General features: G+C 34.2%; 1 protein-coding gene across 2 annotated transcripts; it reads right to left on the bottom strand.

Annotated features, from left to right (window-relative positions):
- Positions 1 to 24,680: 24,680 nt before the first annotated feature.
- LOC149544694 (uncharacterized) lies at positions 24,681 to 43,790 on the bottom strand. 2 transcript variants are annotated; one of them, XM_089795274.1, is made up of 9 exons: positions 43,481 to 43,790; positions 43,079 to 43,399; positions 42,434 to 42,849; positions 36,771 to 36,947; positions 36,503 to 36,652; positions 26,345 to 26,446; positions 26,170 to 26,240; positions 25,888 to 25,955; positions 24,681 to 25,643 (listed from the first exon to the last, which is right to left on the bottom strand). In XM_089795274.1, the coding sequence occupies exons 3-9, from the start codon at positions 42,734 to 42,736 to the stop codon at positions 25,402 to 25,404; spliced, it is 1,113 nt and encodes a 370-aa protein (XP_089651400.1). In that variant the 5' UTR covers positions 42,737 to 42,849; positions 43,079 to 43,399; positions 43,481 to 43,790; the 3' UTR covers positions 24,681 to 25,401. The 2 variants fall into 2 exon arrangements, with proteins under 2 accessions (XP_089651400.1, XP_089651401.1); XM_089795275.1 differs by having other exon boundaries at positions 42,434 to 42,829; positions 43,481 to 43,730.
- Between the last annotated feature and the right edge of the window lie 28,299 nt (positions 43,791 to 72,089).

Here is a 72,089-nt window from a genome sequence, read left to right as displayed (position 1 = left end):
GACTTACCCTATGGCAAGGGGTTTTTTAATTGTGAAATTGGAAAATGTTGCAGATAGGAAATTCATTATGTTTTGTTGTTTCCCTTGGAAGGAGAGGTTCCCCCTAGTGGCCAAACCTTGGTATCAAGGTTTTGATCTGACTATTGAATCCTTTAATAAGATACATGTTAGCCACTTTGCCCCTCTTGCCAAAATTCAAGGTTTTGGGTGGCAATCATGTCCAACAGTCATTATTTGAAATTTAAAATATTGGATGCATGAAAGATATATTTAAAACTTTGGTCACATTATAAACACCTCGGCGGAACCGCATCTTCTCAACCATCTAATTTAAAGAGATCAATGAATGTCATGTTGTTGCTATGAAAAGTTGTTCAATGAATTTTCATAGCGACATATAGACAATGTGACATGTGTCCAGGTGGGGCCTCTTGCTTTGAGTCATGCGCAATAATCAACAAAAGCATCTCCACCACAAATTGAAAATAGATCTATGGCCCTCGCTTTGTTGCTATGGAAAATTGTATGATGAATTTTCATAGTGACATAACGACAATGTGCCACGTGTCCCGATAGGCCACTTCATCTTTTGGCTAGTGGGTATATCAAAACGAGATGATAGTTGTCCAAATTTTATTTGTTCTTTACAAAAGCAAGCCTGTTTCTTAATGTGCCTTCATCCACCATTAATCTCAAAGTAAATCTACAACTATCACTTTGTCACTATGGAAATTTGTACGATGAATATTCATAGCAACATAATGATAGCCCAACACATGAAAGTGGCGGGACTAGCCCATGAAGGGAGTTGTCGAAGGTTTTTTTCCCTAAATGAGGCTCCAGTTGTTCGTTCCTATTTTCTACAAACATAACACAGAGACAAAGGGTATTTTTTCATGGTCATTTGATCTTCCTAGATCAATGCATGTTGCTTTGTCGCTATGAAAAGTTATGCAATGAATTTTCATAACAAGATAATGATGATGCAACATTTTTCTAGGCAGGCCCATCATAGTTCATAGGGTTTTTACTTCTCCACCATCAGATTGAAGATAGGTCGAGGGTTGTTTTTATATCATTATGGCAAGTTGTATGATGAATTTTCATAGTGACATGTTGACATGTGTCCTACTAGGCCCGAGTGGCAAAGCCATGAATAGAGGGCAATTAGCAATCAACACAAAGTTAGAAGGTTAAACAGGGTGGCAAAATATTTTGTTATCATTGGACCATGTATTAAAGGCAAAGGTGGAATTTGTTTGACTTGTCGATATATCTGACTTGGCACATTGAAAACATGAAGCAAGCAGCTCTTTTAATGGTGAAATAATCTTTTGATCACCTACAACCACTTTTTTATGATCTCCATGCCTATATAATACGAATGGCATTCTTCTTAGCACCTGGTTTACCATCTACATAGTCAGAATGATAATGGTCATTGTTTCTATCTTCTCAAGGCTCTATTTGATGAGTGATGTGATTTTCTTGCATCTTGATGTGTGCCAAGATCAAATCCTTCCCAAATTTGTAGTGATTGTTCTCTACAACCTTAATGCAGTTGTTGTGCTTTGCCTTAGGGTACAAGCTATCTAAGTTATGCTTGTACTATTAAAGCAAATTTTGTAACCCTCCAAAGGATCGACCATTTTCTAATTCATTAGTATTGTATTTCATGCTTTGCTACTGTAATTTTCCTTTTATCTATGAATAAATGTAGTCCTTTTTCTTACATCATTCTCCCATTAATATAACTGTTGAACTTCCTTGCCTTTATTGATGTTTTGTCTTATATTCTTCAATAGGCATAACAATATCTACTTGGCCTTAAATGCTATTGAGAGAAGTTCCTTCCTTGTAACATTTCATTTGGTTTCTAATATGTATGTAATTGTTGGATTAAGAAAAAGATTGAATTAGTGTATCTTGAGGTAATGTTGGTGAATAGTGCATTGTTAGGCAGAAATAAGGTTGAACAAACTATTTTGGTGTATCACCCCCTTTAGATTAGATTAGGTAGTTTTCTTCCATACATTCCTTCTCCCTTTTTCTCTCAAAGAGTAGTTAGGTGCACCCTAATAGTATGGAAGCCGGTCTTCTCTAGAGACTCAATCTCATAGTTCCAAGTTCTACAACTTGGAGATCATTTCCATGTTTCACAACATTGCCTTTAGGTAAAAACTTTAGGCAAGGGTGCAAGCTTTTGTGACAAAATTTTTTGGAATGCTCGGTGGGACACTCATACTGAAGCATTCTATGTTCACTGGTGCCAAAGAAAAACTTCAAAATCATGCTGAGGGAATAGTGTTGCTCTTAGTTTTCCAGGCCTTCAAGAGGCTCACATTCAAGCACTTGGCAACTCTACTCTACTTCTCACATATAGCTTTAGACCAAAGTTGTTATTCATGCCCAAAGCTCACACAAGGGCATCTTCTAGAGGTAATTTTCAATACACTGATCTTTCAAATCCTTGAAGAAAGATAACTAGATTATCTTTATCACCAGTTAGGAGTGCAGAAGTAACTAATACAACTACAAGATCTGTTTTCACTCCTCTTGTTGATAGATCACAGCCTAGGTTGTCTTCTTTCCATTTGAATAAATCACTTTTCCATATGGCACAGCCTAGAGCCCATTGTTTTTCTAGTTTCAATGGTGGAAATTCCCTTCTTCTAGCTCAAAGACATGATATCCCATTTGCAGCTCTTAAAAGTATACCTAAGTTTACTAGTGAAACTTCCATTTCTCCCTTAGAACATATACAAGAAGTTTCAAATGTCTACAATGTACATGGTATTACAGAGGATTGTGTTGTTAGGTTTACCACACAATTCTATTACTGATTGGGATGGGCTAAGAGCAGGACTTTGTAAACATTTTGAAGATAAGAGTGATCATTTGCCACTATTGGAGTAGCTAAAAACCATTAAAATATCCCCCATGAGTACATGACAGATTTCAATTACAGATTTTAGAAGACATGGGATAGAATACCTACTACAATAAAGCCCACCCCTAGTAATTCTTTGTTGTATTACCTCAGAGCCTTTAATAGTGATATTGCTACCACCTTACAATCTATGGGAGGAGACACTTTACCAAATGCCTATGAAATTGCTATGAGGGCGAAAAATGTCTTGATACAAGGAGGGAAGTTAGCTCCAAGGCCTTCAATGCCTTTCTTTCCTGACATGCCTAATCATCAGCCTACAATAGCCCCTATCCCTACCACATCTACAAGTCATCCCCTTGCTATTGTCCCTTTAGCCTCCATATCTTCAAATGGAAATAGATGAAATTAAAGATATGATGCAGTCCATGATGCAAAATATAGACAAAAAGTTGCAGGGTTAGGAGAAGAAGCTAGAGGACAGTTTCTCAATGATATACAAGATGACTAACAATGTGGTGACCCTAGAAAGGCAACAAGCTCAAAGTAATAGGCCTCCCCAACTTTAGTACCAAGGTCCCATGCATAATAGGACTCCAAATCAAAATCAAGGTTATGCCCCATATAATCATAATAGACCTATTGGCAATACCCCTACTGTAAATACAAACCTAAATAGGGCATTAGTCCATCAAAACAATCTTGCTCAAGACCAAGACTTATGCCCTTCTTGTAACTATTCCTTTGGATATTGTATGTGTCAAAAGGAATAATCATTCCTAACACTAACTACATAAGAGAAAGTAACAAGACAGCAATATAATGTTAGTCAATCTACTAATGATTCTCATCTACAATAGTAGGGTGATTGTTCTTTCATGAACCATCATCCAGAGGAACATTGTCATACTAATCATGATGCCATAGCTCATAATACTAGAAGCAAGAGAAAGGTGTTTAAGGATGTTATCCCCCCACCAATTCAAGATTAAATTTTAGATGTTGCTCCTCATGTGCTAGTGATGAATGTGCAATCCAATGTTTCTCCTCAACAAAGGGAAGATATGAGCAACAAGAAGTCTACTAAACCTCTAGCTTCTCAAATCTAGCCACCTATCCATGCAGCTCCCAAGGCTTCATTCAAAGAATCTAATACTCCTTTCAATGTAGTAGATCAAATGAAAAATACTAATGTTAATATCTCCATATGGGATGTTGTTGCTACTATACCATCACAGAAGAAGCTATTGCAGCAAGAGTTAGAGAGTATAGAGGTGAAAGATCAACCACCTAGAGAGGAAAATGCAACAACCTTAGTGCAACCAATCAAAGAGGGAGAATCAAGTTATCATAGGAGATAAACTAGTCCATAATTGTATGATAGATTATGGAGCTAGTAGTCTGGTGATGCCTAAATGTATAGCTAACCTCCTTGGTATTAAGTATGAACCAATGGTAAGGGATGTCTTTCAGTTAGATGGTAGATCTGTCAAGACTATAGGGATCCTTAAATATGTGGAGATGGCCTTGCATGCATGCACTAGTTGTACTATAATTGAAAATATGCCAGTAGCTGAGGTTGAACCACATTTTTCTATCTATCTTTCTAAGGTATTCATTGCACAAATAGGAGGTCATATTGGAGTAGATTGGTCCTATATGTTCTTTAGAACAAGGTATGGGATAAAAGCTTCCATAAAAGCATAACCTCTAGCCCTTAATCATATAGAGACTTATACTCCAATCCCTAGAGACATGAATTATACTATTAGGGAGGAGGATGAGAAATGCATAACACATGATCATGCTAATTCCTTAGCAGAGGTTCCTGATTATCTCTTGGATGAATAGGTCACTTCTTATTAGTTTGATCCAGTACAAGAAGCCCTAGAGACAGGCCTTGGTACATATTGCATATTAGAAAAGGATGTTTCTATTACTAATCTTGTAAAGACAAAAGAAGATATAGGTGAATTGTGGATTTTTCTCTTTGATGGCTCAAGGAGTAAAAATGGCTTAGGGGCTAGTGTGATGCTTGTCTCCCCTAGCTTGGAAAAGTTTTACTTCTCCTACAGACTCCAATTCAGCTGCAATAATAATGTTGCAAAGTATGAAGCATTGATTCAAGGCCTCCAACTTTCTCACAAGAGGGGAATCAAAGCTCTAAGGTTCTTTGGGGACAATGAACTGGTTGTTAATCAAGTAAGGAGCCAAACATCACTAAGAAAAACCTCCTCCAGTCATACAAACATAGGGTATGGGATCTTCTTGAAAGTTTTCTAGCATTTAACATTCGAAGAGTTCCTAGGAGCAAGAACAAACATGTTGACAAACTTGCATCCATTGGTGCTTATTATGATGTATCAGGGCATGTTGAAGATGACAAAGAGTGAAAAATTAGGATGTTTATTAGGCCTATCATCCCTAACAACTAGAAAAATTGGTAAGTCTTTGATCTATTGTACAAATTGTCAATTTTTTGCAAAGCAAAGAAAAATTCTCTTAGATGAATCAATCTAGACTACAAGGCTCGTATGGTGATCAAATCATGAACCTCAGTTCAATCAAGTTATCTAAAAGCCTAGTCACTTTGGAGAGCGTCTTCAACCCTGATGATCAAGCAAGGAGTAGAGGGTTAAACATGGCTGCAAATAAAGATGATTACATACCAGTTGCCATTGCTAATGGAAGGATCCTTAATTTGGGAAAGATATGCTCTAAAATTGAATGAGAATTTTTTTTTCAATTATTTCAAGAGTTCAATGATATATTTGCATGGACATATGATTATTTAAAGGGTTTTGACCCAATTTTTTTTCAACATACCATAGATTTGAGTAGTGAGGCAAAGCCTATTAGGCAGAAGCAAAGGCTAGTTAACCCTAGGGTTGAACCATTAATGAAAAGGGGGCTATCAAAGCTTATAGAAGCTAGAATAATTTTTCCTATTAAACATTCTTCATGAGTGGTCAATCTTGTTCCTATTAGGAAGAAAATTGGGGAGATTAGACTATGTGTAGATTTGAGAGATCTAAATAAGGCCTCTCGTAAAGATCACCACCCTCTTCCTCCCATGGGGCAGATATTATCCAAAGTCAGTAGTTCAGAAAGATTTTTTTTCTTAGATGGGTTTTCAAGGTATAATCAGCTGTTAGTCCAAGAGTTTGATAGATATGAGACTACTTTCACTACTAAATGGGGCACTTATGCCTATAGCAAGATGCCTTTTGGACTAACTAATGTAGGTGCTACTTTTCAAAAGGTAATGGAAATGGCTTTCAAGAGCATGATTGAGAAGTTCATTCTAGTTTACCTTGATGACATAATAGTCTACTCCAACAATGTGGCAGATTGCTTTGGTCATCTAAGGAAAGTGTTCATCAAATGTAGGGAGTATGGTGTGTCACTGAATCCAAGCAAGTGTGTGTTTTCCACTAATCAAGGAAACCTCTTAGGACACATTGTGTCAAGATATGGGTTAAACATTGATCCAAAAAGAACAAAGGAAATCCTTTCCCTCCCACTTCCTACTCATAAGAAAGGGTTGCAAAGCTTCCTTGGTAGAATCAACTTTGTAAGGAGATTTACCCCTGATCTTTCTTCTATGGTGAAGCCTCTCACAGCTATGTTGAAAAAGAACATGATGTTCACCTAGAAAAAGGAAGGGAGAGCCAATTTTGAAGAAATTAAAGCAACAATAGCATCAACCCCCACCCTTATCAATCCCAACTTTAATAAGGACTTCATTCTCTACACCCTAGAGGATGATTCAAGCATCTCAGTTGTCTTGACACAACTACAAATGAAGAACAACCTATAGCATTTTTCAGTGAAGGGCTAAAGGATTATGAAGATAAGTACAACTATGCTAAAAAGAAAGCTCTAGCAGTCATAAGAGCTCTAAAGAAATTCAGGCATCTTTTGTCTCACAACAAAGTCCAACTCTTAGTCCCTCATGCAAGTGTGAAGGACTTCCTCCTAAACAAGGACATCAATGAAAAAAGAGTTGGATGGATCACCAAGATTATGGAGTATGATGTTGATATCAAGATCACCAAACCTGTAAGAGGTAAATGACTATGTGAAAAAATGATTTCATCCCAGTAGACAACTAAGGAGATTTCTCTAGTTATAGAGAATGAAAAAATAGCAAGGGTGAAAACTTGAACAGTTGGATGCATGACATGATAGCCTTCTTGTTAGGGGAAGGGTATCCATAGCAATTAAGCAGAGTTAAAAGAAGGCAATTCAGGTTACAATCTATCCCTTTCATCCTAGTGGATGGAATTCTTTTCAGAAGAGATTTCAATGGAGACCTATTGAGATGTATTAATCTAGATCAAATTGATAGGATGATTAAGGAGTTTCATGACAGTCCTAATAGTGGCCATTTCTCAACTAGAACAATAGCCATAAATATCACAAGGGCTAGTTATTGTTGGCCAACTCTGTTCTATGACTATGATAAGCATGTAAGGAAATGTGAGAACTGTGCCTTCTTCTCAAGTAAACAAAGGCTAGTAGCTCTTCCTCTCCATCCTATTCAGCTTGATCAACCATTTTCCCATGGGGGCCAAAATTCATTGGTCCAATAAATCCACCTTCCAGCTCTGGTCACAAGTGGATCTTGGCTGCAACAGATTATTTTACAAGGTGGATAGAAGCAGTGGCTTTGAAGGATGTCGTAGAGCCTTTAATGGTTGAATTCCTTGATGGAATTGTTACTAGGTTTGGTGTTCCTTCAACTATCATATTTGATAATGCTAAGTCCTTTTTTGAGACTCATATTTGTTCTTGGGCAGTTGATCATGGAATATATTTGAGTACACCCTCAAATTATTATCCCCAAAGAAATGGCTTGGTTGAGTCCTCTAATAAGAACCTAATCAAAATCATGAAGAGAACCATTGAGGATAACCAGAGGTGTTCGCATTCAAAATTAGAGTGTCCTCTGGGCTGACAGAATCACACCTACGAGAGCAGTAGGGAATTTTCCCTTCATGTTGGTATATGGAAGGGAAGCCAGGATTTCTATTTCACTAGAATTCCCCTCTTGAATTAGCCAAACAATTGTAGCTAATTGAGGATGATGCAATAACAATCAGGATGGCAGAATTGATGGAGTTAGAGGAAAAGAGATAACAAGTTGTATAGATACTTGAGGCACATCAGCAACAAGTAAAAAAGAGCTTTGACAAGAAGGAAAAAGCTAGGGTTTTCAAAGAAGGAGATATTTTCCTCAAGTGGATTGCAAATAGAATTAAACTAGGAAGGTACTCCAAATTTGATGCTATTTGAAGTGGATCTTATATTATCATTAGTTGCAAGCAGGCCAATGCTTTTCAATTTTGCAAGCCTAATAGTGATGTCCTGTCAATTCCAGTGAATGGAATTCACCTCAAACCCTGCTTCTAGAGAGGGTTAGGGTTTATTGTATATATTAGAGTGGTCTCTTGTATTCTAATAAGTGCACAAGCACATGTTGTCTCTTCTAAAGATAGAAATTTTATGTTTGCAGTTGCAGAGGTTGCAGTTTTTAACTAGTTTCACGATGCATAGGACCTCATTTTTTGCAAGTCTATAGCCCCATGGATCATTAAGGCCACTGGTCCATGCTTAGCAGGCCAGGATCCCCTCTAAGTCATCAAAATTGTTAGCCATTTTGTCCCTCCCGCCAAAATTCACGATTTTGGATGGCAATCATGTCCAATGGTCATATATTTGAAATTTCAAATATTGGATATGTGAAAGATATATTTAAAACTTTGTTCATATCCATTATATCCTAAATCTTCAAGCTGTTTCACATAATAAACACCTCGGTATACCAACATCTTCTCAACCATCTGATTTAAACATATCAATGAACGTTGTGTTGTTGCTATGAAAAGTTGTGCGATGAATTTTCATAGCAACATAACAACAATGTGACATGCATTCGGGTGTGGCCTTTTGCTTTGAGTCATGCGTAGTAATCAGCAAAAACATCTCCACCGCAGATTGAAAATAAATCTACAGCCATCATTTTATCACTGTGGATAATTGTACCATGAATTTTCATAGCGACATAACAGTAACATCTCATGCATCCCAGTGGACCACTTCATCTTTTGGCTAGTGGGTATATCAAAACAAGATGACAGTTGTCTAAATTTTATTTGTGCTTTACAAAAGTGGGCCAGTTTCTTAATGTGCCTTCATCCATCGTTAATCTCAATGTAAATCTATAGCTATTGCTTTGTTGCTATGGAAAGTTGCATAATGAATATTCATAGCAACATAATGACAGCTCGCCATGTGGAGGTGGTGGGACCAACAGTTTAAGTTAGTTGTCGAAGGTTTTTTGCCATAAACGAGGCTCCAGCTATCAGGTTCCTATTCGTTGTAGACATAACACAAAGAGAAAGGGTATTTTGTCATGGTCGTCTAATCTTCCTACATCAATGCATGTCACTTTGCCACTATGAATAGTTGTATGATGAATTTTCATAGAAAGATAGCAACGATACAACATGTGTCCTAGCGGGCCATCATAGTTCATAGGGTTTGTACTTTCTCCACCATCATATTGAAGACAAATCGAGGTTCGTAATTATGTCACTATAGAAAGTTGTACGATGAATTTTCATAGTGACATAATGACATGTTAACAAGTGTCCTAGCAGGCCCAGGTGGTGAAGTCGTGAATAGAGGGCAGTCAGTGATCAACATAAAGTTAGAAGGTTAAATAGGGTGGCATAATGTTTTGTTATCATTGGGCCACATATTAAAGGCAAAGGTGGAATTTTTTTGACTTACCGATATATCAGATTTGGCATGTTGAAAACATGAAGCAAGCAACTTTGTTAATGGCAAATCAATCTTTTGATCACCTAGAACCACTTTTTTTGATCTCCATGCCTATTTAATATAGAGGTTATTCTATTCACCACCTGATTTATCCATCTACCTAGTCAGAATGATAATGGTCATTATTTTTGTCTTCTCAAATCTCTCTTTGATGAGTGATATGATTTTCCTGCATCTAGATGTGTGCCAAGATTAGATCCTCCCTAGATTTGAAATGATTGTTCTCTACAACCTTAATGCAGTTGTTGTGCTTTGCCTTAGGGTGGAAGCTATCTATGTTATGCTTGCACTATAAAACCAAATTTTGTAACCCTCTAGAGGGTCGGCCTTTTTTTTATTCATTAGTATTGTATTTCATGCTCTACTACTATAATTCTCCTTTTGTCCATGAATGAATGTAATCCTCTATCTTACCTCATTCTCCCATTAGTATAAGTGCATAACTTCCTTGCCTTTGTTGATGTTTTGTCTTTTATTCTTCAATTCGCATAACAGTATCTACTTGGCCATAAATGTTATCGAGAGAGGTTCCTTCCTTGTAACATTTTAGTTGGTTCCCGATCTGTATGTAACTGTTGGATTAAGACAAAGATTGAATAAGTGCATCTTGAGGTTATGTTGGTGAATAGTACATTCTTAGGTAGAAATAATGTTGAAAAAACTATTTTGGTGTATCACCCCCTTTAGATTAGATTAGGTAGTTTTATTTCATGCATTCCTTCTCCCTTTTCCTCTCAAAGAGTAGTTAGGTGCACCCTAATAGTAAGGAAGCTATACTTTTCTGGAGACTCAATCTCATAGTTCAAGTCCCACGACTTGGAAATTATTTCCGTGTTTCACAAGGTTGACTTTAGGTAAAAACTTTAGGCAAGGGTGCAATATTTTGTGATAACAATACCTTTATGGGTAAAATTGTTGAATCTTCCCTTTCACTTTTGGCTAGATTCAATCTTGGAGGTTGTGGGAGAGACCATTAAGGATTTCCAATTGGTTGATTTAGAGTATACTAATGTGTATAAGATGACATATGTTTGCATTCTTATGGAGATTGATGTTTCCAAGGGTCTCCTTGAATAGATTACTTTGGCTTCTCCAAATGGTTCTTGGACCCAGATTCTTGATTTTGAGGCTATTCCCTTCACGTGTAGGAAATGTCATAAGACTAACAATCTCGTTGTGTGATGTTCCTCTAATAATGTTAGATCAAAGAAATCACCATCTTGGTGGTTCCGAACCATCATTATATGTTTCATAAAGTTTCCAAGGATGAGGATGGGGTGGATTGCTTATCTCATAATGATCTTTCTTTGGCAAATGTTTCTATTGTTGTCTTCGATGATATGGATGTTGTCTCTAAGGAAGCTTTGATTCATAATGTTGATGTTGTCCCTTCTTTTGTTGCTAACTCTATCCAAAGCATTGTTGTTGGTGTTGATTCAGTTGTCTTATCTCCTGTTGTTGTGGGTATTGAGGCCTATGTTTCTTCTACAAGGGTTTTCGGGGTTAGTAGTAGTGTTACCCCTTTCCCCCCTTTAGATAATCTTGTGGTCTACCCTGGTTCTTTAGGTTTATCTATGGATTGGTAGATGGTTGCTAAAAAGGTGGAGGATGGATGGACATCAGTTAAAGGGAAAAAAGTAAAATCCTCCAAACCTTTTTTTGATATGTCTTTAAGTTCTCAAAAGACTAGACCAAAATGTAAATCTTTATGCTCTTTTGTTTTTTTTTTTGGGCTGGTTTTTAGCCCTCTTATGGGACTTTGGTGTGTCCCTCTAGTTTGCAGGTGGTGTTCCACAATTGTATTTAGATCCTTCATTGTTATATCTTTCTTGTCTCTTTGTACAAGGTTTTGAGTCGTTTCAAAATTTGGTTTTACTTAATCAAAGCAATATACATTTATGTTATTAATTAAGTCATTTATGATTGATTACTGAAATTAATGACCTGATAATATTACATGACACTTTATATGCACAAAAAGATCTGGTATTTAAATATTTATTCATTTAAATAAGTATATTGACTTAACATTTTATATGACCACAATTTTATGGCCATTTTAGACTATTGAAAATAATTGAATTATAAATCATATGATTGAAATCGTGTATTTTCTATATGTTTTATTTGAGGGTTTTGTGGTATCTATTTTGTGATGGATTTGAAATTTTATTTTGAGTATTTTCTGATGGATTTATGTGAACTCTTAGTTGGCAAAACTAGGATGTGCACCAAAGTCTTCTTCTAAGACTTCTCTCATGATAATTATTTGATTGGATGTCATGATGTATTTTATGATTTGAATAGAAGTTTATATTTATGAGAGTTATCTTGTTGAACATTTATGATGACTTGGGTTGTTATTAATTAAGTCATTTATGATTTAAGATTATTGAAATTAATGACATGATAATATTACATGACACTTTATATGCACAAAAAGATTTGGTATTTAAATATTTATTCATTTAAATAAGTATATTGACTTAACATTTTATATGACCACAATTCTATAGCCATTTTAGACTATTGAAAATAATTGAATTATAAATCATATGACTAAAATCGTGTATTTTTTATATGTTTTATTTGGGGGTTTTGTGGTATCTATTTGTGATGGATTTGAAATTTTATTTTGATTATTTCATGATGGATTTATGTGAACTCTTGGTGAAACTAGGATGTGCACCAGAGTCTTCTTCTAAGACTTCTCTCATGATGATTATTTGAAGACACAATTGTGCTTTGTGAGATTTGAAAGATAGTCTAGGTGCATCTTATAGGAGAGGCTTGCGATTAAGGTATGGGGCCCAAATAGTCAGTGTTGGGGTAACCCATTGTAAGTTGTGTAATAAGTAATAACATAGTAATTGAAATATTTAGACAAGCATTTAAAAAATAAATAGAATTGTTGTCTCACCCATGTTTTGACTGTTTGTATAGGCTAAGGATGGGAATGGAATGATACCTAATGAGAGGTATGAGTACTATTCCTCATCTTTACATGAGGGTATTCTAGTTCCACATGGGTCACATTAAGGGTCTGGGGTCCAAAGTAACCATTCAAGGGCAACTCAATGCTTGAGGGTCCGAATTCTAGTGAGAGACCAGTCTAGGGTAACTTAATGCTTGAGGATCTGAGGTCTGGTGATAGACTAGTCTAGGGTAACTCAAGTAGTTTAATCATGTGATGACACTCTAGTATATAACCTAAGTCCCCTTTGTAGATTTTGTATTTGCCTCCAGTGGTGTACTTATGGTTGGATGTTAGTTATTGATAGTGACTTTTATTGATGATTGACAGTTATTCACTAGTTATTATTCTTTTGACATTTGGCATTTCATTTAGAACTAACTAGTTTTCAGTATTATATCTCTTTGTTTTTATACTCTATTTGTACTTTGTATCTAGTTTTTGACTTTGGTATGTGATGTTGATATTGGTTGATAGTCTTTTCGACTTTGGTTATTTTTTTATCAGTAGTTTGTGTTACCCTTGAGGAAGAATAGGCTATTAGAATTCCTTGTATGGGATTGATTTTGTGATTTGGTATCCATGTTTGGACCATACATTATCTCCCGTGTAGTTACCAAGAGGTTGAGAGGTGGTAAATTCTTGCCATTTAGGTTTTCCCCCATAGACTGGCACTGATGATGAATGTTTCATTGATACAATTGTATCATTCTTATTATTGTCTTGGAGCCTTATATTCAGTTATGTTTTTGTGTATTCATGTATCTTATATCTTGAGATCCTACAAGATGATGTATTGTATTCTATTGTACTTGTGTAGTTATTGCATACACTACAATATGTGTATTGGATGTATTTCATTGTATTAGTTGTACTTATACATTTCCAGAGTCATGAGATTGAGATCACCACTTCATATGTGTACCTTGGGGTCGAGTTCTCTAGACCTCACTTTAGTTTGAGACGCACTATCCAGCCTCGAGTTAGTAAGGGTATGGATTCCCTTGCTATGCTTAAGAGACAATGCTTCAGACATCACTTTCAAGACACATCATCCAAGTTGTCCCTCCTAGATACCCTAGTCCGACCAACAGTTCTTTATGGCTTTGTGGTTTGGGGACCCTCTCTCCTTGATTCGGACTAGGCATCCATCAAGCATGTCCATACCCTTTTTCTTCGATCTATTATCAAATATCATTGGTTCACCCCTCACAACATTATCTAGTTGAGTTTAGGGCCCATCCCTTTAGATTGGCCACCATTTTTTACCTAATTTGGTTTCTTCATCATCTTTGTGGTTTTGTTGACTCTTTTGGTGACCAATGTAGAGAGTCTTGCTTGGCTTACTGCTCCTTTATCTTTGGGGCGGAGTCTAGTCCAGCCTCTCGGACTCGTTAGTTCACACAAGCTTTGTCTTTGTTGGGTTCGATTGGGATAGATATTAACCACCTCCCTCCATTCAAGTTCTCTATCAATGCTCCCGCAAACCTCCTCCCCTCTTAGCAAGAGTTGGACCAACATGTCATACTTGATATTTACAAATAGTATATCTCTATGACTTGGTGTAACCAGACTAGTGGGTTACGCCTAAAGATGACCTTTTACACAAAACACTCTGATTATCAGGGATGGTATCATTGTGCCCCCTAGTTACTTATCTCAATGTTGGTGTCATGCCTTATCCATCTCTCTGGACTCCTTTAGGGTTGGATCTCACTGGCTTCAGATTCAAAATGATCAGCACATGGGCAAAGAGGACCAGACATGTCACTTGTGTACACTGGGCACGGCCGAGAAGAAGATCCATTTCATCTTTCACTGTCCTACCTACTATGAGATTTGTGGACTATACATAGATGTGTCCTACGATGCATATCTGGTAAATAAGCAATATATGCATTGCACTATACTTTAGAGAGACTATACAGCTTTGTTATCACACCTTACAACTTTTGTTCCCCAAGAGAGTGACCTCAGTTCACCTCATCACTAATTTCTTCTCTCCCTCATCTCCTGCACGTAGGACAAAGAAGCCTTCTAGTGCCACCATCACCAGTCACTCTAGATTTGTGAGATCTCGTAGTGGTTATACTCGTCAGACCTTCCAACTCTTCTCGACAGTGGTTTAGGGCTCCTTCTCTCCCTAGTTTGTACCCTTCGGTACTTGGCTTCTTTCTTTTGAGGAAGGACCCTTATTCCTTGCCTCATTCTTGTGCTCTTGGATTCTTCTTGTTTCTCATGTTTTTCCTTTTTTCTTTTTTTTCTTGGCACCATTTGGTGCCCTAGCTGCTAGCAGTCTTTTATCTTGTTCGCTTTTCAGTCCCTTATACCTTTGTGGTCCCTCATTGGACATTAATAAATTCATCTCATCTTATCTTATGATATTATATGTTATTTCATCTATGGCTATGGACATTGCACTTAATATTAGAATATAATTAATAAAAACTTTCATACATGACATTAATAAATTTATCTTATCTTATGATATTATATGTTATTTCATCTATGGCTATGGACATTGTACTTAATATTAGATTATAATTAATAAAAACTTTCATACATGTTATTCAATGTGAAGGAACCCTTGAGAAATGGAAATTGTATTTGCATTGCTTATGTATATTTTTTATGTACATGTTTTATTTTGCTTCTACATTGTTATCTTGAGGCTCGATAATCTCTTAAGAACAAAAAACTATTCAATAAAACATTGTAACATAGTAGGTTAATTTTGTTAGAAAGTAAAGTGTACCAAAATAATTGAGACGGGGCATGAATCTGTTATGTGTTTAAAATAACTCTCAATGCCTTTATTGATTTTGAAACATGTAAACAATAGATGCAAGAATCAGAGAAAGATAACCATGCACAATAACACCAGATATGTTAACTAGGGAAACCCTTGATCAAAGGGAAAACCCCAATGGTAATAATACCACAAGATGATGTACTAATATAAATGTTCCTTGTGAAGGGATGGACTATATTAGGAGTCGATGAAATATAATCAATTCATATGAGTCCTTGTGAGAAGACTTTGAATCCCTATCAAGAGATTCCAACCTTGTTAGGAGTTGAAAGGAGGACAACTAGACCTACTGTTCAAATAGCCCAGACTGTCTTCACTAAACAATCTTCTGGATATCATATTCAATTTTTGAACTGACTAAATAGCAACTCCTTTACAAATAAAGTTCCTTTGATGCTCACAATACATCCTCAACATCAATCTCTACTCATAATTTGCATTCAAGCTCGCATACAACAAAATGATCTCACTGATCCAATTGTCACGCTTACAACCAAAAAATGACCTTTCTTTTATACCATGTCCTAAAATGAGTATTAAGTCACCCTTGAGGATTTCCCAACTTATAATGAATAATATAGGTGTTAGGATTAACCACAAACAGAAATAACAATTACATAAAAATATAACCAATCTCATAAAATAATAGATGGCATAGAATAGAACACAAGACACAAGGATTTAACGTGGTTCACCCAATCCCTGGGCTACATCCACCAATAGCAAATGCAATATTATTATTATCCAGTGATTATAATCTACAATCCTTTACAGCTCAATATTGTCGCAAGAAGCTACAATCTCATCACACATTATAAAATCCCTAACCCTAATCCATTTTATAAAAGCTTTTGTAGCTTACAAATTTAGGGCTAGAAGTAGTTGTCTAGTGGAAAAATAACAACTGGTGCGTTTTACAATAGTGATTCATTTTTGGCTTCAAGGGGCACTGCCCTCAAAAACCCCCGCAAGAGTGTTGCCACTCGACACCACCTTATGCTATGATAGGGAGCACACCTGAGGCGCTACCCCCAAAACTCTGCAAGGGGTGCTGCCCTCAAACCCCTATAGAAATAATATGGGGGGAAATTGTGTCAAATAAACCTCTAAGTATGATTAGGCTCCACATCATAACAGTCTCCCACTTGGAGACTAATTAGACTCCACAACAATAACCTCTCACTTAGAGACTGATCATAGCATAGCTAAACCTATAGCTCCCATTGGAATATCAAACCAACCTAAGCTCTATTGTTCTTCTTTTTTGTTCAGTCTAAAAGACCAATCGAAGCCAAAGAGGAGTTCAACTTCTCCCTTGTTATTGCCTTGGTAAACATATCTACTTGATTATCATTTGTATGTATCTTCTCTAGCTTTAATTGTTCATCATCTAAAACTAACAGAATGAAATGATGTCGCAATTGTATCTGTTTTGTCTTTGAATGTAGAGTAGAATTCTTCTCAAGATGAATGGCACTCTGGCTATCTGTGAACATATATTTATCCCTTTGTGGGTGTCCCAATTCTTCCATAAAGAATTGAAGCCATATCATCTCCTTGGTTGCCTATGTAATAGCAACATACTTTGCCTCTGTAGTGGATAAAGTATTTGCCTTCTGTAATCGAGAAACTCACTCATTGTTGCCCCACCAATAGTAAATATATAACTTGTAATACTCTGCCTAGTCTCAATATCCCCTGCCAAATATGAGTCAACATAGCCCTACAAAACAGTAGTAGAGCCCCCAAAATGTAAACACTTCAAATATCTGAGAATCCATTTGATTACATTCCAATACTCAATCTATGGATGACTCATATACCTACTAACAACGCTCACTACATGTACAATATCTAGCCTAGTACATACCAAAGCATACATTAAACTTGCTACAACTGAAACATAGGGTACCTTGGACATTTTTTCCTCCTCTTCATGTGTCTAGGACACCTCCTTCATCGATTTTAAATAACCTAGTAAAGGTGTGCTGACAGCTTTAGCATTCTCCATAGAGAAACGTTGCAACACCTTCGCAATATAATCAAACTGAGATAAAATCAATTTTCTATTTTTCCTATCTCTGCAAATTTTCATACCAAGGATTTGTTTTGTGGCCCCCAAATCCTTCATAGAAAATGAATGTGCTAACAGTTGTTTTAGTCCCTTAATGTGATCTATGTTAGACCCATCTAGAAGTATATCATCAACGTATAAACATTAAATATTGTAGTTGTCATCATCTAACCTCTTAAAATAAACACAATGGTCAGAATGACACCGAGTGTAACCATGCTCATGCATAAAACTGTCAAATTTCATATTCCATTGTTGAGGTGTTTGCTTCAAGCCGTCTAAACTTTTCTTCAATCTGTACGCTAAGTTCTCATTATCTTTGACCTCAAATCCATGTGGTTGTGCCATATATATCTCTTAATACAAATCACCATGAAGAAAAGTTGTTTTAACATCAAGTTCCTTTAAATGCAAATCTTCAATAGCCACAATACTTAAACAGTACAAATAGAAGTCATTTAGCAACAGAAGAAAATATCTCATCAAAATCAATGTCTTTTTTGTGCAAATCCTTTTACCACTAACTTGGCTTTAAATCTTTTCTTACCTCCATTCTCTTCTGGCAACCTGTAAACACATTTATTTTGTAAAGTTTGTTTACCTGCAGGAAACTTGCATAAGTCTCATGTCTGATTTTTCAGTAAAGAGTCTACTTATTCTTTCATTGTAGACTCACTGAATCACTGTATCCACTTGTACAGCTTCATCATAACATTTAGGTTCACCGACACCAATTAGTAAAATAGAGTACATAGAGGGAGAAAATCTTTCTGGAGGTCTACTTAGCCTTGTCGATCATCTAAGAATCACTAGGGTATGTGGTATTTGATGTTGTGGTTGTTGTAGAGCATGACGGACTGTTAGAACATCTTCCTTTTGAGTATCATTCGAGACTACATAATCATTTTATTTCTTCTCATGTTCATGCAACAGATCTTTGTACAACACTTCCTCATTGAATATGATATCCCTACTTCTTACAATTTTACGATTTTCAAAATACCAAATGCTATAACCAAATTCATCAATGTCATATCCAACAAATACACATTTCTTTAACTTAGCTTCCAGCGTGGTTCTATTTTCAAACTCTATATGTGCAAATGTTTCACAACTGAAGGTTTTGAGAAAAGAATAACTAACCTTCTTACCCATTCATGCTTCCTTTGGAATACCATAGCCCAAAGGAGTAGAGGGGTCTCTATTAATCAAATATATAGTAGTATTAACAGCCTCTACCCAAATGTTTAAGGGCAGCCCAGCATACAACCTCATGCTCCTTGCACGCTCCATTATTGTCATGTTCATGCGTTCAGCCACTCCATTTTCATGTGGAGTCCTTGGAATAGTTTTATTTCTACGAATACCATTAGTGGAGCAATAATATTCAAATTCATAACTATAATACTCACCACCATTATCAGATCTAAGATATTTTAATCTCTTACCAGTCTCATTTTCAACCAAGCATTTACATTTCTTAAAAATTTGAAATACATCAGATTTCTGTCTAAGGAAATAAACCCATACTTTTCTAGTTGCATCATCAATGAATGTAACATAATAATGAAAACCACCAAGGGAAGATACCTGAGTTGGTCCCAATACATTTGTATGCACAAGCTCTAATTTCTCATTTTTACTTTTCTTCCCGCTCTTCACAAAACTCGCTCTCTTTTGTTTTCCATACAACTTTCACAAAAATCCATATTGACACATTTCAAACCTGGTAAAACTTTCTTTGAATGAAGTAATTTTATACCTTTATCACTCATTTGCCCAAGTCTATAGTGCCATAGCACTATATCGGAATCTATAGCAACTGTTTGTTCTTCTCCTTACTCAACTACAGCAATTGTTCCTGAACATTCATTTTCTCTTAAACAATTAAAGTAGAAGGAATAGTATGACCTATACAAAGATATAAGGTTCCTACTTCCACACATTTTTCTACTACAAGGGAGTTTTTGGAACATTCCAATATTTATTATTAGAAGTAACTACACAACACTCATCACTGATTTACCATGCTGGAATTAAATTCCTACTCTCTTGCAACATGTCTTGGCTCATGTAGTAGCCAATGATTCTCATTCTGCAACTTAATCTTAACTTTTCCCTTTCCAACAATCTAATAGGATTCATTATCCCCCAAATAAAAAATCCCTTTGGACATAATCAATAAAATAACCTCTATGGAGTGTAGCATGAAATGAAGCCCCGAAATCTAAAACCTAAGAATCGTCAACACTTTTTAAAGAAAGAAGCAAAGCATCCTCTTTGGAATTGTTACTTACCACATTTGCCTCATTGTTCCCTTCTGGTTCATCTCCTTCATTGTTCGTTCGAGTCCAACAATCTTTCTTCTTTATGCCCTGATTTCCTACAGTACCAGCAATCTCTTAGTCGTTTAGATTGAGAACTCTTCCCCTTTGATTTTCCTCTTGATTTCTCATGATTTCCAGAACTACTTCCTCTCTCAATCGTGTTGCCTCTACTTTGTGTGTTCAAAGCACTTCCTAATGTAGATCCACATGAGGTTTTTCTACGAGTTTCCTCACTCGGAATAACACCAATCACATCATCAAATTTTAGGGTATTAGATCTAGAAACAAAATTACTCACATTCATTACCAAGCCATTCCAACTTTCAGGCAAAGAACACAAAATCAAGAGAGCCCTAATTTTATCATCGAAATTAACATTTTTAGAAGATAATTTAGTAGTAACTGTATTAAACTCATTTAAATGATTTGTAACAAATCCACCTTTTGTCATCTTCATATTAAATAAACGCTTCATGAGAAATACCTTGTTTGAAGCGAAGGGTTTTTCATACAGTTTCGCTAGGGTTTGCATCAACTCTTCTGTCATCTTTGCTTTTGTAATATTAAATGTCATCAATTGTGCCAAGCATAATCGAATACTTCCAAGTGTCTTTTTGTCCAAAATTTTCCACTCCTCGTCTATTAAAGTTCCTTGTTTCTCGGCTTTTCCTTCCAATGGTTGCCATAAATGCATTTTCCATAACTGAAAGTTCTACCCATTAAACTTCTCAACCTTTAGCTTACCTTCGTCTACCATTGCTCCCACTCAACCATGAGACCTTCCAATAGAGGATAGCTAAAAACGACAATAGTTTGCCTCTGTTACCTCTTGTTAGGATTAACCACAAACAAAAATAACAATTACATGCAAGTATAATCGATATCATAAAATAATAGATCGCACAAAAGACAACATGACACAAGGATTTAACGTGATTCTCCTAATCCTTGGGCTACACCCGCCAAGAACAAGTCCAATATTCTTATTATCCAATTATACAATATACAATCCCTTACAACTCAACACCATCTCAAAAAGCTACAATCTCATCATACATTATGAAATCCCTAACCCTGAGTCATTTTATAAAAGATGTTGTTTACAAAATTAGGGCTAGAATAAGTCATCCAATAGAAAAATAACAGCTTACACCTTTTACAATAGTGATTCATTTTTGGCTTCAGGAGCACTGCTCCCAAAAACTTGCACGGGGGTGTTGTCCCTCAACCCCACAGGGGGTGCTACCTCTTGACACCGTCTTGGGGGCACTACCCCCAAACCTTCGTAGAAATAATTTAGGGGGAAACTACATCAAATAAACCTCTGAGTCTAATTAGGCTCCACATCACATCAATAGGACCACAATAAGATATTAAAATTGCATGTCATATTACAATTAACACTTGCCATAATGATTTTCTCAATACTCTGCTTCCTGAGAAACATACATTGAACTGTCTTCACAAATCCTCACGAAATGAACATTTGATTCCGTCATGTTAACTATAGCGTCATAAACATGTCTTCAACCATAATCCAATTATGTTGAATGATCCTCAACATAACCAAAAAGATATAATGCAAATACCAAAAACTATCGACCAAAAACTCTGAGAATATTCTCCACAAAACTTTCTATGACTCAATCAAATCTAACTCTTTCTACGAACATAACTGTAGCAAATGTACACATCACTAAATATTTCCCCAAATGCAGAAAACCCAACTCATTGACCATTGACCACGTCGAGCATTTCTTCCTCTACAACTCTAGTAATCTTCACATAACAACATATGTGTTGACATCAATGATAAACTTAGTCATGAATGTAAGGCATAAGCACAAAAGAATCTCTCCTACAATGCTAACATACTCACCCATAGGAATGCCATCAGCATTCATGCTCAACAAATTTCTCGTGTTCTTGAGCAAGGCGTGACAGACAAATTCAAGTAATTGAGACAGGTTTTGATAGGTACGATGATGGCAAGCCTGCATGGGAATCCAACCATATCGTGTGATATGGCAAGATAGTCTTTGCCACATCCACTCTTGTAATAATGTGTTTTTATAATTACATTTCCTCCTCACACCACCATTCAAAATATCAAAGTTGCACCCTCTCCAATTCATCGGGAATCGAAAGCAATCTCAAGTTGGACAGGAAGGACTATAAATGGAACTTACAAGGCAAGAAGCAAAGCGATGGGTGTCGTTGATATTAGAAGAGGTAACAATGTTCATTGTAAAACTCATTAAGACTTGTGATACTATGTTCTCCCTTCAAGAAGGAAGCCCACAGATACTAAAACACTAGAAGGATTTCTCTTTAAGACATTAAGTCAATATTTATGTAGTATTTGATTTTGTTGATTGAGATTTGACCCTTTCAAAATCTCTTATAGCAAGGCCGAATATGGCATTAGGGTCTTATGTGACTACCATTATTATCCTTAATACTAGTGATTCTATTAATGTGTTTACAAGTATTGACTCAATTAATGTGTTTACAGACTTTTGTGCTATCGTGTAAGAATTTTGTGTTTTTGTCTCCCACCTCCAACTGTCAAGATTTAATAACAAACAAGTGATTCTATTAATGTTTTTACATACTTTTGTGCTATTGAGTAGGAATTTTGTATTTTTGCCTCCCACCTCCAACTGTCTCACTAAATTTGATAAACAAGATTTGATAACAAACAAGTGCCTTTCCTGATAGATTCAAAACATTTTTTGTTTTGTTTTTTGCATTTTTCAAAGTTATGCTCAACAAGGTGTGTTGGTATACATGTTTAGATTGGACACACATTCTTAAGTTTCTTTAGGAAACTGACAATCTTCTAGATTCACAGCTATATGTTAGCTTATAAGTATTATGTGCTTGAGTAGTTATACCTACTCTTCTCGTTGATTAAAGCGCTCGACCCTCATTGTTTTAAGGCTGCTCTCTTGATTTCTACTTTATCAACATTAGGTCTATACATTTGCAATCATCTCATTCTCATTAATAATTTGTTTTCGTTCGGAGCTTACATAATTTGTTTTCGTTCGCAGCTTACAAGTTCTGTGCTTCACTGGCTATATGTACTACTCTTTGATTGAAGCTCTCTTGACCCTAATTGTTTGAAGTCTCTTTATTTCTACTTTATCAACATTGGGATTATACACCTGTAATCATCTTGTTCTTATTAACATTTTGTTTACATTGACTAATGCAATACCATGTGGTTGCTTGTCATTGTTCAATGGAAGCTATGTATCTTGGTATGCAACATAGGCCTATTAATGAATAGATATGCAATAGCTTGTGGTTACTTGTCATTGTTCAGTGGAGGCTATGAAAGCAACATAGGCCTATTAGTGAATAGATGTTTACCATTTCTCTCTATTATTTGATATCATATTCAAGTTCTGAACAACTAAATAGATATCAAAGTTCTGAACAACTAAATAGCAACACTTTTACCAATCCAATTCCTTGGAAGCTCAAGGTACATTGTTGCTCAATAAGTTGAAATCATTGCTCTACTCCAAAAGCTTTATGGACGTGTAAATTGGATAACATAATTGTGAAATAATGGCATTTTCTGGGGTTTTATTTGTTGTGGGTAAGCATTATTATGCATTTAAAGTCTGTATGTTACTACTTGAAAATTTAAACCTGCTATAAAGGAATTGCCCCTTGCTCTACTCCAAAAGCTTTATGGATGTGTAAATTGGATAACATAATTGTGAAATAATGATATTTTCTGGGGCTTTATTTGGTGTGGGTAAGCATTATTATGCATTTAGAGTATGTACATTACTATTTAAAATTTTAAACTTGCTAGAACCAAAGATATTAATATGTAACTTTCTAACATGACGAGAAAAACTTAATTTTGAAATACAAAGTTAAACCCAAAAAAAATTGTTGCAAAAAGAAAACGTAAATAGCATAGAATAGAAAGCAAATTGGCAAAATTTGGGCACCTGAAGTGATTTACTGAATTACCTTGAACTGACCTCGTTAATCTTGATAATAAAAAATATAACAAAAACTCAGATCGAATAGAATTGATAAGAAAGCTCTGTATAACAATTCTATTCAAAAAAGATGCAATAAAATTTTGATTATATAGAATCATCTTCCATGACACTGACAAGCAATAAATACCAATTGAAATATCAATAAGCATTAAGCAAGAGATTCATCACCTAAAAAACCTAAAAGAATGTTGCCGCCAGCGATGCTGTTGCCTTGTGTTCGGTACCAAATTGACGGCTTAGGGTTCATACTAGGATGAACTGCAAGAATGAGATCAAGAAATTATGAGAATTCTAGTATTGCTGGATAATGTCAGTCATGGTTTTTGTTTTTTCGGATATAACCAAATGTTGCACTGTTCTTTAAATGAGCATACACGCATATATTATTTGGGAAGATCAATGATAATCCCAGCGTAAAATCAAGGATGAACTAAAATTGTTCAACCGAAATGTAAACTCAAATTGTTTTCGGCTGCAAACCCGAAGAAAACCCCTACTCTATTCTTGAACAATGCGTCAAAGGAATATATACTGCTCCTGAAGTTGCTGTTATTAATTGCTCCATGTACCTACACTGTTAACAAAAAATGAAACTGTAGGCATAAAAAATACCTACACCAAAATCATCTATAAATAACCTGATATAATTTCAAGAATATTAAGAATATGTAAAATTACGCTACCACATCTGAATACCACAAACGCAAGTAAACCTGGAGTCAGTTTTCACCCTAAACAAATTCTTTATGTACTCAAAATAGTATTGTCAAAACCTCAGAAATTACAAATTAGATGCCGTAAGACTACAAAAGTTTTTCCAGAAAGATTTACAATTTATCGGTTGTGTTTCTGCCTACTTTTTTATAACTGCATTGTTCTATTACAAAATCAGTGTACAAAGTAACCTGTTCCTGCCAATATGAATGGAGCTATTATGGTTAAGTATCTTCTTAATCTTAAAAGTCAAAACTTTATACTGTAAATCAAACCTAGAATTACACACTCTGCTGAATATCTGAACTCAACCAAGTTTGCAGGCTACTCCCTTGCTTCAAGCACGAGGCAACAGCTGAACTTTTCTTGATATGGAATCATCTCAAATTTGGCATCCACATTGTCTGTCCATCCTGTGAGTAAATTCATTTGATGTTTGATGACAGCCAACAACTTATTCACTTTTCTTGAAGCAACTTCTTGTGCTAACTTAGTGGCTTACAAAGTTCAGAGACAATGAATAAAAGTAAAACTTGTTGGTCAGGTTGCTTGTAGCTTTACTCTGATAAAAATACCATTTTTCCGAATGAATGAATTCTTATATGTGAATATTTCAAACACTATCTCCAGTATACCTTATATGTCCCAAATGTAAGATAGTTAAAATGATTAGATGACGTGCAATAATTCTCTTTGAAATGAATAAAACACCAAATCAGCTTGGAAAACTCTATTCCTCTGAAGGCCTTTGGGAAAGAACTGTTTTCATGATTTCGTAAGTCATAAACACAATACCCACACTTGGAACAACTTTTAAATACTCTGGAAGAATTCCTCTGTATAAACCAGCCCATCCTTCTGTCCTAATTATGTGCTTGAATGTGCCTAGAATTCCTGAATTATATACACGTGCACGCCCTCCTGCACCTTCCAGCTGCATCCTCCTCCTGACCAAATCGAGAGGAAATGTAGCTACAAAAATTTAAGAAAAAGTGAGAACACATAATATGCACTGCATGTAAAAAAAATTATAGAAGAATGCATGGATGATGTCTGCAAAAGATATGCTTCTATTTAAGAGGTTTTGCACACTCTCTACCCACTTATAGAATATTTTAGGAAACTATAACATTTGTATCAATCACTCAATAAAAATAGGGAGGCAAATTGCTCTTCTAAATGCGACTTAGGCATAAAAAATGACATCCCATTTTACCTGTTGATGAGGCAATGCCTGAAAGGCTGCCACACGCCAAGCTAACAGCCACAGGAGAATCATGAGGCCTGAAGCATAAAGACTGGCCACTTTAGCAGGAGTTGAACCTAGAAAAAGAAATGAGAAGGCAAAACATCTAACACGATAGTCTTGTAACCTGATTTTAATAAACACCTATCTTATAATCAAAATGATAACAAAAGGGATAGAAGCAATAATGCTGTGCTCCAAGAGCCAGCTTCTATTATTGTAGAAGTTGCCAGTATAAGATCCTAGACATACCTTTCAAACTCCCAAAAGGATCTAAGAGTCTCGTAGGCACAGAAACTAATTGCTATATTAGGTCCAACTCCCTGCATTATGCATACATAGCCATGTGATGTTAAAGATATATTCAAATTGTTAATGGACACATTCAAAGCATTAATGGACTCATTCAATTTTTTTCTACACTGACCAATAAAGTTGCTCCAAGGCCTTTGTATAACCCTTTAATGCCTTCGTCCCTTGAAATAGCGTAGAGGGCATGTGTGATGCCTTTGTAATACATTACTTTGGTCTGTCAAACAATAGAATGTAAGTGAAAGAAATGAAGCCAATTAATATTGTATACATGATGATACCTGAAATATCTTATAAATATCATGCCACAAAAGCTCCACTATGTTGTTCCCAAATCTCTAATTAATTGATGAAAAAGACAAAATAAACTACTATGAATAATAAATACATCAATATGCTTTAGGAAAATACCCATGCCAAAAAATAACATTGCACAATATAAAATAAGCGAAAATGAATGAAATTTGATAAAGAAAAACTATAAACATACAGAGCTAAAAGATATACCAAAAAAGACTCTACTTACAACATGGCTGCTAGTTTACCTAAAGTAACAGAGCAACTCTTTATAATTTACAAACTTTTGAATGTCATCATTGTGATCAATTCATGGTCACTGATAATTTTAACACAACAAATTTATGGGAAATGCCTATTGAGGCTCATTTAAGTAAAAAGAATCTCACACTTGAAAGTTTGAATATTCAAACCGGGCTCTGATCCCAGCCAGAGCATGCCCAGTAAACACTTTCATTTCGCCTACGTTAAGGCATAAGTTCATCACAAATGTACCCAAAAGGTCATATTGTACCCAGTGAGAATCTATAGGCTCAAGATGCTTTCAGAAAAGGAGAGTTTAGTATTTTTTGATTAGTGAAAAATATGAAAATAACAGAAGTGAAAAACTAAAATCTGAAACCTAAATGAAACTACGGAAAAAGAGAAGAAAAAACACAATCACCCTCTCATTTAACTACTCTCTCATTAACATCCAGGGCAAAAACATCACCGAAGCTAGCATGTTGACTGCATCACTATTATTTAAGTCAAATATTATGTTTGATCATAGTTCTGAAACTCAACATGCTAAAATTTTGACTCAAACTTGGGACTGAGCAGAAACTGACATATTAAATGATTAATAAATTTGTAAACCAGGGACACATCCCATATGTATTTTAACCCATCACCAATAGGGGACACTTTAGGGACAAAGGAATGAAAACATCCCTACCAAATTACCCAATTTGTGAAAGAATTTAGAAATACTTCCCAAACAGGAAAATCTGCAGAAGTAAACAACAGGAAACAGGAAGCCATCCCATACAACCAAGATAGCTTAAAAGGTTTTATTAACACACTAAAGAAATAAGTGACAGGATGGGGAGCCCACAAGGACCCCCAAACCCCTTAATACCATCCATGAAACTAAACAAGCTAAACAAAAACAAAAATGAAAGTCCTTGTTTCAATTTATGAAGAAGATAAGAAAAAGAACAAGTGTAAAAAAGGTGGAGACAAAAGGTGAGAAAAAGCGGAAAGAGCATCAAATCTAAACCATTTAAAGGAAGTTTATCATCTATTGTTCATCTGCTCAAATTAGTTTGCATTGTTTTTTGATTTTTTTAAGTTTCAATCTCTTACGAGAATTTTTTGTTTTATGTTTTGTACTTGAGGCAATGTTCTGAAATTCCAACAAAAAGAAAGTGAACAATAATGAGGTTATTGGAGAGTGAAGCGGTTCAAATTCTACCAAGAAGCCATAGAAGTACCATTGGTGGTTCTTCTAGGGGAAAAGCATTGCAAGGACTGTAAGTTCAAACAAGCAATTTGAATGCCCTTTTGAATTCATCAAAACCTATTCAAACGGCCCATTTAATACAGAGAAATTAAAAACCTCCTTTATAAATTGCAACAGCCATGGACAAAGGGAGAAAAATTAAGGGGCAGTAGAATATGACAGTTTTTGTGGAGCAGAGCTACACAGGTTAATCCTCCTTTTTTGCCCACAAGTGGAATATGGATTAAAGCATGTGAAAAAATAAACCTAGTTGAGATGGGCAAAGTGACTTAGATCCACATAGGGAGAGCAATAAAAGATCATCAAAACCTATTCAAAAGGCCCATTTAATCCAGAGAAATTTAAAACTTCCTTTACAAATTGCAACAGCCATGGACAAAGGGAGAAAAATTAAGGGGCGGTAGAATATGACAGTTTTTGTAGAACAGAGGCCGCTACACAAAGGTTTATCCTCCTTTTTTACCCACGAGTGGAATATGGATAAAAGCATGTGAAAAAATAGACCTAGTTGAGAAGGGCAAAGTGACTTAGATCCACTTAGGGAGAGCAATAAAAGAAAAGACAATAGGAAAAGAAACTATACAGCCTAATATGTAATTGAATGTCAAAGGGAGAAAAGGGCGAAAATTTTACCAAGATAAAGAAAAGGCTACTAGCATAATGTCCTACAACACAAATACAATAGATGGGATTAGAGGAATGTCTTATATATATATATATATATATATATATATATATATATATAATGCTTCTTTAACGGTCATCTTAGTTAATCTTTACTTTTGTTAGGTAGTTTCTGTCTCTCACTAATTCACAATTGTTTATTTTGGAAACATCATATATATATATCAAAGTAACGAGACTTGGATCAGGCTCAAACTCGGTAACTCGACTAGTGACCTGGCTCAAACTTCCTTGTGACTCGATAGTGACTCGGCAAACTGATAAAACCCTTGAAATTTAGAGATTATTTGCGATTTAAATTAATTCCATGCACCCATTATTGAATAAAGCTTAAAGACACTAACATCATAAAATAGAAGGTAATTTGATCACATACATAACATACATCGATTACGTAAGTACAAAGGCAAATTTTAGATGTAATAAGAAATTTTTGAAAACAAAAATAAAAAATCAGCATTGTTAGATGAGTTAGCTGAGAAACCCAACTGAGTCAGCCGAGTCAGCTCAGTTGACCCAGGGTCACGGGTCATTTTGACCCAGCTGAGGTAACTCAACTCACTGACTCGAATGACTTGCCCAACTCACGGCAAGTCTGGTTACTATGAATTATATATTTATATATAGATATATATAGATAATGCTTCTTTAATGATCATCTTAGTTAATCTTTACTTCTATTAGACAGTTTCTATTTCTCATTAATTCACAATTGTTTGTTTTGGAAACATCATCTTTGTAAATATATAAAGGGGCTTTCATCTCCTTTGTTTTTCCATTTTTTGGAATAAAAACCACAAAGAGGTATTTTGTGAAATTTGTGGTTTGTCATGGAAGATTTTTGCTGGAAACCGCAAGCCTAGTTGAGGGTTTTGATTGCGTGGTTTCTTGGGTTGAACAAAAATATCCGATTTTTGAAGTTTGCATGTGCTTTTTGTCAGTTGCATGTTCTTCCATGTGTTGTTTTACCACGCAAAGTCTCATGTTTTGTCACATGAAGGTTTCTCTAAGGTTTCTCTAAAGAACTACAATAGGTTGATTGTTCCCCAACCCTATGCCCAAGGAAAGATACTCTATCCTCGTGCCATACCTAGTGAGCCTCATCATTCCCCCTAATTGCCACCACTTCCCTCTAATGATCATTACTCTCAAGATTGTGCGTTTGTATGATGTAACATGTGCCTATTCCACCGCAAGCCTTATCTAATGCCTTTGTATGACGTGGCCCATGCCCATTCCACCATAAGCATTACTTAATGCCTTTGTATGATGTAGCACAATCCATTCCACTACAACCCTTACCTTATCCCATGAAAGAATGACCTGAGTGTATAGGGTATACAGTTTATTTATATCATCATTAATATGGCAATTATGATGAACTTATATGCTAAACTTACAATTATATTTTATAATTGAAAGATATACATAAGTCTTATAATAGCATTTATTTATATTATTCTAACACAGCATACTCATACGCCATCCATTATTATACAAGCTTTGTCTAACAAATACACACAGGTGTGTGTGTGTGTGTCATAGTAACATGAGGACACGCACTCCCCCCCCCCCCCCTCCTCACTTTTGCCCCACGTTTCGGAGACGGAGACTTAGGGACTATGTTCCCTTGTCCCCAATGTCGCCACCAAATTTTGCCACCTCCGTCAAGGATGGAAGGCATCCCAATGTTGACTATTTGTTGATTCGACTATTTATATTCAATGTTCCAATTCAATGCAATGTTCAAGTATTTACTCTTTTACATATTGTATATCTTATATTGAAATACATTTTTTCATAACTAGCATTTTAAGTACCATATGTATAGTTGTCCATAAAGAGATAGAGATTGATGATTTTATTATTAAATTATTAAGTTATTAATGATTCGAACTTAGAAATTATGTTTGTTCTTTGTGATAGCATTCACTCTTTGAACTTAAATTTATTTATATTTTTGTTTTTGTCACTTGTTTGTAGATACATTGGGTTCTTCATCTCATGTATTGTGCATGTCATGCGACTAGTTGATACAATAGTTGACCTTAAAGAGATTTGTAAGATCTACTAGTATGCTTGGACAAATGAAACATGTCATTCATAGCAAGGATCCTACTGTGGCATGAGGATCACATTTAACCCCCTACCATGTGACAATGAAACAATACACACACCCCACACTCCACTCCATATGATGCCTTGTGCTCTAAATCCTATATAGTATGTAACTAGGCATAGGAGAGTATCTATATTTTAAGAAATTGAGATGAAAATGTACTTATGAAAGGACGTTAAAAATGTATACCATGGGGAGTTAACTTTACTTCTAACGCAATGACAAGCCATTGTCAATCTTTGCATTCCAACATTCACCAACCTAGAGTTAAGGACAAATAGAGCTACATTAGCTCAAACCCTATTGGATGATGGATGTAGCATGGCAAGGATACACCAAAGTTCCACACTTCCTTTCAAAGGTTGTTCATTTATTTGCTATAGAAACAAATTGGTTCACATTCAAACTATAATTGATAAACCAAAGTTTGTATTTATACAATAAGATATGTTGATCTTCACACAATCAAATTCAATCACAAATGGTAGATAATACATGGAAAAACAAGTCTATGTTAAGGATGAAAACAATTACAAGATATCAGATTATCCATCTCAACTTCAGCACCAAAATGATGCTTGAATGACTTGCCAAACAAGTTGAATACTACCTTCTCGAGGCATCAACATATTGAAGATATAAATACAATATAGCAAAAAAGGTCTCCCAAAAGAAATGGTCAATACCACAAATCCCAGACCTAGGTATCCAAATATTCATGAGATTCCCCACAACTCACCAAAATGGTCATCATACCTCACTAGTAACTCCTCTTTTGCACCTTACATACAACTTGCATTCCATAAGCACCATAGACTCCAACAAAATAGTCAAATCAACCATGATCCCAATCCAATGTCCTCCATGGGAAAATTGGTATATTTGCAATGAAAAGAAGAAGCTTGCGAAAAATTGAGTTTCGCCTTCTCCACAATTGGTTGTCAATCTTTACCAATTTTCATTATCTCCCAAAATTTAGCTTTCACTTAGAAGCCACTACAATTACATGTAATAGTATTAATAATTAGTAAATGATTTGACTCATTTAACTAACATATAGATGACTATCCAAGTCTACCCTCTTTATGTTCCCTACCAACAAAACATTTTTTATCAACAATGTTCAATTTTCTGATCTGTTTAGGATTTGCAGGATGATCAACATCTAATGCCAACTTTCAAAAAGATTGAAGTTTCTCAAAAAATGGAAAAGTTGGTAGCTATGCATAGTAATTTGTGGTTCCAACATAGACATACTGTCAAGTATTACGACTCCAATGTTTGTTGATCGTGAAAATGTCACACAAGAGGTGTAGGAGGGGATTGGTTGGGGGCCTTGGAAATGGCAATAGTTGAGGTAGTAAAAGTTGATAAGGGTCAGCAGAAGTTTTCTATGTTTTTCATTATTTAATAGTTGAAACCTACAGCATTTGATCATTCTGTAGTAATTTTTATATGGTATATATGCACATTAGCAATGACAGCTCATGAAACCTCAAATTAAATCTACTGTTATGTAGTACAGCTTTATAATATCAAATATTCCTTAATATTTTTGTATTACTGTCCCATAAAATGGCCTCCCAAAAAATATTTCTCCACTATTCCCTGCAATCCCCATCTAAAACATTGGTGCAACATAAGTGCACATTGATGAAGATTGGGCATAGCTAACCTGAAGTGTCCTTGACACTGCCAATGCTTGAGGAACTGATGAGCCACAACAATAATTTCAATGCACAAATGACTAACAAATTATTAATTTTTATGTGCAACATGTAGTCTAATTATTGGGAATTTAGTACACACTATTTTGAACAGTAATCATAAACCATTTTATCATTCCGTGTTTAGCATTAAATAATCAAATACCAATATCCATAATGTTTTGTGATCTGTTTTAGTATATTTTATTCATTTGGTATGGCAAAGTTTTTTTATCTTTATCTTTTTTATAATCATAACAAAGTCATGCAAAAATAAACTACTATACTTGATCCTGAAAGTTAGACAAATGCATTAGCCTAATAACCCAATTAAAAAGCCACTTGGGCTAATAACCCACAAAAAAAAATTGCATAAGTCAAAGGAGCTGGAAAAATTGGGATGTGGTTTGCACTATGACAAAGGAGAATTTATTATTTTCATTTCCATGATGTCAGCCCAAAATAATTTTGTTTTTTTTAAAGATAGAACAGAAAGTGCTAGTAAAAAAATGAACATTCAAAAATTATTAGTAAAACAAAGGAAAACAATAAGAACTTTTATCATCAATGTGCTTTAAAATGTTGAAAGTAAATCAAAGAATAGCAATAGAATGGAAAAGAATAGCAATAGAACGGAAAGTTGAAAGTAAATCAAAGAATAGCAATAAGCTACAAAAAAAAAAAAAAAATGCATAAGTCAAAGATGCTGGAAAAATTGGGGTGTGGTTTGCACTATAACAAAGGAGAATTTATTATTTTTATTTCCATGATGTCAGCCCAAAATAATTTTTAAAAAAAAAAAGATAGAACAGAAAGTGCTACTAAAAAAATGAACATTCAAAAATTATTAGTAAAACAAAGGAAAACAACAAGCATTTTTATCATCAATGTGCTATAAAATGTTGAAAGTAAATCAAAGAATAGTAATAGAATGGAATGCATGTAAAGCTTAGGAACTTCTTAACACTATTATTTTAAGTGCATGTTTGCCATAAATAGTCCAGATTACAACATTTCCCTCACGATTGCAATAATGAGAAACTTAAGCTAATGTCATTGTCAAATGATAATGCCTATGTTCCTTTTGTAAAGCAATATATCAAACAAATATACACAACTTTTATATAGCCCATAACAATTTGACCAAAGAGCAATATCGCATGCTTCTCACATGCTTATCACATGCTAGACTTGCTAGAAGTCTAGTATAGAAATGTTGGCAGTGGGCCAGCATCCCCCGCTGGATTTATGACATGGATTAACAGCCAGTTGTGTTTTCTATAAGTCTACTGGTTGCATAGAGCATTAATAGGTCAATCTTTTTGTGTACAACAACCCTAGCAATTAACAAGTGGTATCAGAGCTTCATCGCGAATTTAGATCCTTGTAGGTCGCGTCAAGTAACATTGGGAGGGGGATTGTTGGTAGTGCTCCAAGGCCCTCGCTTGATTTGTGATATTGTTTAACAGTCTCATGTGTCTTCTATACATCTAGTGGTTGTTTGGGGCATTAATAGATCGATCTTTGGTGCAACAACCCTAGCGATTAACAAGAGAGCACTTCATTGAGAAAATAGTTTATAAACTAGGAAAAGGTCATTACAAGACTAATCAAAATAATCTGCAATAACACACATCCCTTGAAATTGAAATATTTAATAACTCGAAAATAGAACATGCAAAAAACAATTTCAACTTCCAAATCTTGTTAATGCCTTTGTCAATTTTTTGAGTAAACTGAGTGTTGCTTTGTAAAAATCAGTGTTTTCTCAAATCACAATTGCTAATTGGCAACAATCTCATTTAGGATACCATTGAGAATACCCCTTTATCAGAGTTGAATCTCATTTCAACCTAGAACTATAGATGGGTAATAATGCAAAATAAATAATCCAACTCCATACCTACCCTGTAACCTAGGTATACACTAGCTTGTAATAAAATATATATATATATATAACAAAAAAATAATGCTTCAAAAAATACAATTTTAAAATAAGAAAGAGCCATTCTAAACTAATAGCAAAGCACTAATAGCCTATACTATCAATATAATAAGCATACTACCAATATAATAATCATAATCTAATCATAACATGTAATAATAATAAAACCTAACCACTCTACAAACCAACCGTTATTGAACACTAATTTCAAATCATGTTGCAATTAATGTAGCCTTCGTAATCTTTTACCTTGTTCCTAGCATTCAATGTAATAATGCATTAAGATATGAGATTATTAAGGTTGCAATGTTTTTAATGTTACTTTTTAGCTCACTAACTTTTAAAAGATGCACCATTAGTTCTGTGCTTGATTTTCTATGTGCATGTTATCTTTAAATGACAGGATTTCAAACAACGATCTTAGTCCATAGGATGAGATTCGCAAGAATATAAGAAAGAAGAATGGATAGGAATAATGTGCATAAGGTCATCAAATGCGGATTCTACTGGTTGAAAAATAAGTAAAGCAATAAAACAATGTAATTAAACAATAAAGCAATATAATTAATATATTTATATATAAGGAAAGGTATGCCTTCTCAAAGTCCCCAAATAAAATCAGGGGCAAATGTATTTAATATAGATAACAGGAAACTTGCATCCCAGGCTTTAACAGAGGTTTTCTTACCCCATTCTTTTACCCCTGGTGCCTGCACTTTGAATGAGGGAAAGTGTAAAATATTAAAGAAACTAATAAAATAAGGGCAAAAAGCCTTAAACCAATCAAAAAAATATATCCAACGCAAAACACTGACATTGATTATCAGGCATTTACAAATCACTGACACTTTTTGGTTGACAAATTCTAACAACATATTGCAGAGTCAGAGAGTGCACATATAAAACTGTTTACTAGAAGATAATCATAACTTCAAAATGTGTGACTGGACTCATGACAGATATTGAAGAATTGGGTGAGTATCATTCAAACAAAGGTTGCATGGGTACGTGGGTACGGGAACGGGAACGGGTACGGTGATGGGTACGGGGACGCATATTTTTCAAAATAGGGGACGGGGGTACATGTGTATGCCTAATTTTTTTCTATATAATTAATAATTTATAGAAAATATAAAAATCAAAATATATGTCATGAGTCATGACATTGAGCATTCAAAACAAGAAATTTGAAAATATGAGCCATAAGTCAAATTATTATATATATATATATATATATATATATATATATATATATATATATATATATATATATATATATATATATATATATATATACACATATGCTATTGCTGAATGTTTAATGTTTAAAGTATTTTTCATAATAGGGGATGGAGGTACTTGGGTATGTCAAACTTATTTAAAAATTATACTTTTATATTTATAAAAAATCTGAAATTATGAGTCATGACAATGGTTTTTCAAAACAAGAACAGTGATAAAGTTTGCAAATGTAATGTATTGTTTTCAGTTTCAGATTTGCTATATGTTTGAAATAATAATACATGATAAATGCTTAGATGCATAACAAAGAAGGCAGACTTTAAACATGAACAAGAAGATCCTAAATCATATGACAATGACATATTGCAAATGGTAAACTTATGACTTGAACAGTGATAAAGTATATTGTTAATGAGTATCAAAGTTTCAAACTGATTTGGTATTGAATTAAGTTTGATAAACAACAAGCTAATACAAAAATTAAAAAACCAAAAAAAAAAAATCAGAATCTTAATCAAGGTCCTTAGCTATGACACTCTCCACCGAGTACCCGGTACGTGGGATACGTGTACCCGGTACTTGGGTACGTGGGTATGAGTACCAGGGGTGTGGGTACGAATACCCATGCAACCTTGATTCAAACCCTCCAATAATAAATGATTAACATGTACCAGCAAACATGCATTGTATATGGATCAATTTATGTGATTAAAAAGCATTACTTCAACGGAATTGGATGATAAATAAGTAGTTACTAGACTGAAAAGAGCTATTACCTGTGCTGCCAATCGAGTCCTTACAAGATCTAAGGGATATGTGAAAGTCGCAGCTGTTACTCCAGCTGCACCACCACCTAATAGACGAATACCAAGGTCTGTACTAATATTCTCTTTATATCTCTCCATGAAAGGCAATGAATGCATGATCTGCAACAAGAAAAACTCACTTAGACATACCATCACAGCATCAAAATCCAAAACTCAGGAATACCCGTATTTCTTCTTATTTTTCACTTAATTTTGCCGTCAATTGATCAGTACTCGCCTTCTTATACCGTTCATATGCATAAAAGCTAATGGACGAGTAAGGGAGTCGATGGGCGATCGTAACCAGATTTCCCTTCCAAAATGCTCTGACTCCCTCTTCATTAACAATCCGTGATGCTTCTCGGATGATACTTGCTTTACGCAAGATTGGACCATCATTGTGCATGCCTTGGATCTATATAAAGGAAAACTTCCATAAAATAATTAGTTGACAAGATTAAACAAAACAAGAAGGAAACTAAACAAAAACACAAAAAGACATGGGATTACTCTAGAGAAGAACGCCTAATTTTAGGTCAACAGAATTCATTTCCACGTTGAAAATCAATCAAACTTCACTTCATAAAAGAGAGCTAAAATTTATTATAAATTAAACTTGTGCTTCTGTGGAGGAGGATACCACAATTTTCTCAGCAAGAACTACTGAGATGTTTTCAGAACGTTTTGCAGGAATATGGTCACACAACATTTTAACAAACCTCTAACAACTGTTCCCCAGAAGATCTAAGACCTACTCTAATGCGATAGTGCAATCAAAATGTAAGGCAGCAAAAATATTAAAAATTGACCATCTTGAGGTTGCCTCTTGGCAATAAATAACTTAGATAAATGCTCATGCTTAAACACACTTTTCAGCAAACAGTACATCCTCCTTAAGGACAGCCCCTCCTACATAAGTTTTTGAATAGCTACAGACTGAAAATATTAAGGCTCCATTTCTAGAGAGAGTTAAAAGCAGACTTAGTACCTATGTGAATACTAACTTCCCATTTATAAAATGAGGCATGCAATTGATGTAAATGGCTTACTTCTAATTTTTACCATTCGTATGTCTCTTTTTTCTCATCTTTCTGATGGCCTATTAGAGCAAGAGCATTTATAAATTAAATATAAAATAAGTGCAATAATAAAATTTCATGAATCTATGATAACTACACATGAAATTGTGGTTTCTTATCTGCTGAGAATTAAAGCTACAAAACAATTTCTAAGGACCTTGTAGATTTTACTCCCAGATTCCACAAAGCAATATAAAAGCATCAGAACATATTGCTTCTCCTTGCTGTTCAGTGTGCAGTGTGTAGTGTGCAGTAGGGAAATGTTATGCAACAAAGACAATACCAATACCTCAAGAAAAATACCAGGTAATTCGGGTTTAAAATACATCATGCCATTCCTTTGCGAGCTCCGTCTAGGATTTCTACCTACTTCGTGATTTTTTAAGAATAATATATTATATATTTCATTCTGCAACACTATTGCTGCACCATATTGCACCTCTGCTCATAATCTTGTGTTCCTCATTTCTCTTTGTCTATACTAAACATTAAACATTTTTTAAGTCATTTGCAAATGCCTCTCAAATTAATATGAAGTCCTTCCAGGTCTCAGAATTTGTATACTTGAAGCTAGATATAAGGGTTAGAAAACTTTCAGATACAAAATAACTGCCAAGGCTGCTCACACTCCCTGCATTCTTACAGAGGCAAGTCTTATTAAAGTGCCATTAATAACTAGATTGTCAAAATCTCTGAAACCAGAAAAAGAAACTTAAACTATCCGAACTGGTTCAATGAGTCTCTCAAATCAACTCCCTTATATAAAAGAATCGCATCTAGATTTGCTCTGGAATTTTAATGTAAAACAAATACCAAAAATAGCATCAATGCATTAAAAATGACTTTCACAACAACAAATGAAGCAAACTTCCCCCCTAACCATCTACTTATAGCTTAACAGGAGAATTTTACCATGTTAGTAATTATTAATAAAATTTGCGGTTGACCAGATGGTGTTCTGGTGGTGTAAATTCAGGAAAAGTTGGGCCCTGATTTTAGTGATGAATTATCCCTGTTAAGTGCCCACATTTGGACCTTATTTAAGGTCCTTTTGTTACTGTTGTTTTAGGAGCACAATTTGTTCTAGATTTAGTCATTTTTTATTAGTTTCTATATCTACTGAGGGATAATCGATCATTTCCATTAAAGCGACCAACCATACATTTCAAGAGAACCACAGCATGCTTGAGCCAACTAACAAGACAGATAACCTCCTCTTCTTGTACAGGCTCTGCAAACCCTAGGAGAGTTATAACTTAGGCCCCCTTGACAAAAAAATTAAAGAGAACAAAAAGATCCAAACATTGGCCCTTGACTAACCATGTCCTAATGACAGAGATGAATTGACCTACTAGACCTCATATTAAGCAGACTAACACAAGAATATACATGCAACTAAATATGTAACAAGTTTGTAGCATTGCCCATTAAAATGACATCAACCTTAAATACACATGCATCATATAATCACACAAACATAACCCTCTATCCATTCATCAAACATTAGCTTTTTTATTATTTAGCATAAGTTAATGCAAATAGGTTATAAAGGTGGGTAGAACTTCTACATGTATGACCTCTGAGTAATTGCTCCAAGTGAGAAATCCCTTGGGAAAGGTTGTCAAACTAGACTCTGCACATAAGCCAGACTGAAACTAACAGTACAGCTGAAATAAATTGATATTTATTTGACCAACCACAATAAACAGTGATGCTTACTCCATTGGACAACCAATTCTAAATTTGCAAAATGTGCAAGAACATACAAATCAAAAGACTAAAGACACCTACAGCCAAGCATACTTCAATCATCCATCTCAAATAAGCACTACCCTGCATGCAACAAAGAGATACCACTACAAAACAGTTTGTAATGACATGTAATATTGCACATAATATTTACTCAAACATATAATATTACCTTTATAATATATAAAATATTACCAACCTCATCCCTAAAAATTTTAAGTTTGATCAATTCACCACAAATGTTATGCATTAAGGTTCTATAATGTATATATGAATGCATTATCAAAGTTATCGTAGGAATATTTGAAATTTCACTACTATTTTAATTTTTTTCTATTTTTATATCGATGTCCCTTACCATCCCCAAAAATGGCCCCAATAATTAGGGACTCAATTATGCATTGCCTCATCTGGTACCAAGCTCATCCCTAAAAATTGGGGTAATATTGGTTTCAAATACATTGCTAGTAGCCAAGTGAACATACAAAATTACCAAAATTCTATTACTGCCATGAAATGTAAAAATAAATCTTGAAACCAAGGTGGCTATGGGAGTTGCATTTGTAAAGTCATTGCCACCATTAAAGCCAAGAACAACCTCTTGAAAGTTTGAAATCATACCAAACACACTCCAACAAAATAATGGGAACACAAAGAATACTATTCATACAACACTTATCATCTTTTACATGTTGCTACACTACTAACATGGAATACAAAATGTCCCAGTAAGATATTGAGCCCATCACCACCAACAAGGCAACATGCAGCAGGCAAAAAATCAACTTCGAAACCACATCAACCTTTGAAAAGAAACAAGCAAACACAACAAAAAGATCACACGCCCACCATGTGCTACTTGAAACGTGGCATAAGTGGCCCATGTATACCTTCACAATTGTGACATCCATCCACATGAAATTAGAACACATAGAACTCAAGAGCACAAAATTTCGAAGTTGTGAGCAATTAAGCTAATACAGTGCAAGTTATAGGATTGACCAACATTAGAACATGTTGCAAAACTGTACATCAAGACATATTAGGCCCTACTATAAGTTATCTTGGATAAGTCACAAACAAAGGATTACAACAGTATGGCATGATTGCACAAATTTGGCAGGAATAGAGTTTGATGCCAACAGCTATAATTGTCAAGGGATTTGCTAGAGAAAGAGAAAGTTGATTCTATTCAAGATTTTGATTCAGATGACGATGTTCCAGAAACTTTAACAAAGTCCCTATGAAAAGATGAGTTTGAAATGCAAAGAGTTCAAGTTCATGCTGATTAAAGAACCTTCCTTAAAAATAGTAAGAATCAAATTTTTATGAGTTGCTCAAATGCTATTCTAGTGGCACAGAAATAAGGAGAAATCAGTCCCTAATTTTAGCAATAAATTCCGCTTGTTGAACACTGAAAAACTGCACAGTATTTCTGTTTTACTTTTTAATACGGTCGTTTTGGATGCTTTAAGTTTAAACATATTGTATTTTTTTTGTTTTAGAACGTTTAAATACCATGTGCTCATTTGAGCAACAACATGAGACTTACAAGCTTATTCGAACTCCTTAAAGACCAAGAGTCACAAATTAGGATCTAGCTTTTCCAATGAGACAAATACAGCCAATGGAAGACCAAGAGTCACAGCTTAGAATTCCACAAAGATGTCCCTCTTGGGGTTTGAACCATGGTCTCCACAATGAGAACTCACTTCAACCAACTAAGCTAAACCCCTTGGATTTAAAACATATTGTTTTTGTCTGGGTCACCCACATTTAAACAGTTTACAACTTGATGTGCTATTTGTGCTCTCCAATTTGCATCAGCAATGCAGAGAACCAAAATTCAGAATAATGAAATATTCTCAGAGCAAGTGCTCCTCTGATTGAGTTTTTTTACTTGCTTTCTTGTACTTCAAGCTTTTTGTGATTGAAGGTCTAATCAAAGGTTAAGTTAGGCATTTTGAGTCTAACCCTAGGGCACCGAATCAGTGTAACATGTGCTGAATTTTAACATCAATGAACAGGCAAACCTTATATGATTTTAATCAATAACACGAAAAGTTTTCTGCACATTAGACATTTATGACTCACCCACATTCTAGACTACTTATAATCCAATGCATCTCTCGTTTGCATCAGAAATGCAGAACCAAAATTCAGAACACTAAAATATTCTGAAAGCAAGCGTTACTCTGATTTGGTTTTCAATCAACTATTTCCTTGTAATTCAACTTTTTTTTTATAGCATGTCTAATCAAAGGTTAAGTTAGACAATTTATGTCAAACCCTAGAGTGCAGAATCTGCATACCATGTGCTGAAGTTTAACATAAATGAACAGACAAATCTTACATTGTGGCTATCAATGACCAAGAAATAAATTAGAAATAACAAGGAGCTGCTGGATATGGATTCTTCAAACATGAGTAAACAAAGTTTTCAGCTAGGCATTGGCCTACAATGTGAGTTATTAGCACATGTCTCACACACGTCTCAGTTTGAAAAGGCTAGCTAGTGCATTACGCTATTAAGAATTAGTGAGAATGAAACCTAATAAGTAATAATGTTGAGCATATGAATATGACTTATCAACCAAAAGAAAAATGTTATTAATGAATATATTCATCATAAGGATAACCACTGAAAGAGACGGCAGAGTCCTCAAGGCGGAAAAAGGATATTAATTCTGAATCAGTTGAACATATCAGAAACATTGGACCTTTTAAATGCTATTTAGAGTACACATGGATAGCCAGGCTGGAATTTATTCTCGAGCACGATCATGACGACAAAATCCAGGAGTATAAAAAAATTGTAAGTCAAGACAGAAACACTTCCCCTTCAGACTTCTACCTATCAAATTAGTAATATCTTACATTTTTACCTTAATAAAAACAATATTTTGGTCGTGCCACAAAACAAAGAAGAATAAAATGTGAATGATATACGAGCTAAACGGAAAGAAATCCCCCTCGGAACCTCCATTTGCCGAATTGGGGCCCGTACAAACAATTAATCTTTGCATTTTACCATAATAAAACTTATCAATTAAAATGACATTTATTTACAAACCTGAAAGAGAATGGTGAGCCGAGCCAATGGAGCAGTACAGGTTTTGCTCACAGCACCAGCCACCCCTCCTGCTAAAAGCTGAGATATCGTCCCAATGTGTGAATGTTGTACGGAATGCTGCACATACTTCTTCACCCCTCTATCCACCCCACCATGCTGGAATTGCTCTGAACCATTCAGTGACCCAGCTGATCCTGTCGTTAACTGCGCCCTTTGAGAAGTAACCCCTGTCTCCAGCACAACTCCCACCCTGCCTGCAGAGGCCGAATGAAAGGCCCCTTCAGCAGCAGCCTCTGTCTGCATTTTTCCTTCACTGTCTTCTCAAAAGTGAAGCCAAAAGGAGGAAGAAAAATATAGCCCAAGAATAGATTGTTCCACTCAAGTCAAATGTATCCTCTGAAAATCGCCCAATAAACCTGCCAATGAATTTAGTTACTCCATATTAAAAACACAAAAAAAGCGTGCCCAAATGCGAAATGTTGCTGTAATTTGAAAAATAGTGTCCCAGAAAACCCTACTTCAAATAATTTTTCTACCTGTCTCAACAGAGAATATACGTTTCATTCAATGGAAACCCGAATTTCCGATCAATTCACAGACCCTTTTTGTCTTTCATTTACTAACCCAAAGCTTTCAAAAACTCACCGATTCGACAGCCAAAAATCCCTCACTTTCACCCGGTAGCATAGTTTCCACCAGAGTTCTCCAAACGCCGTGACTTTCCAATTCGGTATACTGTATAAGCAATGAAATTCACAGCCACGACCCCAAGCAAACTCGTCCTTTTCTCCCCAATCGTATTATCAATAAAATAAGGGTCACCACAACCCTCTATCCCCAACTCAACCAAATCTTCAACCCATCATTCTCCGTCAGCAAAACATCCAAAGCCCGTTATGTTCCTTCAATCAAAACATCACAAAACCCTTCGTATCATATGTACCGCATCCGACTCGTACCGCAGACCTATGGAAAACCCAAGACAATCAAAAAGAATTCAAGAGAACTCTATTTATGCTCTACTTTCTTAATAGACAAGCAACTCACCAGAAAGAAAACTATAAAAATTATCAAACAAGCAACTCAAATGACAAATTTTGCCCGCCCTCTCTTTATGCACGGCGGGAATAAAAGACTTGATTGACAGACTATGGAATGTTCGAATCAAATAATAAAGGGATTGGAAACCGGGGGAGAAATATCTCTAGAATTTTTTTTTACCAAAAGCCCAATCCCTAACCCTAAGAAAAACATATGTTGCAGAGCCGACAGCTTAACAACACAAATGCCAGAAGATGAACAATTACGTTAACCAGGGTTTGATATATGGTCAGTGCCAACCCACTTTAGTTTGAATCGATGCGGAATATACTTGTTCGATTATTTGCACTTTTTTGGATCCTTCGATTCCATGCGCCTGCTTGCTTGCATTTTACATGATTTTATGATAAGGAGTTTTTAATTTTTTATTTTTTGAAGGTTAATTTTTTATGTTTTCTTTCACTTTTCCATCTTGGCCGTTATGGATTGGTCGCATCTATTTATTTAATACTCGTTTGCTCAAATTTTTTTTTTTAATTATATGAGTAAAATTAAGATATATTCTAAACTATATTATCAGTTAATTTATAGGGTGTTTTTTAATAGATTCTTTCAAAACATTATTTGACAAAAGATTTTCAAGGGTGTTATAATCAATTCATATCATTATTGTTGTAGTAATAGTTTATGAAGGGTGATTATAAATATTTACACAGGATTTTTTTTAATGGATCTATTAACTTTTTTATTGTTTTTAGTGGATTTCAAATTTTTGTAAGTTGCATCGTAATGATAGATCACATATTTTCATAGATTTCCTGTCGATAATAATTATTGCCAATCATTACTTTCAGAAGTCATAACAATTAGTGTGAATCATTATTGTAGTAATGGATCATGAATTTTCATAAACGAATAATTGTAGTAATGGATCATGAATTTTCATAAACAAATAACTGTAGTAATGGATCATGAGTTTCAAATAATTGTACTACTAGATCATGGATTTTCATAGACGACAATAATTGGTACATTGTAATTATGGATGGTAAATTTTCAGAAGGTACAATAATTAGTGCATTGTAATGATGGATAGTAGATTTTCACAAGCTATAGTAATTGGTCGTAATCATTATGATAATGATGGATCATCAAATATGATCTCAGACAAAATGATTTGCAAGAATTATTAATGTTTTTATTTAATTTATATAATATATATTTAGATAATTGATAAAAATATTTTACAATACAATAATAATTAACGATTATTTTAGTAAAATTTAAAATTTTATTTTTATTTTAACAACCATTTATGCTTTAATACTTGAAAATTAACTTTCTAAAAAAATCAAACTCAATATGTTATTAATAAATTAAGGCTTTAGTGTAAAAATATTTTACAATTTTAAATATATTTGTTAATATTCTATACAATCTAAATTCTTAAAAATATATATTTTGCAAATTATGATAACAATCATTAAAAAAGAAAGCTTCCAAATTAAATGGAGTTTTATTTTGTTTTCATGTTCAAAAATAATAAATTGAGGCTAGCTTTCTAAAATATATATGCAACTTCACAAGGGGAGTCTTTTATAAGGGCTTTGTGCTGATTTAGAGAGGAAAAAATGTTATGAATCAATTCAAGATTTTAGCTAGAAGGTTTACAAATGTACTTTTCTATTCAAAAAAGAAAACATTTTTCTATTTTTCCAAGAATATAAATTATTGCACTAATGTTAAAAAAAACTAGTATTGATCATCATTTGTGTGTTTATTTTAATTGGTCATAATTTATTGAATATATATCTAGAAGTAATTGAGAGCATGATTCAAAATGTTTGTTTGAATTTTAGAACATTACACTCCTTGAAACACACCATTGGAAAAGTAGGTACAATTGTGCTAATATAGAAATTTATAAAGCTTACATATGCTTAATACTACATCACTTCCTCTCAAGTACTCAATGTTTTGAGCTATATATTAAAATTAAAAGCATAATTAGAGACTTATTTTCAACATCAATATCCTATTAATTTGGTATAACAATTGCAATCAATTATTATACCAACTCAATGAAATAATTTTGTTTTAAAAATGCATAACAAAAGAATAACAAAAAAACTTGGTTTTGTACAATGTACTAACACTCCCTAAGTTCAAGGTTGAGATCTGATTTTTCCCATTTTTTTCATGGTAAGTTTAAAAGGAGAAAAGCTAGCATCATGAATAATATTTTATTATTAGTCTGTATCGTAAAGGCAGGAGACTAAAATTTATCATTTGTATTATATTAGTTTGTTCATTGAAAATTGTGTGTTTTCATTTAATATCATTATACATTATAGTTAGCATGGAAAATTAAATTTGTTTGACGTCACATATTTAAATAAGTTTTATTCTATTGGCTCTTGTTTTTGATTAAAAAAAAAGTAGCCAAAAACTAGGGGGTTGGCCCTTTACAACAGTGGTGGAACAACCATCAAAAATCAGTTGGCAACCAACACAAAACTATGCAGTCCCCTTGACAGATCATTTTCTTGATAGTATTTTATTTTTCTTGCACAGATATTGTCTCAAAAATTTGAGCACTACAAATGTCATTTTTTCATGAAGGTTACGTGTCTGCTATTTCAATCCTTGAAACATTTAATACCTACAAAGGAGCAAAACTTGTAGACCAAACATTCTTTGTATCAGATGAGGTGTAATTATTTGGAGAGTTTGGTATTGATTCTATGACAAGAAAAGTAGATATATATTATAAAATAAGAATATTGAATAAAAGTATAAATCCATTGTACTGTGCTTTCTATTATTTTCTCAGGTTCGAGCTATTACCTCTATCTTGAATAGTTCCTTTTATTTATTGTTCACATGCTAAACTTTAGGAGTAAAGAAAATTATTAATCAAGAAGTTTACCAAAGCTATATAATTTTTCAGATATTTTAAAGATGCATAGTAGCTTATGCATCCTCACAGGTACAATAATTTACTATTGAGCAATTTTTTTATGGTATGTATTTAACGAATAATATGTTTTTGTGTCTCCTGTATCTATTTTCATGATTTGAAATACTTGCATTTTGGTGAAATCAGGAGGATTTAAATTTCCCCTCTTTGCTTGTGAGCGGGCTAAAATTTAAAGAATTTTGACCCAATTTTAATTGTAAGGAGGTACCCATTTTGAGGCTTCCATTTTATGGTTTTTCCCACCTTTGCATCTATGTTTTTCCTATTGTTTATTTTTCTAATGAAAGTGATATCGGCTTAAAATGTTTGAAGTCCAACCATTTTTTTAAAATCCTCTTGAATCAATTATTTTAGGAAAACCAATCTTCTTCTACAAGAAAACTTAACTTTATAAAATGATATCAATTTGGTTACTGAATCTGCTATGATGTTTCCAAAACTTAAGTTTTATCTTGCGAGAAATTCAACTCGTATCTCAAAGGTGCCTCCACCATTGATGCACATTTAGATGATTCGAGACACACAATGATGTCAATGTATTTATTTCTCCCTTAAGCATTACTAGGAAGTTTGGGTACCATAAGACCACATCAAAAATTCATGCATTTGATAATGTTACAAAGCGTTTTGATATCCAAACAAGCATAACCCTTCCCATTAATATTGAAAGAGTATAGGTATACAACTTATTGTGCAACAAAAATCTAATAAAAGTATTGTGTAATGAGATAAAAAGCTATAAACCACTAAAATGAACAATCAATGGCTACTAGTCAAAGTAGAGTTGATTGATAATAAACTTTGGTTGCCTTGAAAATGCTAAGAAAATGTATTAAAGTTTACTGGCATCAAAACAGTATACATTTTCTACTCAGATAATGAAATAAATTAGAATCAAGACAATTAAAGGGAATGTGAAAACATGATCTTAATAAAGCTAATCCTCAAGAAAATAATGTACCCATTTATGATAGAAGATTCAAATCTTTATGCACAAATAAGAGACTTACATAATATCAGATGAAATAGACTTGATTATTTGATAAGAAAATCATTATTTAGAGTGAATATGGACCATAGTTGATATATATCAATTGAAATTATCCTATTGTGCAGATATATAGTTCAGTTGTTGGTGTATTGGCATTACTGGAACTTGTACAAGAAAGCCAAATAAATTGATTCACTGTGATACAGGAAAAACCAGCTCACTCACTTGTGGAAGTGGTGGTGATGATGCAAATTTAGATATAGCAGAAACATCACCTCTTGCTAGTGTAGATACAACATGAATATCACCTCCTATAGAGCCATTATATTCACATGAGATGGTATTCTTAAAAATGATGCATACATAAAATAGCATTAGAGAACAAGAAAAAAAAACAAAAAGAAGAGAGAGAATGTAGAATTGTTGGAGTTAGAATAATTACTTGTGGCTTTGAATCATATTTACATGTCTTTTTCAATAATGACAATATACATATCATAACATAATACAAATTCCAACCAAATGAATTTTTCTTGTGTTTTTCATCATCTTGATCTTCGAGGAGTAATATCCTAGCTTGAGAATTTCAGGGTGATGATCAAAAGGTTGTAAGTTGGGCTACATAATGGAAGTTTTAGGATAAGAATAAAGTTTGGAAAAAATAGTGAGTTGTGTAAAGTTTGGAAGGCCAATTACATGTCACCTAAAAATAGTGAACCCATAAACAAACAACACCTCAAACTTAGTAAAGTTTCAACAACATAAATAACTAAATTAATATTATATTTTTTTAAATTATTATTTTAAAATTAATGTAAAAGAAAGGAAGTTTTTTTACCTTTTAAAGAATTTTAATAAAATATTTGTATTAAATTAGACACATTCCTTACAATAAACATAAATGTGTTCTTATTTTTAGAAAGATATCCTTTGAAAGAAAGAAAAATGAATTTATTTGTGTCAAATTTCTAGTTTAGCTTAAACTTACAAAAAAAATGTTATTTTTTCTAAATTTTTGAAATGAATTTTAGTTAGCTTTCCTTCCCAAGTTACTATACAATAAGCTTACAAAAAAAATTAGAATGAAATTCTAGTTAGGTTTCCCTCCAACATAATTGTCCAAAAATAATTTTCATTTAAGGAATTTTAAAATTTCAAAGGTTTATAACACAAACATTAAATTTCATACCTACTCAATGATTTATGACAAAATATTGAATACAATAAAAATTTAAATAAATGATATAATATCTCCAAAGTGAGTAGAACATTTTTAAATTGTTTTTGTCTTCTCTTTCGATTATGTTATACCTTGATCATTTTTGTTAACAAGATATTATCATCAATATTACAAATGGTATTATAAATTGCAATTTTGAGTAGGGTATTCTTAAGACAACTATGTAGACAATTGAGAAAATAAATTGAAGCAACAAGATGTAAAGAACTTATTCCATTGAAGCTTGTAATGAGTCAACCTCCTTTATGAACATAACTACAATGCATATTTCCATCAATTCTCTACATGTCAATCCTATATAATCTTTATATGTCAAAGCTTAAGAACAATACATTAATTTCAAAAATTAAGGAATTTTTTTTCCCTTAAATTTGTTTGCTTATTTTTAGAAAGAAAAATAATTCAACAAAAAGGAGAATGAGCTTACAATATTAGATTGGTTTTTTATTTACTCTAGAAAAAAAATTTCACAATATTCAAAATTTCCCTTTTCTAAGAAAAATGCATATAAACTCAAGAAATTTGAAATTTTTAAATTTATAATAAAAATATTTATTTTACAATTACAAAGTATAATTTAAATAATAAAAAATTATAAAGATATATATATAGAATCTTCTCAAAATGATCTCTTTAAGTTGATGTTACTTATCTATTTTATAAATTTAGGTACACTGGCATTTTATGTATTAAACTTTTACAAAAATGATGAGTTCTTTGATATATTTTTATTGAAATGTCGAAAAAATAGATAAATATATCTATGGGCACAATATTTGGTTTTATTTTAATTTTTGTTATCATTTTAATATTTTTCCTAAGTTTATTAAGTTTCCTATTTTACCGTGCAAATTTTGTTCAATGACAGTCCTAGAAACATAACACTAGGAAAATATGTTTTGGTAGGATTGTGAATGAACTTAATGAGTTAAAAAATTATTTTGTCTTTTATTCATCTATATAAATTATGTAGTTTTTGGATGTGAAGAGGTTGGCACTTCAATTAAGACATAGGGAGAAAACTTTGCACTTGAAATAATTCATATTATTTCAAGGAATCCTTGATTTTTTTTTAGGGAACAAAATGACATATTTGCATATGGTGAATGCTCAAATGAGTAGTCACTGTTGAAACTATTGCCAATGCATTAAATATTAGGTATCGGCTTAGAAGGGTACAATCATCAATAACAAAGAGTAAGCATTGTATGATCATTTGTTTTGTATAGATTTTAACATTGCTTCCCTTTCATACAATTTTTCTATTATGCATCGCAACTACAATAGTCATCACTATTTAGGAAGGCTTCTATGTTTTGAAAATTGTATTTCTGATTTCTCTAGTCATCAATGATATTTGACAGATTTTAGAAATAATTAAAATACTACCATTATCATTACCCATTTTTAACAAGAAGTGGATAGGGGAGGCACTTGTTCTAATAAGACAACAGTTTGCATCATATAGACATGGAGGTCATTCATGTGCAGTAGCACAAAAACTTGCATCGCTCAAGCAAATTTTGGAAGGGTGAGGTTGGTAAAGATTTTCTTCTATAATGGCTTGATTTGATTTATCGTGCAGGACTTGATTCCCATTATTGATGATCATGCAAGCTAATAAGATATGTTTATTAGTTGTCTACTGAATGGAATCATAGAAATTAGTACAACTGACGCTAATTTGCTTCTTACAACAATGTGCATTATTACCTACCATTTAAATGTTATCTCATTTTAATTGATTCTCTCAATTATTCATTCTAAGTTGGGTGTGAGTTGTAGTTTATTATATTTATTTTAATTAATTCAATTTTCACTAGTTAATTCGCAAATGATGATATCTACAAAATAATTTTCTAATAAAAAATGACAACCTTAAATACTTATAATTTTGCACGCTCCTTGAACTTGTTAGATGGCCTCAGCTGGACATGATACAGCCATAATTTAGTAGTTCCTATTTTTTTTTTAATCCTTTATAGTTCCCCTCCCGAGAAACCTCATGAGCAAGAACATTTTTTCTTAAAAACTCTTGAGCAAGAACAAATTTTGCTAAAAAAACTCTACATAAGGAACAAGAATAGATTTTGAAAAGAAAGTTTGAAATTAGACAATTTCTTCAAATTTGCTACTTTGAAAAAAAATATATAAAATGTAAACAAATTTGTAAACATAATTTTGGAATCTACCATGTAGGGCATTTGACATGTTTTAAAACTTATACTCCTTCTAGTATCCAAATTCCTACATTAATGCTTGTAGTCTTTCTAATATGCAAATTTGTACATGAATGTTATGAATTCAACTTGTTTTGCATGCCCACTCAATTAGACCAATATCTTTTATAGGGATATTATTGCTGTGATGTCTCGTTTGTCTACAATTACTCATTTTTCACATACAATTTGCATACAAATTATAGCTTTTATTCTTTAAAATAATATTATAATTTATTATTATTTCATCACTATGATGCAGATTCTATACTTCTATATTTCTCAATAAGGTAGTGACTATGACTATGTAGAGCTCTTGTTATTTGAGCTACTTCTTTGTTTCAATCACATGGGTTCAATACTGTACTATTTGGGTTTTGTTAAAAAGCAAGCAATTATGCAGCTCTATTCTCTCCTTGGATAATATATTGAAAGGAGAAACAACCTAATTTTTCCATGACTAAAATTATAGTGTATCTTAGCTTGTTTGAAACAAGTTAAGGATCATTTCTCAACACATGATATTCCCATTAGACTTGTCACATTTTATCATATATATTGCTATATTTTGTACATTACACTGAAGTTATATTATATCTAATCCTATTTGGAAGAACCAACATTCAATTTATATTCTTTTGAATGTATTCATTACTTTGATCATATATTATCCCTTGGTACATTCTTATTCTATTCAAATCCAACTTGAAGATGATAACAAGTCTTTGAAAAATTACTTTTGTTTCTTTTTTCTTCTTCTTTTTTTAGGAAAAGTGATGAACCACTATATAAATATATTATAATTTTAAAAATGGTTCAAAAGAATTCTTGAGAGAAAGAACCAAAAATAAAACCCTCGTTCATTACTCATATAGTAGAAATTGATAGAACCAACATCCCTAAAATACTATAGAAAAAAGGGAGCAACTCAAATTTGACCTCACAAATGGTCGTGCATATGTTCCAAATTGTAAGCAAAACCATAATGCTCTGCCTAAACCAAATAATCCAATGATAGTAAAAACATAAGTTGAGAACCGACAAGTGATACCGATGATCCTTCTTTTGGCACCAACTGACTATTTTTGGCACCGATAGACCATGTCATTGCTTCGACATGTCTTTATATTGTCTAGTTGATAAGATAGGGCTATCAGGTAAAAAATTCCCTATCAAAAAAATTGGGCCAAACTTCCCATCGTTCAACCCAAAAAAATTGAGATTTCACCTTGTTGGTAATCTAATTAATTCATTATCGGGCAATAACACTTGATATAACCCACTTGACTTACTTACCATACGCAAGTTTCTTGAAAATAATATCTTAAGAGCAAAAATCACTAACCATACAAACAACCAAAATAATGTAGACGCTAGCATTTGAATCTTCGAAAACTACCATCCCCATGTCATATTGAACTAAGTTACATCAACTGGGCAAGCAGTGAGCAAAGAACTCAAGCAGTATAAAGTGTTGTCATTGACTAGCAATTGGTTAACAAGAAGTAATAAAGTGTTGCAAGTGCAACCACCAATAGACTAGCATATTAGTCATGACAGAAGAGTGAAGGAAGGCATGGACACATAATGGTCATAGCTTAGACATCATTGATGTGACAATACAAGAGAAGGTTAGAATGCGATATGAAAAGAATGCAAAGAAAAGCAACAGAATGCAATTGAAGCATACAAGGCCCCCAGTCTAGTTGCAGGCTTATAGACAAACAAATTGGCCTATAATCATAGGCATCTATAGATAGGCAATCATGGTTGTCTTGTGACTATGCTCACTATGCATTTTAGAATTCAAACTACAATTTAAGTGGGATAAATTTTAGAGTTTGCATTTGTAAATAGTGGACATGATTTAAAGATCACTTGACATCTTATGTAGTTGTTGGTTGACAAGGAGTAAATGAGATTGTTCTCAATAGAAAAAGTCAAGAACGTCATTTTTGCTACAACTTTGTAAACCAAAGATTTACATAGATAGACAAGGACAATTGCGAATAGTGTGTAACAATAAAGAGGTAATGAACAGAGGAAGCTCATCAATCCATAATAGTAGGGGAAGATCAAAGCATCACCAAGAAGCCACAACAAAGGATCTATGTAATGTCCCTCTTGGGAACCCAAAAAAAAAAAAAACCTAATATAATACAAAGTTTACAAAACTATATATTTAAAAAAAGTTTAAACAACACAAGTTAGCAATAATGTGGAAGCAATATATGTTGAAGTTGATGAAAGATCAACCCCATGACTCCCAAGAATCACTTGCATGCAAACACCTATCACATAAAGAGAGAAGTAAAAGCTATGGAGGCTAGAATTTCTAGATCCATAGATATGACATTCTTGATGAGAAAAAAGAGAGATTGTTATTATCAAAAGTGAATTGGTTAATAATTACAAATAGAGATCATCCTTATATCAGGAGATTGAAACCCTAAAAAGGTTTAACCTAGGTTGCATCATAATTAATAATAGAATTAGTTATGAGATGCCTAAAGTTCAGCTTAAGAAAACTAGATTTAATTAGGAAATATCTAATTACTCTAACACCCTCCCTTAATATATATAAACTTAAGGAGTAGCTAAAAACCTAGAAACTACTACTGAAAGTAGAATTGGGTCTCGAAAAAAAGGCTCGATGAGGTATCCAAACACAACCAAATCTCTGTAAAGAGGAGAAATAGAGAAAACCACATGGGAAAAACCCTACTCCAAAAAGAGATGGAAATAAAATGTTTCAAAAGATAAGAACAAAAGGATGATCATGAAGAATACCACTAAAGCATGAAGCTACGAACACTACAAAACTATTGATCTAAAGAATCTCCACTCTATATAATATGACCAGGTAGAGAAGACTAAGTCTAAAGAGTAGATCAATTGAAGATGAAAGGTATCTCCATGGCCTCCACAAATAGAAATGAAAGAATGTCTATGTGGTAAATGATCCATCTCACTGAAATGCATAGGTATCTAACCAATCCAATTGCCTGGTACATAGGATCAAATATTGAATACATAGTTCACTCCATTGAACGAAGAAAGCAATAGAACCAACATAACCCCCTATAATACTGAGAGATAAGACATGAACACTAAAACTGAATGCAATATCTCTTGCAAAAAGAAGAATTAGGAACATTGAGAGTGCAAAAAAGTACAAACACCTATAATGGCACCTATAAATTGCACCATCACGATGGGATAGGAACCAACTTTTTGACAATATCTCATTTGCAAAAAAAAGAGTTTGGATGGGCAAGCTATGGCTAAAAAACCACATCTAGGTCAAAAAAGTTTTGGAAGGGGGGGGGGGGAAATTACTGCCTTGAATCTGTGCCAAAATGCCTCAAAAAGTGTGTCCACTAGTACTAGAAACTGCCTTAGGAAACGTATTTTATCATGCATTAAACTTGTCTCAATTTGCACACCAAAAAATCTCAATTTGTAAATCGAATCAAAGGAAAAAAGCTGAAAAGAAGAGTAGTATAGCCCCCAAGGGAGTGGAGACAAGGAGCAATAAAGAGGATCAACAAGAAAAGGTTAAACCAAATGTTGGTGCTCCGGATAAACCTGGAAGAAGATCCTCTAGGAAAACCAGAGAAATGGAAAGTATGCAGAATATTGTTGATGGTAGACAAGAAACTATTCTAGATTTTACTCCTAAAAAATAGAAATGAAAATTATAACTTGGAATATTAGAGGCTTGAACAACATGCACAAACTTGATGTTGTTAGGAATTTTGTTAGAGAGCAGAAGCCAGATTTTCTTCTTTTGCAAGAAACAAATATTGAAAAAGGGAAAGCTAAACAAATTAAATCTTTTAAAGATTACTATTTGAAAGCCAGCAGTTCAGAAGGAGCTTCTGGGGGAACCTTGATGTTATGGAAGAAGAATTATTACTCAGGAACTATTTTGAATGCTAGTAAACATCTAATGGTAGTTAAATTTACTAGCATTGATCACAATAAGGAGTGGTATATTATTAATATGTATGCTCCCAATACTAAGAACCTTAAGAAAAAGGTTTGGGATACTCTTTCACATATAAAAAGTAATGATTATTTTGGGCAATGGATCATTATGGGAGATTTTAATGTTCCTCTTATTGAACATGAAAAAAAGGGAGGAAATGCGAGTCAGTTGAAAGGTCAACTAGATCTCATGGATTTTATTAATAAGGAGAGTTTAATGGATATGGATCTTCATGGAATTAAGTTTACCTGGAGTAATAAGAGAATTGGAATTGATTGTATTCAGGCTCATCTTGATAGAGCTCTTATCTCACTTGATTGGATTAAAGAGTTCACTTGTAAGCTGGAAGCTTTTCATAAAATTGGATCAGATCATTTCCCTCTAATCTTTATTACTACAAAGATTAATATTAAGTAAAATTTCCCTTTCAAATTTGAAAAAATGTGGATGCAGCACCCACAGTTTGAAAGTAAACTGGCCAAATGGTGGAGCATAGATGTTGAAGGTACAACTCTTTATAGAGCAGCCTCTAAGCTTAGAAATGTTTAAAAGATGGTTAAAATTTGGAACAAAAATTGTTTTGGTAACATTTTTGATAATAAAGCAGGTATAAAGGAAGAATTTCAAACCATTCAGGATAACATACAGAAGGAAGGATATACTCCTGAACTTGTTATTAAGGAAAATGAAAAATTGACATTATCACTAAAGAAGAAATCTATTGGAGGCAAAGATCCAGATTGACATGGCTAAATGAAGGAGATAAAAATACAATATTTTTTCATCTTTCTATTCTGGAGCACAGAGCCAAAACTCGTATTTCATACATAAAAAATGGAGATTTGAAGATTTTCAAGGATAAGGATATTATGGAAGAAATGGTTTCCTTTTTCTCTTCTTTAATGACTGTTGATCCAAACATTAATCCTTTTCACCAGGCTGAGCTGTTAAAGGTGATCCCACCTTTAGTTACGAAGGAGTAGAATAAATTGTTAGGATCCATGTCATGCCCAGACTATGGGGGCAAAAACACACACACACTTTTTTTTTTAAGATAATGAAAATGCTCAAGTGGATAAGTTTGTGATCAGAGTTTAAGTATAGCTCCTCTACAATGCCAAAATAATACTCTCGTTATTACGTTGATATAGACAAAAGTTTATGATATTACATTAACTTATAATGATATGCGAAAATTACTTAAATAACAATGTATATGAACAGAAAATTAATTGTAACATCAAATTAAATAAATTCCCCATTAAAACTCATTTTAAAAAAAGGCAACCAACCCTTCTATACTTAGATTAGATTTAACATTAAATTTAACTAATTCAAAAATAATAAAAATTTAATCAATAACATAAGGTAACGATAAAACATAATAAATATTACTAACTAAAATAATTTTAATAAATTAAACAAATTTGTAACTAACATGCTAACTCAAACTATCTCACAATTTAAAATAAATTTAACCAATTACTAATAATAACTTAGTTACATTTTAAAACTAACTAACTAACGTCACTTAAAATAAAACTAAATTAATTTAAAAATTAAACGAAACCTATAACAACTAACTAAAAACTAATGACAAAATAAAAACTAACATACATTATATTATAAAACTATATTAAATGAACAACTAACTACAATTAATTGACTTTAAACATTTGATAATTACAAAATAAAATAAGTAAACAAAACATACTAACTAAACTTACATTCTAACATAATACTAAACTAAAACTAACTTAAAACTAAAACTAACTAATTTAATTTAGAACTAAACAAAACACTATAACTAACAACTAAAACTAATCTAACATTAACCCTATTACTAACACCCTAAATCTAACCTAAGCCCACCCTACTCTATACCCTATGCCCCCACTTGCTTGGGCGAATCCCTAAGCAGGGTGCGCTACCCCACGCAGCTGACCTGCGTTCAAACCTGTCCCCTAGTGTGCATGGAACAGAACCCCAAGTTGGGCGCTCAACATGGCATTGTGGGGTTTGTTTCAAAAGAAAAACACTTAATGCCTTGACTTAAAAACTTTATTACTTCAACTCCATCCACTACAAGTCTAATCCCTCTCTCACGCATCCCAAGGGTGATGCAGGAGGGTACGTTGGTCAGAGGGATGATGCAAGGCTTGTCTAATGACAAGTCTCTACTATTTATTATAGTAGATGCATAAAGTTAGTTTGGAGATAACATAGGATATTTAGAATATTAAATATATTTTTAGGATATTAAGTTCATTTATGATATTAGTATGTATCCACTTTTGTTTCTTTTTCCTTTTATTATTATTATTTTTTAACTTCTTATTTTAAATAAATAATGTTTTATAAGTCTCAAAAAGGAATATTAGAAGAATCTTTTAGATTCTCTGTTGCTAAAACATTTAATTGCTCCTCCCATACAAAAGACAGAGAGTTTTGACTCTCTTGAACACATGTTTTTTTTGAAAATTTATCTAAGTATAGAATTACAAGCAATGCGCGCGCGCGCGTGTGTGTGTATATATATATATATAGTCTAAATTTTCTAAGTATAAAATTTTAAAGTAATATATTACCAAGAGGGGATTAAATATTTTCTTTTCAAGCAAATCTATAAGGACTTGTTACGATTTAATGTACCAAGAATTTGAATTACCCGTTTTAATCTATAATGCAAAAATTGATTTAACCCCATTAATCACAAAAACTAATCTTTCATTCATAATAGAATTTTCGTTTTCAATCATAAAAGAAAACTTGAAATTTTCCAAATTGAACATCATCAATTCCATCCTATTTTAATTTGCAACCATTTAAATTTAATTCACAATTAAATCACATGATAATCAAATATACTCAATCACCACTTTTATTGGCAAGCCTGATTCAAGGGCTCAACCGGGAAAGAATCAGGAAGAAAACCCGGCTTCGTTGCCAATCCAACAAGGTTTGAAATACCAATTTACATAGGATATCAATCCCAAATTTCAACAATATAATTGAATTTTCTTCATGACCCTCATAAAGGGATTTATAATGTTTTCTGCAACACATCTCTAGAACCATGGAGGAAACAAATATCTGATCGGGTGACAACCAAGCATAACCAAGAGACAATCAAACAAGCATAATCATACATGGTTTACACAGTAGGATTCACAATGAATCAAAACTAGGGAAAGGTGGATTCTTCCAACCAGGAGAAGTCAAGCACAACACCAAACAGATGCCCAATCGGGGCTATATACCAAGAACTTTCGTTCTTCCATTTCAACATACCATAATCATACAAGGTTTGTGCTGACAGGTAGGGGCCCATAACACCCTACCCTTTCTCCCTCTTCTCATCTTGAGAAGAGACTCTACACTGGTTGGAGTCCGACTAAACAAACCTTTCCCAAAATTGGTCACTTCTGCCCTCTCCAAGGGTGAGTAATACCAAAACACCCATGCAAGAAAAATCTCAAAATTGCAAACATAAACATGAAAGGAAATCATCCAAAAATAACATGGTTTTCAAAGCTTCCCAACATACCCACAAACATACAAACATTGAAACAACAACAAGGTAGCATAAGCATGAAACAAGAATTAAATCTGAACAAGGGAGATGAGAATTCCAACCTTCGCAAAGAGGTAATGGAAATGAACAAGTTTGAGTAGAGTTTCCCTTTCCTTGCTTCAACCTTCAAGAACTCCTCTCTAAATGTAGAGATTGGGTAACAACCTCCACTAGTCCAAGAAAGGCCTCTAAATAAGCCTCAAGCTCAACCACCCAAAAGGATCAATAAATTCTCCCACCCACTTACAATTCTAGAAACTCCTAACTCAACCCACACTATGGTTAAACACTAAAAGGAGGTGGGGTGAGGCAACTCAAGATAACCACTTGCAATTTTCGCACAAAGGAAAACTGAGACTTTTTGAGTGGCTTCAAAAGTCAAAAAAAGGGGCTTAGGGGTTCGAAAAGACCCCTAACCCATACCCATACCCTTTGGGTATAATAATTCCATGTTTTAAAGCCTAAGGAATAGGGTTAGAGCCAAACGAAAGTTAGGAAATAATTAGGACAAACTAACAATTCTAACAAAATAGATTAAGCACTAATTCGGATTAAGGGTGACTAAACTCTATTAAGAACCCAAAAGCAAACTGACACCAACTAAACCAACTTGGGTCCAAAGGTTAAACAACTAACCCTAAACAGCACACTGAAGCACACAAACAATTTACGAGTGTCAAGCGACACTAAAAGAACATAATTATGAACATTAACATTCACTGAACAAAGAAGATACATACATATATCTCATAATACAATATGTGAATTACGAACAACAAGGTTTCCAAAATTAGCACATAGAAATCAGTTTTGTTCCTTTGTAGGGTTTCTTGGTAGGGTTTCTTGGCTAAAATATCTGCACACTAATTGCACACATCAGTAGTCCCACAAAAACCACATTTACATATATGTATACGTATCAGAAATTCACATAAATTGAAACATACATCAATAAGGGTTTCTTCATCCTGCTTAATTCTTAACCATTTAAAATCTCTTAAATCAAAGTCTCCATCCTACATTTACTGATTTCATCAACATACATATACATGAAACATTAAAAGACAATCATCAAATATATCTGAAAGTAACATCACACAACATGTAATAATATGATATGTTCTAAGCATCAGATAATGTCTCGACATCTCGAGTCATGAGTATCAAAATGATAAAGTAACAACTAAGGCTACGAAGGTTCGGGGCGAGGCCTCACAATCCATTCCCAAGGAAGAAGAAATCTTTAAAGTTGTGTGTTCATTAGGAGGAGATAAAGCACCTGGTCTAGATGGTTTTCCCATGTTCTTTTTCTATAAGTCATGGAAACTGGTTGGAAAAGATGTGTGTGAGCTGTGAAGGAATTTTTTGGAGCAAAACAAATGCTAAAGGAAATCAATTCCACATTCCTTTGTCTGATTCCCAAAAAGATTGGGGGTGACTCTCTAGACCAGTTTAGACCGATTAGTCTGTGTAATTCCTTTTACAAAATTATTTCAAAGGTCCTTACTTCTAGGCTGCTCCTTGTGCTTCCTTCTTTTATTGTTGTTCAACAAAATGGCTTCATCCCAAGTAGACAAATTCTTAATTCAATTATTATGGCCCATGAGATATTCACTCTTTGTCTTGTTCTAATAATTAGGGGTTTATTATGAAAGTTGATATTGCGAAAGCATATGATAGAGTTGAATGGGTCTTCCTTGCTAAAATTTAACAAGCCTTTGGTTTTGATAATAAGGTTGTTGGAGCTATTTATCAATTGATCTCTACTTCATCCATTTTGTATTTTGGTCAGTGGTAGTTCTTCTCATTTTTTTAATCCTTCTAGAGGTTTGAGACAAGGCAACCCCTTATCCCCCATACTCTTTGTTATTATGGCTGACTGTCTGGGGAGATATATAGGGGATTTGGTTCAAAAAGGAGTTATTAAAGGTCTTTAGCCTTCCTCTCATCCCCTCACTTGTTCTCATGGTCAGTTTGTAGATGATACTATTTTTATGGGTAAATATGAAGTTATTGAAGCTAAGAACCTCAAGCAAGCCCTTAATTTGTACTCCTCAGCCTCGGGTTAATTGATTAATTGGAATAAAAGTATTGTGTTTTTTATTAATACTCCTATCCTTAGACAAAACAAAATTGCCAAAATTCTTGGGTGCTCTATAGGAACATTTCCCTCTATTTATTTGGGTCTTCCTCTAGGTCCAAAGGTTCCTGATTCCTTCTAGGAAGATCTCATTATGAAGTTTAATAAGAAGTTAGCGGGTTGGAAAGGAAATATTTTGAGCCAAGCAGATAAAATTACTCTTCTTAAAGCATGTCTTCAAAGTATTCCTACTTATGCTTTGAGTCTTTTTAGAATCCCAGTCAAATTTGCAGGTACTATCGATAAAATTCAGAGGAATTTCTTATGGACTGGCATTGAGGAAAAGAAGAGAATGGCTCTTATTGCATGGGATCAAATTTGTAAGCCTATCAGAGATGGTGGATTAAGGATTAGGTTTATAAGAAGTATGAATAGAGCTCTTCTTGCTAAACAAGGTTGGAGAACTGGTCATGATGATAAGGAATGGAGCACTAAATGGAAACATAAATACCTTTTGAATGCTAATTCTTTAGCTAATTTCCTTTCAACTCTAGATGTTCTTTCTCCATTTGCTATATGGGGAGTTGTTCTGGGAACAAAGAACATTCTTGGTAAGGGTTGTTCCTGGAAAATTGGAAATGGGCAAAAAGTAAGATTTTGGGAAGATGTTTGGTTGTTGGATCATCCTCTGATTGATGATTTTCAAGATACCACTCAAGTAGACAGATGTAAGCAAATGTTTGGTATTTTAGTGGGACATTATTGGCATGATAATACTTGGGTGAAATTGATTATGTTGACCAAAGTTTTAATAATAAACAACTGAGTCTGAATGCTTTTTCTCTATATCCTAACCATGAGGATGAGATGATATGGAATGTTGATCTTAGTGGTCAGTTTAAAGTCTCCTCTTTTTTTACTTCAAAAGAGAAAGGTATCCAACCTTTATGGTCTCAAGCCTGCATAAAGGATCTTATCCCTAAAATAAACATCTTCTATTGGATTTTTCTTCAAAACAAAATCCTTACTTAGGATAATCTACAAAAAAGAGGTATTAATGTAGTGAACAGATGCATACTATGTAAAGATGGATTTGAGGACAGAAGTCACTTGTTCTTGAATTGCTCTTATGGTCAACAAGTGTGGAATGTTGTTCTCACCTATTGGAACATAACTTGGGTCCATCAAAATAATGTTGAACTTTGTTTTAAAAGTTGGAGGTGTCCTTCAAAGGATCTTGATGTGGATTTTCTATGGAAAATTACTCTTCCCCATCTCTGGTGGGGTATCTGGAAAGAAAGAAATAACAGAAACTTTAGAAACAAAGAATTGCCAGGATGGGTGCTTGGACAAAATATTGTTAGAGCCATAAAGGAAAATTTTAAGTCTAGGAGGAAAAGTAATCAAACTTTCCAAATTGATAATTTGATGCGATCACAAGGTTCTCATTTGAAAAAAGATAACCCAAGATTGACTACCAGATGGATGGCTCCTCCTATTGGCTGGATCAAAGGAAACTTTGATGGTGTTGCTAAGGGTAATCTGGGTAGAGCAGGGTGTGGAGGAGTCTTAAGAGATCATACAGGTAATATAATTGATATCATTGCTATCCCTATAGGTAATTCTAACAACCACATAGTAGAAGCTACTGCTGCTCTATATACTATAAGTTTAGTAGCTGAAACTGGTTGTCTTTACCTCTGGTTGGAAGGTGATTCATTAAACATTATAAATATGCTCAATAATAAAAACTCAATCACTTGGTCGATTGAGGCATGTGTGATGGAGATTAAAACTTTATTAAATAAATTTGAAAATTTGATTATAACCCACACTTACTGCAAAGGCAATGGGGTGGCAGAATGGGTTGTCAACTATGCGGTTCAAATGGGTCATAAGATGACGTGGAATGATGACCTCAGCAAAAACATGGATCTTAAAGCCCTCATTAATTATGATGCTACTCGTGCGATGGTGGGAAAGATATGCCAAGATTAGCAAATTAATTATTTTTGGAAATAGGCATATGGTTGTCAGAATTCCTTCCCTGAGGAAGTACATTTATGCAATTGCAATCTTGGCAATGCACGTATCTAGCATAAAGTGGGTTTTATTTGTTTTAATGAACAATCTTTGTATGTTTAACCCATTTGCTTTCCACCTTCTGCTAAATTTGGTTTGGTATAGCATTTTGAATTCTCTGGAAATGGGAGGAGAGCCATGAAAACAGGAACCCCCAAATTGCAAAGCTTGGAAGGACAAAGAGGATGTTTGGAAGATTCTGCAAAGGGGAAGGTGACTAATTTCCTGGAGCATCTTCATGGATTTAAACCCCATGTTACCACAACCTTCTTCAAAAATTGGACAGGGTTTCTCTGCATGGCGTCACTGTGTAATTGATAGAGAATTTCATAGCGGAGATTACGGGTTTATCCATGGAAGGCATCAAGTTCAGCAAACAAATGAGCATCTCAAATGGCGCGTTCAAGAAATTTCCCAAAATGGAAGTAGAGGAGAAAAACTCAGAGAAAAAAGCGGATTTCTATGAACTAGACCAAACAAGAGCATATGGTAGGATGTGCTTTCGTGTACTCGTGAGTATTTTATCCTAGATGGTAGAAATAAACGAGTGCATAAGTTTCATTTTGTCTTCCTTAATCATTTTAGGCATAAGGATAGACTTTCCTTTCCTTTTTATTTGAGACTTCTCTCTTCTTCAAAGTTTGCAAGCTCATAGGAAAAAAGAGTCACGTCCTATATTGCATGAAGAGTTGATTCTTCTTATTGAAGGTCACTATAAAAATATGGCCATTGTTTCTTCTCCTTTGGTAGATAAAAAGAAGGGTTCTACCATTGAAACCCACTCTAGGAAGAGTAAGGGTGAGGAAATTGTTAAGGGTAAGAGGAGGAGTCTGAAACATGAAACCCAACAATCTCCTCAACATAATGTGGAAGAGGCCACTGAATCTGAGAACTCAGAAAATAAGGAGGGAAAAAACCTAGAGGAAGAAGAAAACACGAATGAGGGAGATTTTAGCTCCAATTTGGAAGGCTACCCAGATAGCAAGGAAGAAATCGGGAAGGAGGATGAGGAAGAAAATAGTGAGGAGAATACTGAGATGAGTAATGTTGGTGATGAGGGTAACCAGAGTGACCATTCGAAAGAAGTAAGGGATGATAAAGAGGAGATGGAGCAAGCTATGGAAGACCCTATAAATATGCGGGAGGAGGAACAGATTGAAAAGGTGGTGTCTCCTGCCAGAGTAGATGTGGAGGAGGATAAAAATGGCTCACCTCATAGAGATTCTATGCTCTCCTTTTTACACATTGCAAAACTAAAAGTTGATACCATGCTACAAACTGACTCATGGTTGTATAATGAGTTAATGAGTCTCAAAAAGAAAGTGGAAAATATGTAGCAAAATCACGATACAAACTGAGTTAACCTCAGTAAGATGGAAATCCAAGTGGGAAACATACTAGTCAAACTCAAAGACTATGAACAAAACCTTTGGCTGCTTATTAAGGAAAGTGGTAATAAAATGGAATAGGTTACATCCAGTATCTGTGCTACTACTACAAGTCTTGGACAATATACCAATGAAGAAATTATGTCGCCACGGGTTCCTAGTAAGAGAACCAGGTAGAGTTCTAGGAAGAGAGCTGTGGAGACTGCTGATTCCATTCAAGATACTACAAAGATTGGTAAAGAAGTGGTCAAAATGATCAAAGAGTTGCAATAACAGCTTTTTCTGGTCTCTGGTCTCTTGTTTTTGTTCTAGTCTTGATCTTATTTAGTGGTCCTGGTAAATGGTTTCTGTTTATGGTTGTGATATTTGTTTTTAATCAGTTGTTTAAACTAGGTTCCAGGTCCTTGTAAAACCTAGGGGCATTTTTTGGATATTTTCTATGGTTTTAGGTCCCTATAAAACCTTATTTTGATATTGTTTAAATAGTAGGTTTCAGGTCCTTGTAAAACCTGGTTGTGCTTCATGCTTTATCTTTTCTACTTTTGTTAAAGGGTTTTGGGGTCCCTTCAAAACCTGTTTTTACCGTAATCTATAAAAAAATCTCAAGTTGTGCATGAAAGAAATCTCATTTTTTGTGCAAAAAATCACAAAATCACTGCCTCAGGAAATTTGACAAAAATCTTGATCATCAAATAAAAAATCTTGAATTATGTGCCAAAATTTAGAAAATTGCCACCTCAGGAAATGTGCCAAAAAGTTCAAATTTTAAACTAAAAAATCTTAATTTACATGCAAAAAATCAGATAATTGCACCCTCCAGAAACATGCAAAATTAGAAAATCGTCGCTTCAAAAAATGTGCCCAATCTGGAAGCAATATTATTTTGTCTCAAATTCGAGCTATTTCCAAATTGGACAAAATGTATATGAAAATAAGGGTTTTTGGGCACTCTAAGCTCAATAGTGATGCGTGTTTAGGCTCAAAGTGACCCAAAAATCATTGACCCCCAAATTCAATACTATTGGTGTAAATAATTATTCACTATTTACACTACTTAATTTTACTTAGGTTAATGCATCTTTTTATTATTTATTTATTAGTCACCTAGGTGTATGCGTACTCTTGTGAGTTGTCATGTTGACAACACAAAAGTTTGCACCTCTTTTATGCACATGGTGTCCACAACACAAGAGTTAGCACACTAATTAAGCACATGGTATCTACAACATCTCCACTTGAGATACACCTCATGATTCTTATCTTATCATCTAGAAATGGATAAGACTCGTGCTTAGTTGTCATCCTTATCTTATCTCTTGGCTCTTTCTAGAGACATTCTAGGTGCTTCCTGAGAGGCCTTTATATACAGGCACTCCTAGTATGTTTGGATATACAATGCAAAGCAATGTATGAGGACATACTCTGATATATTGATCATGCTCTTTTTTGGACTGCAGTTCTGCTTGTGTTTGAGTTCTATGATCTTGGGTAAATATTGCCCTAAGGCAAATTCTTACATGGTATCAAAGCTATACCAAATTCTTACAAATACAAAAATAATTCTAAAAAATGAAACCCTTTGAAAAAGCACATATCTAAAAGCCAAGCCAAACTTTCCATAAACAAAACAAGGGCATGACGATTTGGAGCTCTGATACCATGTTGAAGTTGATGAAAGATCAACCCCACAGCTCCTAAGAATCACTTGCATGCAAACACCTATCACAAAAATATAGAAGCAAAAGCTATGGAAGATGGAATTCCCAAATCCATAAATGAGACATTCTTGATGAGCAAAAAGAGAGATTGCTATTATTAAAAATGAAATGGTTAATAATTACAAAGAGAGATCATCCTTATAAAGGAGATCGAAACCCTAAAAAGGTCTAACCTAGGTTGCATCATAATAATTAATAAAAGAATTAATTATGAGATGCCTAAAGTTTAGCTTAAGAAACTAGAGTTAATTAGGAAATATCTAATTACTCTAGCAATACATACATGCCCATCAAGTACACATAAGAAATTACAAATTTACAATTTCTATTTCTTAAGGGTTCCTTCATGTTGAGCCACATTAAGAAGTTTGTATCAATTAGTTTAAGTCTCGAGTACAAAGTCTCTTGATCATAAGGAAATAATAGATACATTATCACATAAGTATAAGTAATAATATGAAAGCACATCTAACGAGTAACATCCACTGCACATGTCATAGGGTATGTGAAAATAGATACAAGTACATCAATATACAATACAATATCCCGTAGGATCTCAAAACATATGATACATAGATACATTAAACGAATAAAAGTCTCCAAAATAAGAAAAATATGATAGTGGTATATTGTATGAACAAGCATCCAACATCTATTAATCTGAGGGGGACCCAAATGGTGAGAAGACACTACCTCTTAACCACGTGGTCACCTAATCAGGCTCTCACTCCCACCGTGTAGGAGAGATAATGTACGATCCACACATAAATAATCAAATCATAAAACAATTCTAAGTAAGAATTCTTGATAACTAAATCTACCTCAAGGGTAACACAAACTACTAATAACAAAATAAAAAATATAAGTTGAAAAGACATCCAAACCAACATCACACACCAAAATCAATGACAAATACCACGTACAATTCAAATATCAAAACCAAAAAGATACAACCACCTCCAAATCAATGTCAAGAGTTAAAAGCACAATAACCAACAGATAATAACTATCATCAATAAAAGTAAACCACCAATCACTAACTCCAACAATAAAAACACCACCAATGAATAACTGATATTCATCAATAAAAGTCAACTGGCAACAATAACTAACATCCAATCAATAAATAATAACTCACAACAAATACACCATCAAAAGTAATATCCAACAAGTACACCACTAGAGGTAAATATAAAGAAAACATGAAGGAAACTTGGGCTACATACTATGGAGTTTCATCACACGAGAAAACTCTAAGGTTACCCTGGCAGTCTCTTACGACCTCACCCCCTAGTGACTTTATGCAGAACCAAAATATCCTCTCATGAAGTTGCATGGAAGAGGAGGAAGGAAGAAGAGGAATATGAGAAGGGTAAAGAGGTAGCAGAGGAGGATGTAGTCCCTAAACTTGACCATGTCCCAAATGAAGAGCACTTATGGAAGGCTATCAAAGCCCTAAAAGGAAAAGCTTTGGAAGGTGTGCCACTTTTTAGTGGAAAGATGGACATAGATGTCGTTATGGATAGGATAGATGGCATGGAGAACCATTTTGAGTGTGAGAGGGTATCAAAGGCACAAAAGGTTAAAGTGGCTAAGTTGAGGCTTAGAGGTTCAACACTAACATGGTGGAAATATGTACAAGATGAGAGAATCAACATGGGTAAGACACCTATAACTAATTGGAATGCTATGGTCACTATAGTGAAGCAGAACTTCCTATCTAAAGACTTTGAGATCCAATTCCACAAAAGAAGGCAAGGACTAAAGCAAAAAGACTTAGATGTAACCTCTTATACTGAGGAATTTTTGTCTAAGATCCAAAAAGCAAGAGGATGAGCCAATCAAAATGGCTAGATATTTGGGTGGTTTAAAGTGGAATATACAAGAGGACCTTGGTTTGTGGCACCTCTCACAGTTCAAAGATGCCATCAGCTAGCTCTGAAGGTGGAAGAAAAGAACAAAAGGAAAAGGGATTCCAACTCTAAGGATAGAGGCAAGGGCATAAATCAGAGAGGACAAAGAGAAGGGTACCAGGGTAAAGGTAGTGAGCCAAAGAATCAAGGTGAAAGCAAGCTCACAGAGAAAACTAGTGATAACTCCTCAAGAGGTGGTTATAATAGAGGAAGATGTAACCAAGGAGGAACAAGTAGGGGAAGAGGGTTAGGTAGATCCAACTCATACTTTGCAAGTATGAAATATTGTAACTGTGGTCAGTTGGGTCATCTAGCCTGTAGATGCCCAAACAAGCCTTCTTCCTCAAACCAAGACAAAAGGATGGCATATGTGCAAGAGGATTACAACAAGGAATCTGATGTGGACCACATTGAATCTAAAAAAGGTGAGAATCTCATGTTTAGGAGAGTGTTGATCAAAGAACCAGCTCCTAATGAACCTAAGCATAGAAGGGCATTATTTAGGATAAAATGCAAAATTCAAGGAAAAGTGTGCAAAGTGGTGGTGGATTTAGGGTCTACTAATAATGTAATATCAGAGGAGGTAGTTACTAATTTTCAATTGTAGAAAATACCTCATGACAACCCTTACAAGGTTTCTTGGCTTAACAAGGGGTAGAGCATCTTGGTGAATTAGCAAGCTTGGGTGGATTTTTCCATAGCATGATACAAGGATAGATTGTTGTGTGGTGTTTTTCCCATTGATGGTTCTCACCTTTTGATAGGTAGGCCTTGGAAATTTGATAGGGAGGTTATGTATGATGGTAAAGCTAATGACATAACCTTTAAAAAGGGGGGAAAGCCATTTAAAATTTAGTCTCTATTGGAAGGGGAGGAATCTCAGCCTAAAGTACCTAGTGTGTTGTTTTGTGGTGGAAATGAATTTTCCAAAGATATCAGAGATGAGAAATTTCAAAGTTATGTAGTAGTGCTGAAGTTTGATGTAAAGGAAAGTGCAAGCAAGGAATCTTTACGAGTTAAAGTCCAAACTTTGCTTGAAAGATACAAGGACATAGTAAGTGATGGTACTCCAAATACCCTACCTCTTAGGAGGGTTATAATTCATCAAATTTACTTTGTTCTAGGGGCATCCTTACCAAATAAAGTTGCTTACAAGATCACTCCAGTTCAAAACATAGAAGTGGCAAGACAAGTCCAAAAATTGATGGATCAAGGTTTGATACAAAAGAGCATAAGCCCATGTACAATCCCTATTGTGTTGGCATACAATAAAGGGGGGAAATGTAGATTATGTATAGATTCAAAAGCCATCAATAGGATTACAATTAGATATAGGTTTCTCATACCTAGGATTGAAGACTTTATGGATTGTCTTGGAGGAGCTAAATATTTCACTAAGTTGGACTTGAAGCGTGGTTATCACCAAATAAAGATAAAGGAGGGAGATGAATGGAAAACAACATTTAAGACAACTGATGGTTTTTATGAATGACTTGTAATGTCATTTGGTCTTTCCAGTGCTCCTAGCACATTCACGAGGCTCATGAATGAAGTGCTCAAGGACTTCACGGGAAGATTTGTAGTTGTATATCTAGATGATATATATATCTTCAGCAAGACTAGAGAAGAGCACATCAAACATGGTGAGGCAGTTTTGAAAAGACTTCATGAGGAGAAGCTAGCCATCAACCTTGACAAGTGTGATTTCTTCAAGCAAGAACTTGTGTACCCAAGCTTTGTGATGTCTCAAGGAACATTGAAGATGGACAAAGAGAAGATTGTTTCTATCTTAGATTGGCCAACACCTATCACATCTACTGAGGTAAGAAGTTTCCATGGATTATCTCAATTCTATAGGAAATTCATTAGGAATTTTAGTGGTATTTGTGCACCTTTGCTTGATACTATAAAGGTTGGAGTCAAGTTTAAGTTTAAGTGGTATTTAGAAGCTAAAAAGTCATTTGAAACGTTGAAGAAACAAGTAACTGCTCAACCTATCCTACAATTGCCTAGTTTTGAAAAATTGTTCACCCTAGAATGTGATGCAAGTGGCTTAACAGTAGGTGGAGTTTTGAGTCAAGAAGGAAGGCTAGTGGCCTTTTATAGTGAGAAAGTTAATGAGGCCAAGAAGAAGTATTCATCCTGATAGCTCCTTTTGAGCATGGCAAATTTTTGCATTTTATGGTGGAATTTTTGAATTTGTTTTGGAAGGGTTGGGATCATCTTTTCATTTTTAGTAAACCCTAGTGAATTTTGTAATTATCATCTTTCCCTAACCCTAGGCCATAAGTATGATCGGGTTTTCATTTTTAAAGATACCTTGTTCTTTGATCTTTTTCGATCTTACGACAAAGGGATTGGTGTAATATCGCAGGCATGTGTTGTGGTCTTTCGCAATCTCACGATAGTTCTTGTATCGTGTCATCATAGGAAAGTTTCCTTTCTTTCCCGATCCTACAGTGACCTTTACATCATAAGATCGTGTCGCATCATGTTTTTCCTATGAAAGGGTCTATTTTCGATCTTACGATCAATGTTTGTTCATTGCATCGAAAGTGGAAGACAAATGGGGTCACGAACCTACGATAAAGCTTTTTGTAATTAGGTCGTAAAGTAGATGGATGGGGCCCAGCAATCTTACAAGGCTTATCGTATGATCAGAGAATGAAATTAAAAGAGTTAAGACATTACGACAAAGGCCTTTTCGTATGATTGTATGATGGATAAAGGTATGTTACGATGGCACGACACCCTATTGTCATAGGATCATGGAATTCATGAAGGCAAGCGTGTCACTTGTTGACATGATAGATGTCAGTTTCCTATTGAAATCGAGCTAGCATACATGTGCCAGGTGTGTCCATAGTCATCATTTGTGGGACCAAGGGTTGTGAGATGGCCAATGGATAATGGTCTCTGATCTTATGATAAGTTCTTTCATCGTAAGATCTCAAAACTCTGAGGTAGGGTTTCCAGATGCTATGACTAGGGTTTGTCGTAGCATCGCACGAATAAATTTGTGAACCCACAATGTAACGATGTTATGTTTTCAACTTAACCATAACATCGTAGAAGAAAACATCAAGGGTTGCAGTGCTACGAGGCGGTAAGCTCAACTGCAGTCGTGTGATCGTAGAACTTATGAAGATGACTTACAATGCCCCAAAATCGTTTATCGTGGGATTGTGGAACACAATGAGTAAGCTACCGATGCTGCAATAAAAGGGTTATCATAGGATCATGAAAATTTTTGTCACTCTTGTCGATTACTCAATATAAAGTTTTTAAAGGATATCGTGGGATCGAAGAGTCATTAATATAATGTTGCAATATTATGAAAGGTCTTTTTAGTTACCTTGTCATAATATCGTAGAATCTATTCTCTGCAGCAGACATAATGACGAGAAAAGAGGTTTGAGCTTCTCAGCCAATCAATTTTGAATGCAATACGAAAAGTGCATAATTGGAAATCAATTTGGCACTCCCTAAGGCTGACAAAATGGGTTACGATCATTCTCAAGCATGTTGAAATCAATGCAATTTAAATGTCCATCTAAGCCTGTCAACTTATAAGTTATTCCATTCTCATTATCACTGTTTATTGTCTACAGAATAAGATTCTGAGTTCATCTTGTGTTGTCTGTGTGAGCTGCATCATTATTTTAGAGGTTTATAAGGGATAGTTTTCTATAGTTACAGAGTTTCTACTTACAACGTTTCCAATTATAGATTCAAAATGTTAGACCAAGAAGTGGAAGAAATTTCAACTAAGGAAATGGTAGTATCAGAGACATCGACCTCGAAGGGAGGTAAAACCAGATAGAAGAAACCCAATCGATTTCCTGAGGAATGGGTAAAATTGTTCCCTGGATCCACAAATGCCAACTCTGCTAATGATCATGCTTTCTTTGATCCATATGCCAAATGCAGAGATGCTAGGTACCCTAGTACCAATGGTGTTGAGCTTTTCTACTTTTTCTACTGCAATCGGGAGAAGAAGGTTCCTATTTGCAATCCTTGGAAGAAGAATCTTGCTAAGCTAATTTTCCCAGAGGTGTTTGTGGATGTGGATTTGATGCAAGCTTTATTTAGATGTTATAATCTTGCCACCAAATCTTTGCACAAGAAATATTGGACTATTCTATGCACCTTGGATAGAAAATCTTTCATTGAGGCTTTTGGGTTGACTAGGGCAATGGGTCAACCTTTGGATTTGAAGGACCTATAGAGAAGGTTTGAGGCAAACCTAATTGCTTTCACTGGAAATTCATTGCTACAACATATTCCTGGAGAATTGAAAAGGGTGGGTGATTTCCCAAAAAAGATAGAGAAGAAGATGCCCATGGACAAGTTCAAAAATTATTTTGTCAAGACCATATATGGTGTCCATAAGGTTATTGGAAAGGATGGGTTTGATGGAGTCTAGAGAGCTGAATATA

This window comes from Cupressus sempervirens, chromosome 8, assembly GCF_028749045.1.
Source record: "Cupressus sempervirens isolate cs-2001-9-10 chromosome 8, ASM2874904v1, whole genome shotgun sequence".
NCBI lineage: Eukaryota > Viridiplantae > Streptophyta > Pinopsida > Cupressales > Cupressaceae > Cupressus > Cupressus sempervirens.
The sequence above is the reverse complement of the archived record's forward strand: the minus strand, read 5'-3'. Positions and strand labels throughout refer to the sequence as shown.

Excerpts from the sequence above, each read along its gene's own strand:
- LOC149544694 (XM_089795274.1), bottom strand. The coding sequence starts at position 42,736 with ATGCAGACAGAGGCTGCTGCTGAAGGGGCCTTTCATTCGGCCTCTGCA. Across the intron at positions 26,241-26,344 it reads GCCTTGGAGCAACTTTATTG|GGAGTTGGACCTAATATAGC; the intron begins GTCAGTGTAGAA and ends TGCATAATGCAG. Across the intron at positions 25,956-26,169 it reads TCCTTTTGGGAGTTTGAAAG|GCCTCATGATTCTCCTGTGG; the intron begins GTATGTCTAGGA and ends TTTATGCTTCAG.